We start from the raw sequence: 50,666 nt of genomic DNA, 5'->3' as shown, positions 1-50,666 counted from the left end.
TTCACACAGTGTACCAGATTCAGCTGAGTCCTTGGTTACATGGTTTCAAATCAGGCAAGAAGACAACTCAGCTGCAGACAGTGGAAAAAGTTCAGTTATCTCTTTGGCTGATCTTTTCAAGGACCACCAAGAAGACTGCTCCATAAAAAACCAGGAAGACATTGGCATTGCTACGAGAGGCAGTTCAGAAGAAATTCCATTCATCCGCTGGCATGAAATGTTTAGAGACTACCAAGGAATGGATTTTGAGCTGCTTCTAAGAGAGGGTAACAACGAGCCAGGTGTTGTAAATGCACCAAAGGACTATAGCCCACTAAGCAGTGCCATAGCTACCCCAGAAGTTAATACCCAGCAAGACTGGACAATCTCTACAGCCAGGCCCACCTCACAACAAAATTCAGTTACCGGTACCTCCTTGGCTGATCTTTTCAAGGACATCAATGAAGATAACTCTATAATGAAACCGGAGGTGAAAAACCATGAGGACATCGGCATTGCTACAACGAGAGGCAGTTCAGAACAAATTCCATTCATCTGCTGGGATGAGATGTTTAGAGACTACCAAGGAATGGATTTTGAGCTGCTTCTAAGAGAGGGTAACAACGAGCCAGGTGTTGTCAATGCACCGGAGGACTATAGCCCGCTAAGCAGAGGCAGTTCAGAAGAAATTCCATTCATCCGCTGGCATGAAATGTTTAGAGACTACCAAGGAATGGATTTTGAGCTGCTTCTAAGAGAGGGTAACAACGAGCCAGGTGTTGTCAATGCACCGGAGGACTATAGCCCGCTAAGCAGAGGCAGTTCAGAAGAAATTCCATTCATCCACTGGCATGAAATGTTTAGAGACTACCAAGGAATGGATTTTGAGCTGCTTCTAAGAGAGGGTAACAACGAGCCAGGTGTTGTAGTAAATGTACCAGAAGGCATCATGGGTGTACAGATGTAGCTCCAGCTATACCCCAAAGCAGCAAAGATCAGTCTGTCTGCACAGACATACCACAAGGCCGCCGACAACAAGAAAACTCTGGATGGTTTAGGCGTGTCATAACTACAGTCATGAACATCTTCTGTAATACCTCCAACAACAACAAAAAAAAAAACAAATAAAATATTTTTAAATATAATTTTAAAGAGATTTGAAGGTTATTTACTAGGACTATATAAAGTGTATAAAGTGTCTTTAAATAACAGTATTGAACTGTTCATGAAATCAACAGTTGAAACAGTTGATGAAATCATTATATACTGCAAAAAACAAAACAACAACAACAAAAATAACAAATATAGCAATGCTCATTACCCTCTTAGCAGCATTTCTGTTGGTCATTTAGGTCTGATGTGTTGAAGAAGGATAATACACGCGTAAACTAACATTCTTTTCATGCATGGTTATTTGTTACTCTTCGATAAACAATATTTGTAGATTTAAAGTCTTGAAAATTTTAATCAAATGTGCTCTTTTTATGTATTTTTTTGTATTTACTTGACTTAAATAAACGTATTATTATTATTATATTATATAATTATATAAAACTTATAATTATATAATTAATTATATTTTAATTATATATTCAAAATATAATTAAAATGTTCTCAGTAATTTTACATGCCACTTTTAAGTAACATTGGCTCACACTCTTGTGTGTGTAGTGTATGAAGCCTTTACATCAACTCAGTGCAGAGGATTTTATCCACTCACATAATGCAATAGGTAAGAAAAAGGCCTATTTATTTAACTATTACATAATAGTTTCCATTTCCCCCATATTGAGATTGAGAATTTGTCTTTCTCTGCAGACAATCTCTGCACATGCTCAGTTGCTATGGCGATGATGTCTTTGAAGATTAAAGGCATAAAATGTTTACTTTGATGACATCATAAAATGACAGTTATCATGTGACTTAAAGGTATAAGTGCAAGTCCCTAACTCTATCCTATAGACAATTGCACTAGGAGTCAACACGGCATTTAGCTGCATTACTTGGAATACGTACACATACTGCTGGAAGATTGTTTTGGAAAAGAAAACAGGATGTCGATGACTGATCTTTTTCAAGTTGGAAGCACTCTCCAGGAATCGCACAGGATTGAAAAAGTCCTGGGTGAAGGTGGTTTTGGTGTTGTGGCCCAATGCCGCAATACAAAAACGAACATGCAAGAAGCCGTCAAGATAAACAGAGGAGACGAAAACGCAAAGCTGGCACAATATGAGATGGAAATGTTACGACATCTCTCCTCCCTGGATCCAGATACCTGCAACATTGTTAGGTTTCATGGGTTTTTCGTCCACGAGGACAATGTTTGTCTTCGTTTTGAGCTCCTCGATCAAAACCTGGATGACTATATATGTGAGCAGGACCCTATTCCGCTAGCTGAGATTAAGTCAATTTTGTATCAGCTGGCCACAGCTCTGGTTCACTTGCAGTCAGTTGGGATTATTCATGCAGATCTGAAATCCCTAAATGTCATGGTTGTGGACCGCTTTGATAAACCAATCAAAGTCAAAGTCATTGACTTCGGTCTGGCACAGCTTTCGTCATCGACCACATACGATTACCCTGTACAAACATTCTGGTACCAGGCACCAGAGGTGATCGTGGAAGCTCCGTTTAATGAAGCAATTGACATGTGGACACTTGGTGTGATAGCTGTGGACCTGGCACTTGGAGCATCACCATATCCCGGGGATGACCCCTATGATGTTATGAGATTCATAATAGAAACTCAGGGCCAGCCAGCAGACCACATCCTGGATCGTGGGGCAGCAACCAATCGCTACTTCCAACACCAAACAGACAGCGAACAGCGGTGGAGATTCAAGACATGTGACGAGTTCAGCAATGAGTATGAGTATTGTTCTAAAGAGACAAGGTATTACAAACTCAGCTGCCTTGATGACATTGGAGATATGATGGCAAAGAGGGATGGATACCACCCTGACCAGTCTCTGCTGGTCCAGCTTATCAAGGAGATGCTGCAGCTAGATCCTGATAAGCGTATTAAGCCTTCAGAGGTGTTAAAGCACCCATTTTTTTCAACAAGCCACCCTCCTTCCGCCATAGCAGACACCAGCGATGAGCAGCCTCTCTGGTACCACATTGAAAAATCAAAGATGGCTTCACACAGTGTACCAGATTCAGCTGAGTCCTTGGTTACATGGTTTCAAATCAGGCAAGAAGACAACTCAGCTGCAGACAGTGGAAAAAGTTCAGTTATCTCTTTGGCTGATCTTTTCAAGGACCACCAAGAAGACTGCTCCATAAAAAACCAGGAAGACATTGGCATTGCTACGAGAGGCAGTTCAGAAGAAATTCCATTCATCCGCTGGCATGAAATGTTTAGAGACTACCAAGGAATGGATTTTGAGCTGCTTCTAAGAGAGGGTAACAACGAGCCAGGTGTTGTAAATGCACCAAAGGACTATAGCCCACTAAGCAGTGCCATAGCTACCCCAGAAGTTAATACCCAGCAAGACTGGACAATCTCTACAGCCAGGCCCACCTCACAACAAAATTCAGTTACCGGTACCTCCTTGGCTGATCTTTTAAAGGACATCAATGAAGATAACTCTATAATGAAACCGGAGGTGAAAAACCATGAGGACATCGGCATTGCTACAACGAGAGGCAGTTCAGAACAAATTCCATTCATCTGCTGGGATGAGATGTTTAGAGACTACCAAGGAATGGATTTTGAGCTGCTTCTAAGAGAGGGTAACAACGAGCCAGGTGTTGTCAATGCACCGGAGGACTATAGCCCGCTAAGCAGAGGCAGTTCAGAAGAAATTCCATTCATCCGCTGGCATGAAATGTTTAGAGACTACCAAGGAATGGATTTTGAGCTGCTTCTAAGAGAGGGTAACAACGAGCCAGGTGTTGTCAATGCACCGGAGGACTATAGCCCGCTAAGCAGAGGCAGTTCAGAAGAAATTCCATTCATCCACTGGCATGAAATGTTTAGAGACTACCAAGGAATGGATTTTGAGCTGCTTCTAAGAGAGGGTAACAACGAGCCAGGTGTTGTAGTAAATGTACCAGAAGGCATCATGGGTGTACAGATGTAGCTCCAGCTATACCCCAAAGCAGCAAAGATCAGTCTGTCTGCACAGACATACCACAAGGCCGCCGACAACAAGAAAACTCTGGATGGTTTAGGCGTGTCATAACTACAGTCATGAACATCTTCTGTAATACCTCCAACAACAACAAAAAAAAAAACAAATAAAATATTTTTAAATATAATTTTAAAGAGATTTGAAGGTTATTTACTAGGACTATATAAAGTGTATAAAGTGTCTTTAAATAACAGTATTGAACTGTTCATGAAATCAACAGTTGAAACAGTTGATGAAATCATTATATACTGCAAAAAACAAAACAACAACAACAAAAATAACAAATATAGCAATGCTCATTACCCTCTTAGCAGCATTTCTGTTGGTCATTTAGGTCTGATGTGTTGAAGAAGGATAATACACGCGTAAACTAACATTCTTTTCATGCATGGTTATTTGTTACTCTTCGATAAACAATATTTGTAGATTTAAAGTCTTGAAAATTTTAATCAAATGTGCTCTTTTTATGTATTTTTTTGTATTTACTTGACTTAAATAAACGTATTATTATTATTATATTATATAATTATATAAAACTTATAATTATATAATTAATTATATTTTAATTATATATTCAAAATATAATTAAAATGTTCTCAGTAATTTTACATGCCACTTTTAAGTAACATTGGCTCACACTCTTGTGTGTGTAGTGTATGAAGCCTTTACATCAACTCAGTGCAGAGGATTTTATCCACTCACATAATGCAATAGGTAAGAAAAAGGCCTATTTATTTAACTATTACATAATAGTTTCCATTTCCCCCATATTGAGATTGAGAATTTGTCTTTCTCTGCAGACAATCTCTGCACATGCTCAGTTGCTATGGCGATGATGTCTTTGAAGATTAAAGGCATAAAATGTTTACTTTGATGACATCATAAAATGACAGTTATCATGTGACTTAAAGGTATAAGTGCAAGTCCCTAACTCTATCCTATAGACAATTGCACTAGGAGTCAACACGGCATTTAGCTGCATTACTTGGAATACGTACACATACTGCTGGAAGATTGTTTTGGAAAAGAAAACAGGATGTCGATGACTGATCTTTTTCAAGTTGGAAGCACTCTCCAGGAATCGCACAGGATTGAAAAAGTCCTGGGTGAAGGTGGTTTTGGTGTTGTGGCCCAATGCCGCAATACAAAAACGAACATGCAAGAAGCCGTCAAGATAAACAGAGGAGACGAAAACGCAAAGCTGGCACAATATGAGATGGAAATGTTACGACATCTCTCCTCCCTGGATCCAGATACCTGCAACATTGTTAGGTTTCATGGGTTTTTCGTCCACGAGGACAATGTTTGTCTTCGTTTTGAGCTCCTCGATCAAAACCTGGATGACTATATATGTGAGCAGGACCCTATTCCGCTAGCTGAGATTAAGTCAATTTTGTATCAGCTGGCCACAGCTCTGGTTCACTTGCAGTCAGTTGGGATTATTCATGCAGATCTGAAATCCCTAAATGTCATGGTTGTGGACCGCTTTGATAAACCAATCAAAGTCAAAGTCATTGACTTCGGTCTGGCACAGCTTTCGTCATCGACCACATACGATTACCCTGTACAAACATTCTGGTACCAGGCACCAGAGGTGATCGTGGAAGCTCCGTTTAATGAAGCAATTGACATGTGGACACTTGGTGTGATAGCTGTGGACCTGGCACTTGGAGCATCACCATATCCCGGGGATGACCCCTATGATGTTATGAGATTCATAATAGAAACTCAGGGCCAGCCAGCAGACCACATCCTGGATCGTGGGGCAGCAACCAATCGCTACTTCCAACACCAAACAGACAGCGAACAGCGGTGGAGATTCAAGACATGTGACGAGTTCAGCAATGAGTATGAGTATTGTTCTAAAGAGACAAGGTATTACAAACTCAGCTGCCTTGATGACATTGGAGATATGATGGCAAAGAGGGATGGATACCACCCTGACCAGTCTCTGCTGGTCCAGCTTATCAAGGAGATGCTGCAGCTAGATCCTGATAAGCGTATTAAGCCTTCAGAGGTGTTAAAGCACCCATTTTTTTCAACAAGCCACCCTCCTTCCGCCATAGCAGACACCAGCGATGAGCAGCCTCTCTGGTACCACATTGAAAAATCAGAGATGGCTTCACACAGTGTACCAGATTCAGCTGAGTCCTTGGTTACATGGTTTCAAATCAGGCAAGAAGACAACTCAGCTGCAGACAGTGGAAAAAGTTCAGTTATCTCTTTGGCTGATCTTTTCAAGGACCACCAAGAAGACTGCTCCATAAAAAACCAGGAAGACATTGGCATTGCTACGAGAGGCAGTTCAGAAGAAATTCCATTCATCCGCTGGCATGAAATGTTTAGAGACTACCAAGGAATGGATTTTGAGCTGCTTCTAAGAGAGGGTAACAACGAGCCAGGTGTTGTAAATGCACCAAAGGACTATAGCCCACTAAGCAGTGCCATAGCTACCCCAGAAGTTAATACCCAGCAAGACTGGACAATCTCTACAGCCAGGCCCACCTCACAACAAAATTCAGTTACCGGTACCTCCTTGGCTGATCTTTTCAAGGACATCAATGAAGATAACTCTATAATGAAACCGGAGGTGAAAAACCATGAGGACATCGGCATTGCTACAACGAGAGGCAGTTCAGAACAAATTCCATTCATCTGCTGGGATGAGATGTTTAGAGACTACCAAGGAATGGATTTTGAGCTGCTTCTAAGAGAGGGTAACAACGAGCCAGGTGTTGTCAATGCACCGGAGGACTATAGCCCGCTAAGCAGAGGCAGTTCAGAAGAAATTCCATTCATCCGCTGGCATGAAATGTTTAGAGACTACCAAGGAATGGATTTTGAGCTGCTTCTAAGAGAGGGTAACAACGAGCCAGGTGTTGTCAATGCACCGGAGGACTATAGCCCGCTAAGCAGAGGCAGTTCAGAAGAAATTCCATTCATCCACTGGCATGAAATGTTTAGAGACTACCAAGGAATGGATTTTGAGCTGCTTCTAAGAGAGGGTAACAACGAGCCAGGTGTTGTAGTAAATGTACCAGAAGGCATCATGGGTGTACAGATGTAGCTCCAGCTATACCCCAAAGCAGCAAAGATCAGTCTGTCTGCACAGACATACCACAAGGCCGCCGACAACAAGAAAACTCTGGATGGTTTAGGCGTGTCATAACTACAGTCATGAACATCTTCTGTAATACCTCCAACAACAACAAAAAAAAAACAAATAAAATATTTTTAAATATAATTTTAAAGAGATTTGAAGGTTATTTACTAGGACTATATAAAGTGTATAAAGTGTCTTTAAATAACAGTATTGAACTGTTCATGAAATCAACAGTTGAAACAGTTGATGAAATCATTATATACTGCAAAAAACAAAACAACAACAACAAAAATAACAAATATAGCAATGCTCATTACCCTCTTACTCCTTTTTCTTAGTGATGTGATTCAGCATTGTCTTTACAGATTCTTGCTCATGAGCTTGGTTTAAAACTCATAATTAGGTTTATTTCTAGACGGGCTTCATATTGAAGCATATTTAGAGGCTCTTGCTTGAACAAGAGTAAGGTAAGGTCAACAAATTACAATTTTGCAGTGCTTCTGTGCTTGGTGCATCTCTGTGTTGGTGTTAGCTCACTGGGACGTTGTCGCTAGCTGCAGGGTTTCCTCTCTGTTTGCCTCCAACAACAAAGAGAATCCACAGATCAACTACTCAAAGAGCACGATGTAAGTTGAAGCCTTGTTTCTCTGCCCTCGCTCTTTGTCCCACCTGGCATGTCATAACACATAATACAGTTAGAACAATATTTCTCCCACTAATTCACTGAAAGGAACTATTGTTTATGTTTTTGTAGGGTGCCCATCACTGTGACATAATACCATGAAAGAAATTCCGGGTAGACAGTGCCATTTAGTATGCTGCATGGCCTGCGGTTTGGCCCTATAGCTCACATAATTTCCAGGTCTTCATCTTCAAGCCAAAGAAGAAAGCTTTTTATTCTCCATTCCATTTACCAGTCGGATGTAGAACGGCAGGCAGATAAATTAACGCACACTTCTCATCCCCCAGCTGCAGTCAGAAGGCTCATCTGAGCACAGAGATTAGAAGAAGAAACAAATCCACCATCATATGGAAAATGTTTCATACCGTGGCTTTTCGCTGCAGGCACAGTCAGCAGACTGGAGGGAGGTATCAATCAAACAGGAGAATGAAGCCTGTGATTCAGGCAGAGTGTCAAGTTAAAATAAAATGAATCCATAATAATGATCAATCTCAAACAAATGCTGCAACATCTGAGATGGAAACCATATGGAAAGTTCTGGAGAATCTGGTACACAACATGAGACTCATAATGAGATGCGTTATCTCTGAGGCTGCTGGTGACGGACTGCGAACAAAGGCTTCATGTTTCCAAAAAACTGTTCAAACTCTCTCACTACACCCCCCTCACTTGGTTAGCTCTAAACCAGAAACAAGCCACACAGCATCATCATCAATAGTTCCTTGAAGGCTTTTAGCAATATCCTTGTGAAGCTGCATGGGATTAAAGCTGAAAAACATGATGAATGATTTTTCTAATCAGTTCTGGCTGCTGTTTTTCAAAGTCTCACTTTGGATACTTTTACAGTTCTCCTAAGGGTTACTTATTCACTTTATCACACATTATTTTTTTTGTCTCTGTGTTTGTTTGAGCTGTTATTGACTGGATTTGGAGGATGCTCCTCTGGTGGGAATTTTTAAAATAGCCAAAGGGCTTAAAGGATTAAACATGGCAGACCCTGGAAGAAAACCTGTTTCATAAAGCTCAGATACTATACCCCTTTTTAGCACCTCAAAGATTTTTGTTCCATACCCTGACTGGATGATTACATAAACCAGGACAGCAGTAATTTCTCACAACAACAACAACAGGGAACTTTGTATTCTTACTAGAGAAAATGGTCCTTTAATGCAGGCCAGGGAATAAAGAGCATCTGTGTGGGAAGCTGTTGAGGGATCCAGCTTATCCCGACCAGGAGAAAGTAAGGTTGATACTTGGAAGCTAGTGAAATGACAGCTGGGTATGCATCTGGCACCCCCCTGTGGTCATATGTATATATAACATGACTATGTGTTGTTCTCTTTTATGTATTTAATGTTGTGAAATTGTCTGCATTAACCTCAACTAGCCACTGTGCTCGAATCTAATGTTATTGAAAATTAAAGTGATAAAAGTGATGTGAAAGCGTGTGTGTGAGCCAGAAGTGTCATGCTGTTGTTTTTAGAGAAAATGAAGTGCTTTTTGTGTGTGGATGTTTTGGGAGGATGCTGCTGCACAGCTGACCTCTATTGGACAACTGTGCACCTATGCAGATGTTGGTGAGCATTATAAATCTGCTAATAATAAAGATTGATTTGATGGTACCAGTGAGTTCTTTAATATTTAGAAATGCAGGTTATCTTGACATCTACAGGTATTAAAAGGAGCCTTTTCTTTAAGAAGTAACACCCTTGATCACAGTATACAATTTTACTATATACTAGGCTGTATTGTACAGGGGAACTCATCTCCATGGTAACTTACGGCAGTTAATTTACATGTTCTGCTCAGGAAATCAATCATGAAACAATTTCATGGTGATCATCCAGGACTCTACTTCACCCTAACAGTCCTAAAGGTTTGTTGGATAAAATAATAATATTGGGTACATTCATTTGTTCTTACCAGCTGTTCAAGTGAGTGGGGACATCGTGTGACAACACCACTGTATTTATAGAAGTTCAGATAACTTAGAGAATTAAAACTCAAACACACAATGATAACTGCACCGTCGTCTGCCAAAAATATGCAACTTACTGCCAGCAGTTGAATTTCCTGTCAGATTAGTTGCTGTGTAATATGGGTCCAATACAGAGACAAAGCTTCTTTCTGCAGACAGAATTAATGAGTGTGACTTCATCACATTGCATGTTAACAATTCAAATGGAAATGCTGGAGCAGAGTCACATGTAATAGGAAGAAGCTGCAGATATCATCACAGTAATCCATAAAAAAAGCAAATTGCATTTATGGTAGAACCATGTTTTTAGGTCTTTCACTTTTGCTCTGCTCTTGATGCAAACATAAGGATGTGGTTGAGGTTGTGAATTAAAAAACCCTTTCAAAATATTTTTAGTCACGTCTCCCAGAGTGCCAAAGCATGTCCACTGCTGTCGTCCCTCTGTGGAAGCAGGAGGGGATTACTTTGAGTCATCTCAGGTTCATCCAAAGGGAAAACAAAAAGCTGAGCTGGATGACAGAGCAGAAAGAAGCAGGCTTGTGGTACACTCAGACATCAGGGGGCCTTGTATTTTAGTTAAAGAAAGGAAAACATGCATGATAGTAAACCACATTTTATATGATAAAGAATCAACTATTGATCATTTAAAAATGTAATGTGAGGTTTGATGGCATCCTTCTTTATTGGGATCCTCCAAACAATGAAAAAAATTAGAGCAAGCTGGTAAACAAGTGTCGATTGAGCTCAAAATGTTAACAATGTTAACAAACAGCTCAAGTCTCTTAGAGCAGGAACTGAGGTACACAACATAGATACAATTATACCTTACCCTAACCCTAACCCTTTCTGCATGAATATAACTCAAAACATAAGCAGATTTCATGGCAGTGAAAAAAGAGAACTCAATCAAAGAAATGAAACAGAAATATTCAATTCAATTCAATTCAATTCAATTCAATTCAGTTTTATTTATATAGCACATTTTACAAGTCATCTGTTCAGAGCTGTTTTCAATCACTGTCAGTGACCTGACACCTAAAAACAAGACCTTCAGAAGATAACATAAAAACAGTTGTTGCTGACTGTCAGGCTGGGAACGGTTACATAACTATCTCTTAAAGTAGATAGATTGTGTACAAATGGAGGACATTCAAGTCCATTGTTACTGAGTGGTCTAACAATAAGGATCACTCCAAAAATGAGTCATGTAAAAGGCTGAAGGTTACAAATCGACACAGGGTGATCTCTAAGCAGCTAAAGGCCACTCTCACATCTAAAGCTAAAGTCAATGTCGATGAATCCACCATCAGGAGAACACATGGTGTTAGTAGTAACTTTTTGGGCCTAATTTGCTGCATCTGAACCAGGATGACTTCCTAGCATTGATGGAGCTGTGAGTAATGTTGACATAGATATCTGTCTGCGAGCTCAAGACAAACTGGGCTATGCAGCAAGACAACGAACAACTGCAGAATTTGTAGGACACCTCATGAAATTGTCAGGACTTGCACCTGTTCATTACTGGAAAATGGACTAAAATTCCTCCAAGCCATTGTGCAGACACCTTTAGTTGTTGTTATTGCTACTCAGGAGCCACAGATGATGAAGCAAAGGTTCACACACTTTCAAGCAGCACTGTGCATGTGGATGTCAAAATATAAAATATTCTCCTATTCACATATAAGCCCTGTCAGCAAAGGTTCATGGCCTTTATAATAGCCTGTGACTATGCTGGCAAAAGCCATCACTGGGTTTGAATGGTCCAGCATTACCTGAGGATGTCTGGAATGAATGCTTTCATTGTACTGTGTGGTACCTGCTGCAGACCGCCTTCTCACCCTGTTCACCTTCAATTTACTACAGTCATCATGTGGCTGAAATGGTGCTGCACGTAAGAGTGGGGCAGCACGTGAGTGTTCCCTCCCTCTAACTGAGCCACTGTCCACCAGTGCCCTCTAGTGGTAAATGAAATGACATACAGGAGACATTGGCCGTGTGTGCAACGTCAACAACAGCAGTACAGTGTATCTCTTTCCTAAAGAACGAACCACAACACCCACAATGGGCTCTATGCATGCATCATTTCCGGGATTGACTTAAGGATGGAACAGTATTTACAAATCTGTTGCATTCTTTGTTGGCTGAAGTTATTTGTGTATGCAATTATGTGTGGGAGGAGGGCAGTGGGTGTTGAATGTAACATGCATCAATTAAAACTATTAATTCCTGCTATTCTTACCATTTTCCTTCTGAATATTCACCCTTTTGTGTGATTAATATGTTTGCACCCCAAACAGAATAAATGTGGTGACACAAAATACATTACAGATATTACCAGAACCCAGGGGTGAGACCAGAAGAACTTTCACTTTGACCTTTCATGTCTTTCTCCTCAGAGGAGCCCACCAATAACCGTGACAGTTGCATTAGTTTAGCTTTAAATTACATAGAAATGACCATATAATTTCTTTATATAAACAATATCTCAGCCCAAAATTATGTTTAGGGGATCAAAAATTAAAACATTTTCTGCCCATCATTCAGTAATTTGATACACTTACAAAATTAAAAAATGATTTTTTAATCATCTTTATAAGAAAACAACAGATCCAGCATGTAGTTCACCATGTTGACACTTCAAATTGTTTTTTTTTTCTTTTTACAAAAGTATTATTGAAACTACAGTGATAGAAAAAAAACACACAATCACGTGTTTCATTTGAACTGTGGCTTTCACATTTATTATACAGTAATACAGGTTCAGCAGCACTCTTTGAAAACATATGCAAACTGATGTAAACAATTTAACATCTACACAAAGTAGTTGCTAATCATCAGTCATATGTCTAATCTATATGCTCATCAAAGGTCCAATATTAGTCCAGCTCATGCCAGAGCACACTGAATGGCATTGTGCATGTGATCCTGCCCTGTTTGCGTCAGCTCTCCGGCTCGTGTTGCTTAATTCTTTGCTAAACCCCCAGCGTTCTGCTCTCCAGTGAAGCCACAACAGGGCTGGTGTTACACACCGCAGTAAGTAGCGTGTTGTTAGCTTTTAGGAGGTGATGGAGGCCATATTGTTGGGGCTCAGGATTTCAATCCAGTAACCATCAGGGTCCTGAATGAAAGCCAAGCCTTTCATTTTACCTGAGAAAAAATAACAGAAGGCAGAAGGAGGGAGATGAATGATGACGTAAATATTGTCTTGTATAAATGTCTTCTGACTGGCACTGCATAAGTACTCAAAAGGCTGTTCCCACAGTCACTTCATATCTTACCATCATCTGGCTTCTTGACAAATGTGACTCCTTGCTCTTCAAACAATTTGCAGGCTGCGTTAACATCAGGAACAGCAATTCCAATATGTCCTGTCAGACAGTACATTTTTACCACACATACTTCGAGTTTGCTGATGTGAGGCCTATACATGAGACATGCATGCAACAGTTAAACCTCTGACTTTCACAATCCTCTGTACAAAGACAAGGCAATCTTACCAAAGCCACGTGGATCAGAGTTTCCATTGTGATAAGACTGGCTCTCGTCAGTCTCAGAGCCCCAGTTACTGAAAGACAGGGGAGGTGGGAGGAAGAACACAGGAGGTAAGATGAAGAGCAAGACCGTGAGCATTGTGGAACAACACAAATGTTTATATTTAATATTTTGTCTTACTTTTCTCACAAGAATTGTGCAGATCAGGGTTAGGCAGGATGTTACATTTTCCAACAAGTTATAACTGGCTCAAAGCCTTACACACTACAACTGTCATAAGGGTCACTTTACCTACATCTTAAAATGCATGTGACTGTCAAACCCCTACATGTCCCTTCATGACTTTTCCTAAAATACTTTTATTAATATGCTAGTGAAATTTGGGCTGTAACTACAAAAACTAAATATGATCGTATATTCCCAGATCAACTGAAGAGTCACTTTTACCTTCATAGAACAACTTTGCTGTGCTCAATGGTTGCACTGCACTGGATTGCAGTGCCTGTTGTTTGGAACTTTTTGGATAAACAGGCAGTCATAACAGGCAGTTTGCAGTTTGGTAGATTATGTAACTTAACTAGCTTTCTGTACAGACACATAAATAATTCCCTATATATGTTAAAACATGAGTGATAGCAGAATTTGGCAGAATGTCTTGTCTGGGCATGAAGGAGGGAGAGATCATGCAGATCACAGTGTGAGTCAACTAGTCTGTATGTTCTGTATATTTGGCAGTGGTACTGAAGCTTGGTACTTAGTAATAGTACAATTACGCAGGGAAATAAAAGTACTCATCCAATGGGTTATCTCTCAATATCTAGGTGGTGTCATTTTGATAAAGAATGCAGATATAGCTCCTGGTAATATTTCTGCCTCCACAGATGTCAGTGCTAGTAACTCCCTGCCAGCAACTCTTTTCTTTCAGGCCGACACAGAAGGCTCTGCTATATCCACCAATCCTTTTTGGACCCCTCTAAATTCACACACATCTTTTAAACACACCCACTGGAGGCTCAGTTCAGTGGAGGCTGACTGGATCCATGTTCAATGGTAAGGTTAGCTGCAGAGGACAGGAGGACAGTGACAGTCTCTGTACTGCTGTGCTGCTGCCAAACATGAGCTCTGCTATCGTTGGAGCTGACGGAGCCACCTGATTGGTGTAAACTTCAGAGATAGCAACACAATCCATATTTTTGTGTGGATCGAGGCGACATTTTGGTGAAACTGTATTCATAAAATGTAACGAGTAACAACAAACATTGTAGAAATGCAGTAGAGTAGAACGTATAGATAATATAATGATGAATGAAATGTAGAAAGAAAAGTAAAGTAAAGTAAAAGTCTAAAGTGTGCACTATTATTTTTACCTAAGTAAAGTATAAAGACATAAAAATGTACTTAAGTACAGTAAAGTACAAATACTTTCACTGCTCAAAAAATCTAAAGGGAACACTAAAATAATGTCCTAGATCTCAATGAATGAAATATTCCAGTTGAAAATCTTCATTCATTACATAGTGACAATTAAGGATGGTCCTCTGACACCCGAGGCTCCGACACATGCGCGGTAGCTCATGAAGCAATTGTTTCGAACCACTGTGCCGAGGCTTGCTTCGGTCACGTGGCTAGTGACGTTTGAACCACTTCAGTGACGTTTGAAGCAGTTGAGTGCTTCGAACGGCATACGAGTCATGTGATTGGATCGGGTTGTGAATCGCTTGGTGGGATCGAGTGTATTCAGGGATATAACTATATATCAATATATAGTAATAGATCAATCAGTTAGATATTGAAATATATTAGCTACATTGATACTTTTATCGGTTTGATTGCTGCAAAGCAATCGAACTCTTGAGATTCTTTAAATATGAGTTAAATATATTACTTAGATGCAAACGATTCACATTTATTTTTTTATTATTTATATCTAAGAATTTCATAGCATTAAACTCAGTTAATCGCAAATATGTCATTGTGTACATTTTAGTAGAAGAAAAGTTATTGATCACGTTTCTCTTGCATGTGTGTGTGTGTGTGGAGGACCTCTTGCTGATTCGCGTATCATAAGTTTTGAACCCGGAACCTCTCGCACCCAAACCGAAGATGATTCCCCTACACCACCATCCAGCTTCATTCTCTGCCACAAATGCTTTAATTGTGTTAAACATTTTAATCGGATTCATCATGATGTTTGATTAGCCCTAATTATTATGTATTCACTTAAAATGTAACTTTGTAACAATTGTGTGCAGTGAAACTGAAAGTTTAATGTATTTTATTGTGTCAACCATTCAACCAGGTAGTGTAGTCGAACGAGGCTGCACGGAGATTCAAATCCCAAACAATCCATGAACCAATAACACACACCGCAATGCATTTTATTCACCACTAGATCTCCTACTCGAGCTACTGTGTCAATGAAGCCTCGAGTAATGAACCTTTTTCTTGAATCAGGTGTCGAAGCTTCAACAAAGCCTCGAAAACCCATCACTAGTGACAATACTGGCAGTCTGAGCAGAAACATGCATATCAGTGTCCTGCTGGAGGTCATGTTGCAGGGCTCTGGCAGTGCTCCTCCTGCTCCTCCTTGCACAAAGGTGCTGCTGCTGGGTTGTTGCCCTAGCTCTAGGGGTGAGAGCACTGACAAAATGCAAAGTGATCAAACATCAGGCAGAAAGGATGAGAGCAGAGAAATCGTCTGTGGTCAGCACCTGCAGAACCTCTCCTTTATAGGGCTTGTCTCTCATTTCCACCTGTTGTCTGTTCCATTTGCACAACAGCAGCTGAAACTGATTCACAATCAGTGTTGATCCTAACTGGACAGGCTGCTTCACAGAAGTGTGGCTGACTTGGAGTTACATTGTGAATAGTACTTCATTATATTTCATCCTTACTGTGTCAGCTCGATGGTGGCCCTTCTGGAAAAGGTCCAGGCTGTCTTTTCCTTCACATTTGTAGGGATCTCCTTCTTGTCCTCATAGCCCAGGAAGAAGAGAGAGAAACGCATGGCGGGGAAGTCAAACTTTTGCAGGAGCCTGCAACATATTACACACCAGAGAGGAAGTTTAGTCACCAATTCTGGTTTATGTAAAGAAAACTGTCATACAACGGAAAATCAAATGCAGCAAGTGGACCCATAAGGAATCTATGAACTGAAGGCAACACTGAGACTCACGTCATGCCCAGGATTCTGGTGTAGAAATCCAAGGATTTAATTGGATCTTTAACTCTCAGCATGGTCTGCTGCATCATGAAATCCTAAAACACAGAAACAATATTAGGACATCACAGTGTGAGTGTGGCTTCATCCCCCAAGCTATAGGACTGGTGAACTCTAATTAGGAAGTGCTGCTCTGACATAAATACATACATAACTGAGCTGGGCCTACCATTAACAGAACACTCTTTGTTTTTAATCTATTGATTTAATTCATGACTTGCTTTTATTTAATGTTTTAAACTAACCCTGACTTGAGTACTTTCATTACTAGCAATTTTACTAATACTATTATTAATAATATTCAATGAAATTACATTTCATTTAAAGTACACAGTTTTTCTTATTTGCACATAAATGCAAGGGAGTAGATTTACTTTTGGCATTGGTGGGGACTGTAGCCACACACATGACAGCAGGAAAAGGCACAGCCAGTCACAAGGTTACGGTAGGACCAGAGCCCTTGATATAACCCAATCAGAATCTGAATATTATGGGCTTTGGGTAGGACCAACAATATGAGGATATCTATTGTTAGGATGCCAGAAAAGAACAGAATTTAACCCTTCCTGCACCCAATGAGACTCTGTTTTTTTTTTGGAGGGGATCAAATTATTGGTGGGGACAATTTAGTAATTGTTGGACACTGGTGGGGATGTGTCACCTCCGTCCATGCAAAAATGACAATAAAGTATTGCGTATCTATTTATCTTGGACATCACAGTGTGAATGTGTTACACCGCCACTGGTTGTGAAAGACCTCTGAGCTGAGTATATTGTTCAGTGATGTGTTCAATAAAAGCTTATCTTATTGTATTTTTTATTTCAGAGCAGAGCTTGAATATGAACAGAGAACAAATTGCCTCCCTGCACTTGGTTGTAAAAAAGGATTTGAGCCAGCTGCACCTCTGTGCAACCAAAGCCCACATGTATCACTACACTGACCAAGCTTGTTCGGATTTAGTTTCATTTACTTCTTTGCTTTCTATGGAAGCATTTTTGAAGTTTGCCAAGTCACAGCTTGGTGCCAATCACATGTCAGACATAGGGCCATGCACGGGTCAAAAGTATTCTCAACACTCTTCCACTCAGTGTTTCACGGTTGAGTGTTATCTCTCTTCCCAGTTCATGCACCCTTCTTCCTGCAGTGTCAAGTTTTCACAGTGGGGAAAAGAATGGATGTGATCCTCAAAGACTGACAAGCACGCCAGGTCTAACAACTACATGTGATCGCACTACGTACAAATATCATGCAGGTCACCCTCGCGCATACATTTACATGGCAAAATATAAGATCTTGAGCATGTGTGCTCCAGCTTAACAAGCTGACGCCTGCAGCACTGTCCACCACATTACTGTACCTACTTCCGGTGTCTGTGTAGAACATAAACAGGTCTGGCCGCGCCTAAACACCAACTTTTCAGTGCAGCTCTGCTACGCACTGACGTGTTCTGCGCTCTTTTATATGCGGTCTGTGGTTCTACGTACGTATGAAACACGTTCCACCAAGTTTGGACTGGATGTACGACAGCAGACGGCGAGAGAAAGTTAGGCTGCACAGCCAGCTAACAGCAGACTTCATGAAGCCATACAGCTTTTAATTAAAAAAGATTATTACGTATCCACAGCCCGGCCACGTGTAAGAAACCAAATACACCACATTTAACAGAAAGACGCGTCCGATAATGGACGCAACTGGAATAGCAGGTTGGCCGGTTTGACAGTCACTGGCCCCCAGGGTTTGAGGGTTTGACAGTGTCTGCTTCAGTTTAGAACAAACCTACCTTAGTTATCGGGGCTCCATCTTTACAAGCTGCTGCCGCTGCCTCGTCTGACAAACCTTTGTCACTCATGTTTGCTAACAGGCGTAAAGGTGGACCGCAGCTCGGTGAGACGTGGAGGGATTCAGCTGAGGGAACTCTAAGAGAGGCAACTTCCGGTATGAGCTTTCAAAATAAAAGCAACATTGACAGTTGAAGAATTTCACAACCAGTTGATAATATTTAGATCGGGAGATGTTTCCGGGAGATGTTTTCCAGCCTAGAGCAGTGTATCACACAGCGGGTTACTAATAGACCTTAAATGATCTCAGCTCATGCTATATCTCATTTAGTTGTTTGTAGAAGAGGATTTGTTTGCGAAGTCGCTTATCTGAAATCAAATATACATGATGAATCAATATGGAGGCACGGATCATACACAACAACCTACACATAAATGCAATAAGTTGTGGTACTACACCTTACTTACAGATGTATCTAAAATCAAGACTATCTGTGGCTTTCCAGTGAGTCATTTTATTTTGAAAATAAAGGAAGTTTTCATCTAATGACTGAACAAGTTGTGCTGTTATGTAACCAAGGAAGCGTCTTGGCCAATATTGCGGTACTGATATAGACCGGCAACCTTCTCTATGTACTGCAATAACCTAATAATATGCAACACCTCGGTTGGTGACAAAATGTTATGTTATTACCGATATAAATAATATTACACCATAAGTCTGGATGTTATATGACTGCTGATTTAATGCATTTCTGTTTTCCCTATTGAAAAATAACCTAACACAAAACACATGACAGTTTTCTGTGGAAATGACTTTATTCAAGTTACAGAGGTCTTTCCTGGACAGAAGTAACAGAGGGCTACAACACTGGCTATTTTACCATGTAACACATTTACATCTTTGCCTCTGGTGGATCAGAGAGGTCAGACAGAGCTGAGGGAACAGTAACCCGTACCTGCAGAAGTCCTGAGACAGTCTGACTGCAAAACCGGACTGTGGGCAGCCACACGGCTTTTCAACAGATAGTTGTTAATAGCTTTCAATATCTGCACAAGTGTTTATTTTTACAGTTAGCCTGATTTAATAAGGTTTACTAAATTGATAAATACAACATATTAAACGAATAATATACCTGAAAAGAGGGAGTTACAAAAACAAGGTTTCCAAATCCAAATGCAGCTGTTACTATTTAAATAACCATACTTTGGGAGATGATAGATGTTGACAAGCGTGCCTGACTGTTGTGTTCCATCCCTTCTGGTGAGTGTGGCCTTTAGAAAGTAGTCAGCCATTCAGCACTGGCTACACTGGGTCATAAGAGAACTGTAGTTCTTCTTGTGAAGAAATCAGATGCTTATAGTGAGTAAAAAAACAAAGCAAAGCAAAACTACGAAATATGAGTTTGGGTTAGGGTTAGACACCCACAATAGATGGGAAACGATAAACAGGTAAAAGAAAGAGGGAAAGCCCTTTACTACTGAGATGTTCATGCTCTAGCTCCACTTCTTTAGTAGCTGCGTCCAAACAGAGTGTAGTACTGGGCAGGCTCCTTGCCACTGACACACAGCTGACCAGGCTGCAGGCTCTTCAGAGGAGAGAACGGGATACAAAGGCTCTTGGCTCCCATGGATGGTGCTCCGGGCTCCAGGTCCTGGTCCCTACAAAAAACAGAGATTAAAATCGTTTCAAACTGAGGCTGAGTAACTCAAATCATGACAAATAACCAAAAATCATCAATACGTTTTTTACTAAAAATGAACAGTTCAAAGAGTCAGCTCTTTTGTGGATTTGTGAGTGACAAACCCAACATGTTGGACGTACTTGGCAGTGGTTTTCTTGATCCAGTCCTCACATTCAATTCCTCCACAGAATGGGATTTGGACAATCTGTCAAGCAAGACGAATAAATCAATGATTTCCACTGCTGAAGACAGACAATAAAGATGTCTGTGCTGGTAATGTGTTACTCACCTTGCCCTGGTCCAGCTCTTTCTGGAACTGTTCCATTGTGTCAGCAACCACCATGTGACTCTTCAAGTCATCTGAAGCTCTGGCACACATTTTACACTCGGGTTAGGTTTTCATATATTAACAGATATCATGTAATGTAACCTTTTCATTCAGTAAGTCCCTTCTATCACAGTGATGCACACAGCCCTTGCATTTCTGACATCTAGTGGTGAGCAGTAGTGCAGCTTTTCTACATTAGTGTCAGCAGAAGCACTTTTTTCCATCCAAACTTCCTGACAAAACACAGATGGAAGATGGACTGACAGAAATCACTGGAACTGCATCGGAAGACACTTCTTGCCTAAGCAAGGACGCCCCACATCACATAAAGAATGGAAGCTAAATCTATGTGCAGCAGTGAGGAAAACACGAGTGTCACTATCCCTTCTGAGCTCAGTGTTAACACCTAACTTGCTGTGATGTTATCCTGCTGATTTAAAACAAAATGGCCGACAAGTCTAAGTCTGATCATGACATGTAGAAGTGCTTCTTACTTCTTGAACAGGCTGTTCTGGATGTCCTCCAACATGGCAGTCAGCTTCTTCTCCACTTCAGCTGCTGGAATTGTCACCTTTGCACCAGTGTCTCTCCTCACTGCGACACACTGATTTTGCTGCATGTCTTTAGGGCCCACTTCCAGGCGGATAGGAACACCCTGGTCAGGCGTACACAACAACAACGGTCAGCAACAATGATGAAACTACATACTACTGTATGAAACCCGTGCAATGACAATAAAGTCTATTCTAAGTTAGATCCTTTTTCCTTTCTTTGATTAGTGGATTATGTTAAAACTATAAATCCAATAATACATAATTATTAACCTTGAGCTCCCAGTGGTTGAACTTCCAGCCAGGGGAGTAGTTGTCTCTGAGGTCAGTCTTCACTCTGACGCCAGCATCCTGCAGCCTTGTCAGGTATTTGGAGCAGAGGGCCATCAAGGCCTCCTTCTCCTGCTCTGGTAGGGATGCAGTGATTCCACATGGGATGATGACAACCTGGGAAAAAATGTAACACAAAAAAGCAGATCGTTCAACCTTTGTCACTTTAAAAATAAAATAACCATGCATGGGTGAGAATGTGTCTGATTCTTTACCTGCAGGCAGGCCACTCTGGGTGGCAGTACAAGTCCCATGTTGTCTCCATGGACCATGGTGAGGACACCGATGGTCCTGGTGGTGATTCCCCAAGAGTTTTGGAAAGCCAGCTGCTTCTCTCCAGGCTTCTTGGGATCCTCAAATACAATCTCAAACATCTTAGAGAAGTTCTGACCCAGATGATGGGATGTAGCACCCTGAGGAGACAGAAGAAAGTGACCAATATGTTTCTTTGCTTAATTAACCATCAGAAAATGAAGTCAGTTTACTACCTGAATGGCTCGGCCACTGGCAGAGATGAACGCCTCCACGGTAGTTGTGTAATCTCCTCCTGCAAACTTTTCCTTCTCCGTCTTCCTCCCTTTCACCACAGGGATCGCCATCAGCTCTTCATACACCCTGGCATACAGGTCAAGGATCTGCAGCACCTACATTCACAAAACCCTTTATCACTTTCAAAAGCAGACTATTGCGTTTGAGTCTATATAACAGCAGAGCAGTCAGGTCTGTTACCTCCTCAGCTGCCTCCTCTTTAGTGGCAAATGCTGTGTGTCCCTCCTGCCACAGGAACTCTCTGGTCCTCAGGAAAGGCTGAGGGTGTTTGAACTCCCACCTCTAAACAAGAGGAAAGGAACAAGAAAACGTAAGCAGAGAGAAAAAGTTGAGTGTCTAAAAGTGGAACTGTAAGCCTGTATCAGTGAAGAAGGATGATTTTTTTTAGCACTGACCACAACATTACACCACTGGTTGAGTTTGATTGGCAGGTCTCTGTGGGACTGGACCCATTTAGCGTAGGCTGGATACATCACTGAAGTAAACAAACAAAAAGAAACCATCAACGACACGTCTCTTTTAAACACTACATGTTGCATGTGTGCCTGCACTGAAGAGCTGCGGTTCAGACCTGTCTCACTGGTTGGTCTGACAGCAATGGGCTCAGCCAGTTCAGTTTTTCCTGACCGGGTCACCCAGGCAACCTGGAAAAGGAAATCGCACCATAGTTAAAAGGGATATTATGCACATTTTAACATCCATATTCTTATTCTTTTTTCACCTCAGTGCTACTTTGACCATGCATAACGGAGTGCTGGTGTTTTAGCATGGGCTACAGAAATAAGCATTGATTTTAAACAACAGGATGTCATAAAGGGGGTTTCCATTTACCTCAGGAGCAAAGTCTTCAATATGGGACTTTTCCTTCTCCAAGGCGGCCTGAGAGACGAACATGGGGAAGTAGCAGTTTTCCACTCCTAGTTTCTTAATTTCCCTGTCAAAGAATTCTTTGATGGCCTCCCAAATGGAGTAGGACCACGGACGCAAGACATAACATCCACTGACATCATAGTACTCGATCATCTCTGCTTTAGTGATGACCTAGAGGAAAAAAATTATATAAAAAGAGACATTTTTAGAAATGTGTTGCATGTGTTTTAGTGGTTGTAGATGGTGGTGTGATTCAAATGAAGAGGACTCACCTGAGAGTACCAGTCAGCCAGGTTCTCCTCCTTCTTAGCCTCCAACCCCAACCTGACATGATACAGATATTAGTCAGTGCAAACCAAACCTCCAGATAGTTACATATAAATAACACACATAACTACAGGCACAAATGCATTTTAACCACATATTTAATTAGATGGCAAACTGTAGTGGTGAAGCACAGGACACAATACAATGACAGGTCAGGTTGGTTAGTCCACTCTAAAAGAATATCAAGGAACAAGTTCAAAGACCATTACTCTAGCAAGAAAACACTGACACAGGAATAATCTCAATCCAATCAATCATGCAACTGGAAGCAAACCAGTTTGCCGTGACTGACAGACATAGCTCTGCACCACAAGGACAAAATGATAATCCTTTTTTGGCACATACCAATTATAGTTACAAAAAATCTGAGGAACAAAAGTTATTTTTTTTTTCTAAAATCCCTTTCCTACTTTAGCAGATTTTAAAGTTTTAACAGTGCACATGTGCCAAAAAACTAATCACAATGCTAACATGCTAATGCTAAGCGGATAAAACATTTTTTTTGTAATTGACATCTTAGCAAATGTGTTAGCATGCTGAGATTGACTAATTAGCAACAACAAAGAACTGAGGCTGATCAGAACGGCAGTTTTGCAGGTATTTAGAGCATTTTAGAATAAACTTTGATCTGCTGTTGGTGTTACAGGAGAAGTCAGCTGATTTCTAAACGTCAAGCTTATGGTGGCAATTACCAGAGAGTATAGGATTCATCATCTGGGAATTAATGTTAGAACATAACCCTTGAGCCACACAAATAGTATGACTAAGATGTACATACAAAATTAGTACTGTAGCGCTACCATAAAGCCAGCCATTTCAACACTGATAGCACAAAACAAGCCAAAAAGTCATTAATCATTCAGACTCACCAATTCTGATTATAAAAACCCTCTTCGGCCATTAAAACACGGCAGTGCACAGTTGATCTGAGACGTAATCCGTCTTCAAAGTCCAAAACCCGTGTGTTTTAGCACTGGTCTAAAGCAAAGCACTAAAACTGACAGGCAGCTGAAGGTAAGTGTGTCACTGTATTATGTTAACTAAACACTACACCATACTCATTGTTGTTGACTGTTATGTGCTCAAAACAGAAGTCTGAAAAAGCATCTCTGTGTAAAGATTTTTTATTGGCTCACCAATCGGCCATTTTCAGAATCAGTTTCAGGAACATCTCATTATAGCCGGTAACTACAAAGGCAATGTTATTTATCCACATGTTCTTAAAAGTAAAATAACATTTTGTTCCTCAACATCTTTGTGATATTTAGATCGTTTATTGGCAGGATTATCATTTTAAGTTATGTTAGCAGGAAAAATTAAACCTATTTTTTCTTCTCTTGCTTTCAGTCTCTCACCGTGTTTGCTTCTTGGGCCCTTGACCCTCTCCAGCACCTCCTGCTCCTCCCTCCTTGCCCTGGCCGGCCTTGTCTCCTTTACCCTTCTTTCCTCCACCTCCTCCTCCACCTCCTTGTTTCTCAGACTTGTTCTCCCTCTCCTTACGGTTTTTGTCCTCTCCTCCAGTCGCTCCAGCTGCACTCACTGGTTTGTAGTCCTGACCCGTTAGAGTCTTATACTTGTTCTTCAGGTCAAGTAAAGTCTTCACAGCTGCATCCACTTGGTCCTGAAACACATCATGTTATTGTTTTTTTTTGCCACTGCAATACTAGCTGTATTTAATTACAGTCTGTGAAGGCTTCACTACCTTGGGGGCCTTCTCGGATTTCAGCTTCCTCACCACCTCTCCCTGCTGGGCCACCTGTGAGAACACTTCCTGGGCCTGTGGGGAAGAGCTTGATGTGGAAGTGGCAGTGGTGGACTGGGTCTGGGCAGGGCTAGCTGGGGCTTGTAGTCCTGGCTTGTAATCCTGTCCAGTCTGCTGTTTGTATTCTGTCTTCAGAGCCAACAGCTGCTTCACTGCAGCATCTACCTGATCCTGATGAAATCACAAGTATGGAAACAGTCACATCAGTTGGATGACTGCTGAATGCTACAAACAGAGCAGGAGAATGGGAGATTGGGAAATCTTACTTTAGGAGCCTTTTCAGACTTTAGTTTCCTGACCACTTCTCCCTGTTCAGCCACCTTCTCATAGAGGCCAGTGGGAGCAGGAGCTGAGGTAGAGGTTTTCTGGACTGGCACCTCAGCTTTCTGTGCTGGGGCTGCTCCAGGTTTGTACTCCTGGCCTGTGGCCTCTTTGTATTCGGCCTTCAGTGCAAGCAGCTGTTTCACTGCTGCATCAACCTGGTCCTGGAAACACAGAGAGGGAAACTTTGTTATTTTTAAGCCTACAAAACCGGTTAAGTATTTTGTCATTGCATGCATGTATAATTTACATCCAGATTTAAAAAAAAAAAAAAAAAAAAAAAAAAAAAAAAAAACCATTTGGTCCTTGTTTTATTTAAGCAATGTATCTGAAGCTTGATTTTTCTGTTACCTAAGTTTTTAACAGGAAAATTATACTGCCTAAAATCTGGCATATCAATACCTTTGGGGCTTTTTCAGACTTCAGTTTTCTCACAACTTCCCCCTGCTGTGCAACGCGCTCATGCAGGCTTGAAGAAGAGGGGGAGGCAGAGGAGGAGGGGGCGGTTGCAGAAGGAGCTGAGGTGGCAGGTGGGACCATTCCTGGTTTGTAATCTTGACCAGTCAGCTTTTTAAACTCTGCCTTGAGAGCGAGGAGCTGCTTCACGGCAACGTCAACCTGGTCCTGGTGCCATCAACAAACCATCTTAGTTGATTGCATTTGACATGAACAATTAATGGACAAATATATAACAGTAAAATATTTGGGATATGAGCAGGGAAAGATTACACAGGAGACTTTCGACGTCTGGAATGGACATTGATATTACAGTTGGGAAAATTACAGTTCGGAATGTGTCCCATACCTTTGGAGCCTGCTCTGCTTTTAGTTTCCTGACGAGCTCACCCTGCTGAGCAACACGGGTAAAAGGGCAGGAGGCGGAGTCTAATGAAGAGGTAGGCTGGGGTGAAGCAGCTGGAGGAGCCATGCCTGGCTTGTAGTCCAAACCTGTTTCCTGCTTAAACTGCGCCTGCACAAAAAAAAGATTAATATTGCAAAATACTTCAGATATTTAACTAACTCTTTAACTCTAAACAGTTCTCAGAGTTTCAAGTTAACCCTGACATACCTTCAATGAAAGCAGCTGCTGAACTGCCTTGTCCACCTCATCCTTAGGAGCTTTGGAAGCCTTTAGCTGACGGACAGCTTCTCCTTGTGCAACAATGCGTGTGAACAGGTCAGTTGCTGAGGCAGGGGAGGGAGCTGGGGACGAGGTGGGCGGAGCAGCCTTGGTACGCGTGGCCGGCTAAGATCACAGAGAAGAGCAAGCAAACCGTTCATCCCTAAAGTCTAAGGCTTTGCTCTGTGGTTTCTTAAAATCTGGACCTGAAGTCTATCTTCCCTCAGGCTATCTATCTAATACTTGTACAATGCTTGCACTACTGGTTACACCCGTTCACATTCACCATGTTAAGCTCCAGCTGTTTTTAGAGCACTCACTGTGTTGTTGGAGGCCTGGCTCTTGGTCTTGTCCTTGGATCCTGCAGTTGGCATTTCCTTTGTGTGACCATCAGGGATGTAGAGCAGGATACAAGGGCTCTCCTTACAGCTGTTAGGACTGCAGACAGAGTCTTAGTTATACACAAACAGTACGCCAGTTCAATAGGGCTGAGTGGATTAAGGTGTTATTTGGTTCACCTGACAGGCTCGTAGGGCTGGTCACAGATGTAGAAGCCTCGCCTCTGGAGCTGGATGATGTCACCTTTTTTCAAGTTCTTGAGACAGGGATCACCAAGCATCTTCTCCTCCACCTGAGAGCAGGAGTAGAACAGAAGAGTATAAGGGAACATCCCACACACATACATATACACATGGAGCAAAGCACAGACCTTGCTGTTTTTATTAATGTAATCTTTGAAATCATCATCTTTGGTGATGACAGCTTTGGAGATGAGTTGCTGATAGCTGACACAGATTGTGGGCAGGAGCGGGGAACTGTTTGTGTCGGCCAGCCATGTGATCTTTGTCGTTTTCTTGTAGTCCTTGTTGTCCAGGTTCAGACGAGCCTCCATGGATGTAACCTTCCCATCAGCCCCTCTGAGTGGCATGAAAAGTAAGAGTGATTTCAGGCAAGACCTACAGATTTTTAACAATCAGGATTAGCCAAGAAATGGTTATACATACTTGTTTATCTTGGTGATGATGAGGTTGCCCCAGTTAATGAAAGTGACCATCTCTCCCTCTGTGAAGGTCTCAGCATCGGCTCCTTCAACCAGCACTTTAGGTCCGTACCAAACTTCCTTCATCCCAACCTCAGCGTTCTGGATGAGCACAGGAATAACTTAATGTCTCCTACATATCACTGAATTGTATAACTCCTCTCATGCTGGTGAGGTCATTCAAGCCTTCAAGCAAGAGTGTTTAGATTAAAAATAAACAATTCTAATAAAGCCTCAATGAGGCTGCACATAACAAGAAGACACTGCTAACCTTAGGATGTTTGTCCACTTTCTTCATCTCCTCTTTAGCCTCTGGAACCAAAACTGGAACCACATAGGAGCCGGACAGAGCTGTGTACCTGGGAGCTACTGGGTCAATAACCTACAACACAAATACAGAGAAGGACACACAAGTGTCAGGACACGGGTCAAAAAGACAGAAAAGGGTGGAACGATCTTTACATACAAAATGCTGAGTAATGAAAAGAAAGTAGAAAATAATGCCATTTCATGAAACCAAAAACAAAATGGCGACAGTAACACCTCAGCTCTGTAAGTGACAAATAAAAAAGGAAGGCACAAAGAAAACGAAGAAAGCTAATTGCATGGGTGAAGCATGACTGTATGCAAGTCAGGGATACAAGCTGAGCTGCTTATTCCGTCACCTTCCACTTCTACTATTTTACCAGCCACTTTAACACCAGGTAAACATCAAGCCAGGAGGTCTTAGTTACTGTAGATTATACAAGAAAATACAGAAGAACTGGCGGATGCATCTCTATAAACTACTTACGGTACTCAAAATTTAAACCATGAAAGCTTAAAAGAGCAGCAACCACTGAACATGAAACCCAAGGTTTAGCTCAAGCCTTGAAATACCAACAGAGAAGCTTACAGGTGGACAAAGATGATTTTCTGTTGTACATTTTTTGAGGAACAATTTAGCTCAGTCAATTAGATCTTCTTTAGTGGATCCTTCTAATAATGGAGATGAATGGGATGCACTTCCTAAAATGTCAGATGAATGATGAAGACGAAGTGGAGCTGCAGGTTAATAAAGATGGAGAAGATGACAACAAGGTTTGTGGTTAATGTGGTAGAAAATAAGGGTTTGATTTTATCAAAGCGACTTAATGTCCTGAAATTTGTTTCAGAAATATTTGAATGCACACAGAATTCCTTAAAACGTCATTCTCTTCTCTGCACATCTGGCTGATAAAATAGCGCAGGCAGTCGGTGGATTTACAGGTAAGCCTGAACATGACAAAAGCAGGGAGGGTGAACATAATGAAGCGGAGGAGGAGGAGGAGGAGGGTATGGAGGAATACCTTCAGACAGCTAACTGGCAGCTTGGAAACAGAAGAGTGAGATGCTGTTTAATGTCAGATACAAGGAGGGAGGAAGAGAGAGAGGAAAGAGGTAGACACACATTTACCCAGAATGGACCGTTCACATAACCGTTCTTCTTGCTGCTTTGTTCTCAGTAAGGTGGCTTACACCTTCCTGTTTTGGTTTGTGTCTCATCTGAACCTGTATCAAAGCTCCAATTTATGCTTATCCAAATATTACTTTCTGAACATTAGTCTTGACTTTATATGCCGACACTGCCTGTTAATCTCTTTATTCGAAATAGCACATGGGAATCAAAAGAGGGGCGAGAGTAAGCAGAATTAATGTTAATAATGCAAGAAAAAATGCATAAAATCGATATTATACCACTTAATAAACAATGAAAGTCATTCCATTCAATTAATATGACTTTTGTTTTCAGATCAAATGAAAAAATTAAAGCACAAATTAACTAGTCCATTTAGTCTCCATCCATGTGAGACAACAGTGCTAAACCCAACATGTCTCAGAACGCTGGCCGTATTACATTAATGATAAGGGAATTGTCCTGCTCTACAAAACAGATCACAGTGCTGAACTGAAAGTTACTGTGCAACAAACGTGTTGTGCTGTAACAATGCCAGAGATAAAAGCACACAGCAGAAGAGAAAAAGTTGTGTCACATGCTTGATCTGAGCCGAATTCCAAAAATAAACAGTGTTACGCACAGTCTCTCTAAAGCTATAATATTTCAGGGAATCATCATAATAGTGAGATTTAATGGGCTTCCCTACTTTAAACCAAATTTTGCACATATGCTACGGCATTAAACTGCAACTCTACAACAAAGAATCAATCAGATGAGGCTTCTGAATAAATGCCTGTAACATACAGCAACATGAAGGAAGCTTTCAGGCATGTAACTAAGGGAATGGAGGACTGGGTTAGTTGAACATGCATATGAAGTCCTTCCAAAAAACACACGTGTAGCTGTTTGAACATAAATATCAACTTCAGTGTCACTGCACTACACTTGATTTCTAATATTCTCTGTCCACAAACCTATTATTATACGTTAGCACTATAAATAGAACCGACTGTTATGTCGGTTTATATCCCAATAGCCTCACACCTACTACCACACTCTGGGATGAAGCAGCGAGTGCCAGCAGGAAACCCACACAATGGAAGCAACACAGATGTCCAGACAAATGAAAATGTGGACAAAAATAAACAAATGTCGAGCATAAAATGAAGGAGCTCTTTGGGCTTGTTTTGTTACTAGGGTTAATAAAAAGGGTCAAAGGTGAGGGGTGATGAGGAAGAGGAGGGAAAAAGGAAACGCATGCAGGAGCTGGGGCTAATGAAAACATTTAAAGTAAAAACAGTGAAGCAGGTAGAAGCCATGCCAGCAGTGAAGTCTCTGAACTTGTGTTGATTACAGGCTTTAGCTGAAGTCATGCTCAGTCACTTAGAAACTGTTGTTGTATTTAGACAGAGACTAAAATACTGTGCAGGTTTTTCCATGGGCCCTTAAGATGATACATACAAGTCATTTTAAATGTACTGCTGCAGCAAAGCCAAACTTCACATGTATCTTCATTCAAATTATGAGGTTCACATAATCAGTTAGGGATGAAACATTTTAAACTGTACCTTCTTATTGAAAGCCCAGATCTTGTCCCACTCCATGTTGACCACAGATCTCGATCCACCCTTGAAAGAAGACAAAAGCAAACCAGTACATTTATGTAACTTCTTATTTTTGAACACCATTTCATGGGATAACACTGAATAAACAGTCTTTGGGTAATTTGACTAGTGTTGGGTGGGCTTTTTTTATTTTTTCCTACTGTATGACTGAATGAAAGCTGTACCTGGGCGGCTATAAACTGTTTCAGGCCCTCCACAGTCATCCCTCTCCTCAGGACTCCTCTGACAGTGGGGAAGCGAGGGTCATCCCTGCAAGACGATAAGAGAGTCCATAGATCTTAGGGCTACAGGGGCAAAAAGGTTACCTTACTAAACATTAAACCAACTGAATTAAACTAACCATCCGTCGACATATCCCTGGTCGACAAACCAGGTGAGCTTCCTCTTGGACAGCACTGTGTTGTTGAGGTTGAGTCTAGCGTACTCCCAGATGTAGGGTTTCCTGAGCCGCAGAGCATTGATGATCCAGTAGAACTGGTCATCTCTGTCGTGGTACTCAGTGGTCCTGAGAGCATGGGTAACACCCTCCAGACTGTCCACAATGGGGCAGGCAAAGTCGTATGTTGGGTAGACCCTGAAAGAGGCAATATTTGACAATTCATGTGGTTATGGGAAAGTTGTTGGAATAATGTTTGGTCACAGTCAAGTAACAATGTAAGAAACAGCCTTCTGTAATTGACTATTAATCTATTTTGCCCCTGCCTAGGTTTATTAAAGGTAAGTACTTGTAAGTGCTTCCGGTCCTGGGGTGGGGAGTGGCCTTGCAGCGGTAGAGGGTGGGGTCTCTCAAGCAGCCGTTGTTGGAGTTCATGTCAATCTTGGCCCTCATGCAGCACGTCTGACCATACTCTGTTCCCTTTTTCATCTCAGACCACATCTTCATGTTCTGCTCCACAGCTACAGATAAGATGGAGAGAGGGATGACTATAGAATCTAGCATGTTGCAGAGATCCAGCTTTCACTCTGAATGGCAATCATGGCAGGTTTCTGCAGGCGTACTGTTGCTTCTGCATTTAGACTCTGCACGCTGCTCCCTCTCCTGCTTCATCTGCTCAGGAGGGGTGTCATCAATGTAGGCCTTTCCCTCTGCAAGCAGCTGCTCAGCAAATTTCATTATGGTGGGAAAATGGTCACTGGTATAGGTGAACTGGTCTGGCTTAATCTGCAGCATGGCAACATCTTCCAGGATCACCTGTGACAAAGCAAAAATTTTAATGTTTTATATCTGACAAAGGACAAAAACAGCTTTACTTCTGAAAGGAGGTCTGCTATTATTATGACTGATTAACAGTATGAGCCGACACAAGGGATGTCTCACTTTCTCAAAGTCTTCCTTCTCCTTTTCAGGGTTGGTGTCATCAAAGCGCATGATGAGTTTGCCCTTAAATGTGACCTGGTAGTGCTGATTTAGCAGCGCAGCCTTGGCGTGGCCAATGTGCAGGTATCTAGGCACAGAGAGGCACAGAAACACTCCCAGTTAAAAAAAAAAACCATACATTTTTATCCTATGAACTCCAGATCAAACCTTACCCACTGGCCTCAGGAGGGAATCGGACCACCACCTTTCCCATCTCAGCTCCTGGTAAATCCACAAACTTCCCGACATCCTTCTTCTTTTCGTCAGACTATCAAACAGACAGTCAGAAACTTTTATGACACATAAATCAATAAATACCATGATGACAAGATTTGGAATATAGCTTCCATACAGTGATAAAACACCTTTACAGTCATTATTCAACACCGCCTTCTCTATTTCTTCTTAAAAAAACCACACACACAAAAAAACAATTAACTTAGAAATAATAAAAATAACTTGATCTGTTAAATATGACACTCACATTGGATTTCGTCAGTGGAGCCGTTTTACTGGCGTATTTTTGGCACACTGCCGTGAAGGGAACCTGTGAGCTCAGGAAAAAGAACCAGCGGCTGACATGGGAGAAGGATTTGCTCTTGCTCGTCCACTCAGCATGACCTGGAGAGAAATAACAAGAGTATAAGTAGAGCGGTATTTTACCTGCTTACAAACTGAAATTTGAAGACAGTAACAAAAATGGCACGTTAAATATTTCTGACCTTTGAGGGCAGCCCAGACGGACAGGTCAGCCAAGGTGAGGGTGCCTCCAACCAGAAAGGTCCTCAGGGACAGGGTCTTGTCCAATTCACCCAGTGCTGTGGTGAAACCAGGCTGATCACACAGGCGGCGAGCACTAAACTCCAGCCAGTGGTCAACCTGAGGACAACAAAAATAAAGTAAAGTCAAATCAGATTCACAAATCCTAAGTCGTTACAAAGTTTCTGAAGCACAGACAACAATACTCACTTCAGTCTGCTCCATCAGGTTGGCTCCATAGAGACCGAGAGCGGGAGCAACCCGGGCCAAGTAGCGACTGATAGAGTTGGCATCACTGAACTGGATCGTACTGAGGAAGATTTGAATACACGTGAAATAAGTACAACACTAAAACAATAAGTCCATGTTCTCTGTAACATTGTACTGAAAGGTGTTAAAACTACTGTGCCACATACTCTGAGATGTGAAGCCGGGTGTCTTTAGCTTCCTGTACTGACACCTGGACACTGCTCTTCACATGCTCAGCTGTCAGAAGTGCCCCTGCGTGACAGATAAAGGAACACACCGTTAGTTTATATTATTCTTTATTGAATATAAATCTAGCCCACCTGGCCCTTTCAATGCGGCCAAGGGACGGAAAACAGAACGACCATCCAAAAAAACAATACAAGTCAGCAGAGTTGATCACAGTGGCACCTTTGTCTGACACTTCCCTGTCAGCTGTTGTGTCTTTTGGTCAAGCTCCCTTAAAACACACATCTTACTTTGTACTACTAGTATCCAAATTATCATATTACATAATTATTTTATTATATATTCATTTTAAAAACAATGGCAAAGGAAAAACTCGCAGCTCTTTGATTTGAATCCCACAAAAAAAATAATTACCCACCCCTGGTCCTGGTACACCAACATAAGCTTTTTCTGTGCTGGTATATAATGTGGGCTTCTCTAGTTCATCTCTCCCTCACAGTCATGTAATGTTAACCTAGCCAGTTTGCGAAGAGTTTAAATTAAATAAGATTAAGCATGTTTACTGACAGTTGTTGAAATGTCTCTGATGACAGAATTTATTTATCTCCTGCCCTCAGCATCCATGACTTCACTGTCTCAGCTGTGGCTTTCTGCAAAACAATCTACCAGGATGATCAAAGACCTACAGGGCTGCTTTCACTTTAGTGAAGGAAGATATTCTACTATTTATTGTAAGAGAGCGCTGCTGCCTGGGGAAAGAAACAGACTTGGAGGGGGAAACACACTCACAGGCTCCCAGCTGGTGTTTCAGGATGCTTGCATCAGCCAACCTACTCTTATTTCATACCACGCAGGCGAGGCTGTTTAGCCACAATGCTAGTCATCGAATGAACCTGTCTTTGTAAAAGATTTTTATTACAATATAAGGATTTGTACGCGTTAGCATAACACTAAACTTGAAGGCGACGGTGTGCTGTCACGATGTGTCGTCACGATGTGTCGGGCTGTAGATAAGTTTCCATACAGTGATCACCCAACTGAGCTAAAGCTAATGTCAGCGTGTCAACAGTGCCACAGCACAGTGATTTGACAATGTGTCATTCTAGCTCCACAGACTTCTTCATTGCAATGAAGCGAGTTGTATCTCACAGTGAACGTAATGTAATGTGCAGAGCAGCCGGCGTTACTAAAAGAAAATGTTCACGAATTGTGCAAATATAGTTTTTTACGTGTTTTTAAGTGCCACGAATACACGCTAACTAGTTAGCATTGGCTTCTTAGTGTTTTATGAGGCAGCCGACTTAGGTAACAACTAATAAGGACATATCAGGGCGACACACAATTACAGAACATATTTAGGTCATATTAGACTCTCTCTGTGACAAAGCCATTACAAAGCTACGGCTTAAATCATGCTAATTACGGAGTTTATCACACACGATATTTAATGTGGCTCTCTCCGGAGGAAAACATTCGATATTCTATCATTTGTTATATACTGACTATCTTTGTGTTTCATATCAAATCATACTCTAATCCTAATGGTTAGGTGAAGGACCTCGGGGAGACAGATGACTACACACAGACAGCATTTCCATTAACACGTAGTGCACTAGCTAACAGCTAACTAGCCAGCCAGCTGTCACAGTGCGGATGCATGCACACGGTTCACATGTTGTTAAGTCAGGGATAGCGGGCTGCAACTCACCCAGAGGCGGATTGCTTGTGTTGATGGAAAGACTTAACGCCATCCTGAAATACCCTTTTTCCACACCGGTAGTAGAGCCTCGCTACTGTTCACTGTTCAAGAGACACAACTCTCACATGCACCCTTCACAGCACACCGCACTCCAAAGCCAGACCGGGAAGAAAGTCTTCTTTAGTTCTGAAGGCAGACTGCACATCCTGAGAGGTGCAATACTGACACCATGCGTGCGGGAAGGGAAACACACATGACTATTTTTAACAGATGACTACAAAAATGTGAGGATGATTAGTTTGCCGTTGCTAGGCAATCAAGAAGAAAGAGGGTGAAGAACAATAGTTTAACTACTGTTCTTCACCCTCTTTCTTCTTCTTCTTGTGCTCGATGATCATGTTTTTTGTGGTGGAACACGAAGAGCGGGAGAAAGTTTCCACCCGGACTCATATCCTTGGTGCACCTGGTGCACTCTGTATTGTTTCGTTTGTGTGATAGCGGTGGAAGACTCACAGCAGAACAAAACTCTCGCTGCTCACTTATCTGACTGGGTAAAAACAAACAGCGCTCAGTCAGCACATTATTTACGCTCTGCATTATTATACGATGATTATTTTTTCTTGTTCGGAAACCAGTATGTAGCTATTCAACGTGTCTTCTCGTTTTCGCCGTTGTGCATATGTGTGCATTTTGTGTTTTGCGACTTTGGCACCAACTTAAATATCTTAGTTTCAAGTAGACAGCGTGTGTTGCTTGTTTGTTTATTATATTTAAAGACAAATAAAGAATTTTTGTTACATTATTACAGTTTTTAGCTGCAAACCACTCTCATTACATTCAAATAAAACCTTTCCTCATCGGGCTCATAACATGATTTATTTCCATAACATTTCCAAAATATAAGCCGTGATTTACTGCAAAATTAGTTTATTTATTAATGTATCAAAATGCAATAAATCAGATTAAATAAGGGTAAAGTTTTAACTGTACCAGTCAATAATCAACCTTTCAAATACTTTCTGACTAACTTTAATCTTGCATCCTGCTCCTCTCAGGCATGTCACAGGACGGTCAACATGGCAAATGGTCCATCTCCAGCAGTGATGACGATGATGAAGACCTTCCTCCTTCGGGGACTACAACCCGGCAACCTGTTGTATCCAATCACAGTTCTGCGTCTCCAGCCCCTGTCAAGGTGAAACCAGAACCATCCAGACCCCCTGTATCCATTGGTACAGTTTCCATTGGCTCTGAAGCCAGACAGTCTGCTGCACTGAACCAGTCAAACCCTGTAAAGTATGAAACTAGTCCATCATTGGCTGGAAAGCGGAAGAAGGACGTGCCAGATGGCACAGGGTGGACTCTGTCAGACAGTGATGAAGATGATCAAAATGAGAAGAAGAGTGTCAGTGATGTTCCAAAGAAGGCACCAACCAATCCCAAAACAAAGAAACCAAAGGTGGAGAATGAGCGTCCTCCGAGTCCCCACGGACGCCTTTACTACATCGACGAACCAGAGGACTTTTTTGAATCCTGTATTCCTTGCCTAAACGACACCTACCGGTTTTACCTCAACAAAGTCACAGGCCTGGACAAGAAGTATAACAGTGGTGCTCTGCACATCAGAGGTGAGTGTGGGATACACTCAGAATCAGTGGGATAAATATAGAGTTTGTATTTTTATATGTATTTAATAAGTTTATTTTCCCCTTTATCCAGACATTCTTTCTCCGTTGTTTGGAACCCTGAAAGAATCTGTTCAGGTGAGTAACCTGTTTGTATGCATCATATTTTGGGCTGTCAGCGGGTTGGTCAGCCCAGTACTGTGGAGGGATTTTGCTTAGAGGAAATTTCCATCATTAATATTGATGTACTCCCTTTGTAGTTTAACTACTGCTTTGATATTTCCTGGATGGTTCAGCAGTACCCACCAGAGTTTAGGTAAGTTCTCCTTCATCTTCCATTGGACACTCACTAACATGTCCCCATTTTTGTGATAACAGCTCCTCTGACAGTGACCATATTAAGCATCACTTAAATGAAACATGATTTCAGAGACCGTCCAGTTCTGATTGTCCATGGAGACAAGAGGGAGGCCAAGGCCCGGCTCCTGCAGCAGGCTCAGCCCTTTCCACATGTCCGCTTCTGCCAGGTACAGACTCCTCACCACAGAAAATACTTGTTTAGTAATAATAACCTCTTCATATTATTTGAACTCTGATCACTGAAAAAAAATTATCCTACAGGAGAAATGCCTTTCACAGAGACTGATACTAAAAAAACTTTAAAATGTCTACTTTTATTTTGGCAGGCCAAACTGGACATTGCTTTTGGAACTCACCACACGTGAGTCTCTTTCTCTGTGATATCACTTGATAGTAGTCCAGGCTTAAAGTTTAAATCACTTTATTTTGTTTATGTTATATAAAGCATTTAATTCTGTGTTTTTGTGCAGGAAGATGATGTTATTGTGGTATGAGGAAGGCTTCAGAGTCATCATTACGACCTCCAACCTCATCAGGGCTGACTGGTACCAGAAAACTCAAGGGTGGGTCTTCAATGTAGGATGACTGTACATTCAAACTGAATTAAAACACCAGCTTGCTGTATGATGTAAGATTTGATTGTGGACATGTCGCTAAATCTGTTTTTTTTTCCTAACTAGAATGTGGATGAGCCCACTGTTTCCACGGTTACCCAAGGGAAGTAGTGCGAGTGCAGGTGAATCTCCCACCTTCTTTAAGAGGGACCTGCTGGAGTACCTGGCTTCATACCGTGCACCAGAACTCGAAGAGTGGATCCAACGAATCAAAGAGCATGACCTGTCAGAGACAAGGTAAACAAACATGAGGCCCGTACAGACACAGTGATGTGAGGAGGAGTTCACTTTCTAGATCTCATTCTCATGTTGTTCTTTGTTCTCAGAGTATATTTAGTCGGCTCAACCCCGGGGAGATATGTAGGTTCAGACATGGAGCGCTGGGGCCACCTCAGGCTGAGGAAGGTAGAGATGCCCTTTTTTACTTTCATTTCAACACTTACACCAAACTAATGCTACTAAATGTTCAAATGTGTACTTGCCTTCAGCAATGTAGGTGTTTAACACTCTCAAGACTAAAATAGCAATTCTCTTTTAGCTGTTGTATGAACACACAGATCCTATTCCCGGCGAGGAAAAGTGGCCTGCTATTGGCCAGTTCTCCAGCATCGGCTCCATGGGGCTGGACAAAACCAAATGGTTGGCGGGGGAATTTCAGCGCACCCTGACCACACTAGGGAAATCCTCTCTTCGATCAGACCCAGCCATACACTTGGTATGTCCAACAATAATAGTGAACTTTTTGAAAAATATTTCATAGGCACTACAGACTTATCTGTACTGTGTGTAATAAAAGTGAGACTATGCTGAAAGATGAAATAATACACTGTACTTGTACTGTCCAAACACACCTTTTCTCAGTTCAGAGAAGTAGCTAATGTGAAGTTCCTTTGTAGTTGTATCCAGCAGTAGAAGATGTGCGGACCAGTTTAGAAGGCTACCCAGGTGGGTATTCTTTGACCTCTTTGAAAATGTGCACACCAGCTGAGTGTTGTTCAGTCATTATTACTTGGTGACTGCTGTTTTCCCCTGCAGCTGGAGGCTCTCTTCCTTACAGCATCCAGACAGCTCAGAAACAGCTGTGGCTCCATTCCTACTTCCAGTAAGTTCAGCTTGGCCATTGTGAACATGTCTGTCAGACCCTATTCAGATGACTAAAACCCCCACGCATTTTAAAGTCTAAATATCACCTGAAATTTGTGGCTGACTTCGAAGGACGGGCTTGTGGTTTATTTAAATAACTGGTGGCTGACATCTCCTTAGCTGTGGCCAGTCTGTGGCTGACAGGCAGGTTGACTACCCATTATGTCACGCATCATATGGACTATACTAAAAAGTTTAACTGAACAAAGATATGTGTGTGTGTGTTTAGCCGCTGGAAGGCAAACACAACAGGAAGGAGTCATGCGATGCCGCATATCAAGACATACATGAGGGCATCGCCAGATTACACTCAGCTTGCTTGGTTCCTTGTCACGAGGTAGGTGTGTGTGTGTATTATGTGTGCACACTAGCTTTATTAGCTTTATACTTACATTTCTAATGTTTTCTTATTTGCTTCAGTGCCAATCTGTCCAAGGCAGCATGGGGCGCACTGGAGAAGAACAACACTCAGATGATGATACGTTCATATGAGCTGGGAGTGCTCTATGTGCCATCTGCCTTTGTAAGAGCAACACAAACAGACATATGGACAGGACATGACTCCTGCTGGAGAGATGTTACAAAGTTACTGATCAGGTGCAAAGCCATGTGTCATGATACAGAGCTGGTGTGTAGTAGTTTAACAGTGTGATGGATGTCTCCTTACAGAACATGAAGACCTTCATGGTTGACAGAAATCCATTTCCTGTCTCCTCATCCACCTCTGGGTTCACAGTGCCCTTTGACCTCCCTCCTACATGCTACTCACCTAAAGGTATGTGTGTGTATTAAATCTATATTTTAGCACAGTTTTTGGAACAGTGTCTCTCTCCATCATTGAGAGGAAGAGGAACCTTTAAGTTCATGTATTCTAGATGTGGTTTCAAATCAACCACTTTTAGTAATCCACATTTTACCTTGTAAAAACAACAAACTTACAGTGCCCTCTAGTGGCAGTTGCAGACTTGACACTAAAAACAACACTTCAGCATGCAGTAAATTTGAGAGAACAACAAGCAACTTGATTTAAACTGGCTTAAAATGGTGTGGGTCTAATAATTCTACCTGTGTATAAGTTTATAATTGACTGTGACCACACATTTCTACAACAAAGTAAAACTAAAAAGGTTTTTAGATCTCACGGTCACTCTCTTTGTTTGCAGAGCTATTTTTTAATGCAATGTAGTGTAGGTAATGTTCTGACTGCTCAGTGAAGAAGAAGGGGTTTGAATGTGATTTATTTTGGAAATATAAGTGATTTTACTAGTAAGTAATTTAATCTGAGGTGTCACAAATTAAAGTCATGTTCTTCCACACAGAATGAAGACACTTTAGTAGACACAGGAACTGCCATTGTGCCTACATAATGTTCCTTTCAACTGTAAATTTAATTTTACTGACCTCTTTCTCTGTTTTCAGATCAGCCTTGGATCTGGAACATTCCGTACAGCCAGGCTCCAGACACTCACGGCAACATCTGGGTTCCCTCCTGAACTTGTACACGTTTCTCACTTAAAAGCCTGCTCTCTGTACCTGTCAGCACTGTCTACTGCAGGTGTTAGTCGTCACTAATATTACTTTTATACTGTATTGTTGATTTACATGTTTTCTTAATAAAACAAAGTGTAAGAATTACCCAGATTTTATATGATCTTTTTCTATAAAACTGCGCCCAGCAGTTCACCTGTGTTACACATATAGCGTTAATCATTCTATTCATGATAGCTACAAATTAAGATTAGGAGTAAAGAGCACTACTTTTAAATAGAAACTGCAGGACAAGCATGTGTAAAATACCTGGATTAATGACAGAACTATATGTTTAAGGGTGGATTATTGTACCCCCACATTCTGCCACATGTAAATTAGTGACTGATTGGGCAGACTGGAGGCAAAGTACCAAAGTACCAGTACCACTGATAAGAGAAGGGACATCTCAGCCTCCTCTTGCTGCCGTAGGAAGGATAATTTTAGGTGTGTGATTCTACAGGGTCAAAAAAAAAAAACAATGTCAATGAATCAGGTGTTTGTATCTCTATGCTCTACTGTTTGGCAGAAAGCAGAAGAATCTAAGAGTGGGATCAGGTCATTGGATTCAAATGACATGTTTACACACTGAATTGCATTTAAATGATAAAACTATGAATCATTATACGTCATTAAAACTTGCTGGAAAGTTGACTGACTATAGAAGAGAAAAGAGAAAAAATGATCAACGTTGGATCAATACCTTAAACCTCATGGAAGATGCTGAATTCCATCACTTGTTCCTCACAAACTAGCGCCTCTGTTTACAGTAAACTCTGTAAACTGCGAATCCCGGCGTCCCTTGCGTCATTGTGTCAACATGGCGCCTGTCTGCCGGACAAAAGGCGAATCTGTCTGACGGCGGATTGAAGCCCAATTAGAAGCAGAGGAGACATTTTGGGAAAACTGTCAGTGTCCGTGTGTCCCTGCGCCCCGAGGCTATAAATATATGGTCAAACAAACATCCGTGGAGGCTCTTAGACTGGAATTATAAGGTAAGTTACGTCCCGCAGCTACAACTGTCTTCAGACGGTCCTGCTGCTAGCCCGATGCGTTTCCTTTTTCCCTCTGTATGATGATAACAGCAAACTCCTTAAAATCCCCAGTGTCGCGGTGTTGTGCTTAGTATTTAAGTTACACGCTATCTTAACTGTTGTTAATGATCTTATCCGAATAACTGAGAGTCTGACTCTCGTTCTGCGTGGATTTAGTTCACCAAGAAACACTTAATCACACATAATGTCAACTTTCCTGCTGCTCGCTAATGCGATGTACAGTGTCTTATAGAAGCGATGATGACGGGAAGCATATCCACTAAGACAAAGTACTACTGTGCTTGCACTGTGTTAGTTTGTGTGTATCACGCCGAATTGTTGTGTTGTTTTCTATTATCAACCCTCTTTAGACACCCTCTATCGGGCAGACTTAGTTTCCTTGAAGCAGGGCGAAATTAAAAGCTCATTTCTTCTAACGCGATTCTGCGTGAAAGTCAATAATCTCCAGACGGCACCCTGCATCGGGACTATACCTCCACCCTGGGGACCACAGCACAGTGTGGTCTCCAGCCAGCTGCTGTGTTTCTCTCTCTCTCCTTTGCATGTCGGGCAAAGAGTCCAGTTAAAAAGTTGCACGCTGTAATTAAATGACTTTGTGTATGTGCTCAGCTGGAACATGTCTGCAACAGCTTATGCCACGTCTGGTTAGCAGCTCGGGCAGGTCACTGGGTTCAGGAGTTATGATACAGTTTATCTTTAACTTCAGGAAGCCTGTGACAAGCTTGCAGTTATTTTGTACACACACACACTGAGAGCTCAGTTTTGTATTGTGTGTAGTCCAGGAAGTCTGAAGGGGGAATCAGATGTTACAAAGCCTCAGGTTGGAGACACGTGGAGTGTTCTTGGGTAATTACGGTGTAATCCACAGTTGTAATGTTTTGTGCTGCTTTCGAAAGCCAGGGGTCAAGTTCAGCAACTGGCAACACGGCTGGTTCCAGCCCAGAGCAAGTGCTGAAGTGTTCCTCAAGGACACTGCAGCCTAGTTAGATGTCAGAATATCTTTTGGCCATAAGGCGGTCCACTGCATAGGTTAGTGATGTTTACCTGTTGTGATCTCTGTCCATGCTTGTCCACAGACACCCGCTCTGTTTGGGTTTTCTGCTGGTTTGTCAAAGAGCTGCATGACTCCCAGCGTGTGAGCTGGTATCACAAATACCTTGCCTGTAGTATCCAAGTGTTATCTCCTACCAAAGTTTGTGACTACTGAAAAGATTTCTTGACTCATTGTAACCATAATGACAATCTGTTTTTGTTTTTTGGCAAGGCCCTCATTTAACTAAAAGACGGAAAGAGAAATGATAACCTTTGCAGCACATGAACGTTGAATGCGGGTGAGGAAAGTTGCATTTTTGGTGGTCATGATAAGTGATTTGTCAGGAAGGGAAAGGTTCACCTCCTGATCACTGTCTTCTTATAGTTGTAGTACATTTAAAAGAAGGTGGGAGAAGCAAGGTCTTAGTGAGACAGTGGGTAAGCGTCAGATGTTTTCTTTCATTCATGACCCACAAATGATACAAACAGTTTATATCTGACTGACAAACACTTCTCTTTCAAGTGGTTTGCCACACTGGATGTTGTTGAACGATAAGAGAGTTCTTGCATGCAGGTTTTCTTTCATCTCCACTTTCCCTCATGAACTTATCTATTGTATTCATCACAACTGTCTGTGCATGCAGAGCAAAAACCAAACCCTGTTCACCGTGGTTATAAAAATGGAAGTGGTTCACAATGACCTGAACAACAAGAGAGGGTCAGTGATAGTCCAGGGTGTGTGAGACAAAAGAAGTCAGGGCAGGCAGACATAATAATTCAAGTAATGTCCACCTCCTGTTGAGGTTTTAAAACGCCACATCCTGGGTTTGCATCATTCCATGCCACCCCTTCTCTTTCTGTCTTGATTTCCTGTCATGTATCTACTGTTAACTGTCTGTGGAGGCATGCACATCGTGTGTAAAACATGGAAGAAATCTGCAGACCACACATTACAACTGTTGATAAGTTTTTTATTTTCTTGCACATGCACTGCATGGTTTATTAGTACATTACAAATGGTTGTTTTTTTGCTGTTGTAGTGCAGCAGTGCTAAACGTTACTATTGACTATTCACTTATGATATGTGACAACACGGTGATATGCTGTATTTTATTGTTAATGCACAACAACATACTGCAAACCCTAAGACGGATGCTTCCTATTAGTCATGATGAAATGTAATACAGTAAACAGTTGAGACAGTCATTTTGCAGTAATTTTGTAATCCTGCATCGATCCTGTGTATCAGTCTAACTTCACATAGCATGAGTCATCCTCTGCAGCAGGGAGAGAAAGTATGAAGCTTGGCTGCCTGAGATGTAAATTTTTCTTGGCATTCTTCCCAAGACGCGCACACGTACGCACGCACACATACACACACTCCTTGTCAGCCAGTCCTCTTTTATATCTATAAGTGGTGATATGTCTGCTGACTTTGATTTTCTGCTGCAGCCTGTTTTTCTTCTCTGCGTCACAAAGAGAAGCATTAGGACAGATGTGTTATCTCACGTTTCGCTTTATCCTTCTCTTTTGTTCTCTCTCTCTTTCTTTCTCAGTTCAGCTTAGTGACTCTCATTAAAAATACAATGCATATAAAAACACATGCATACATAAGAAATAACATTAAATGTGCCAGATCCGCGCTTAGTTTGCATCTGGTTTAAAACCATACTGTAAACAATGAACCGAGTGTTTGCATAGTATTAAATAGTGACTGGAGCTGAGCATTTCCGCTATAATAAAAGCCTGTTTAATGTGGAGGAATGTACTTCATATCTGGATAGCAGCTGCTGAGCGGCGATATCTTAAGTGTGTGCGCATGTTGTAAATCTGCAGGCAGGGAGCTAACAGATGTGACTGCACCGCCGCTATTGTCCTGTTATTGTAGGTTGTGCTTTTAGAGATGTGAGTGTCAGTTTGTGCAGAGGAAGGTCACATTGATCTGAAAAAAAAAAAATATATATATATATATATTTTAATTCTGCATTGTACTGTAGGCACAGTCTCTGACTTGTATTTGCACCCTTTAATTATCTCTCTGCAGTGCATGTTTTGTCTTTGTCAGTCCGTACACATATTAGTTGTGATGTGGAAAATAAAAGCATGTCCGTGCCTGCAGTACACATGGTACATTCATGCATTCAGTACTCGAAAGCACTGTTTACATAAAATATGCAGAGAAAAGTGTTTTTGTTGTTTTTTTATGAATAATGTTGCACAGTCCTGTTCTCCTTACAGCTTGACTGGTAACCAATGACACCCATTACAGCACTTTGATCATCTATAAGACGTATATTAATTGGCTGGCTGATAATTGACTAATCCTTTTAATTAACCACAGCTGACACTCTCCTGCAGGATGTTCCAGCAGTGTGAGGAGCCTCGCTTCACCATCGAGCAGATTGACCTCCTCCAGAGGCTGCGGAGGACAGGGATCTCCCAAGCAGAGGTCCTCCATGCCCTGGACACCCTGGACCACCTAGACCGGCAACACGGACGCAAGCGTAAACCTTCTTATGTGCCGCCCTCGTCTTCCTTGTCTTCTTCCAACACTGTCGCCGCCTCCTCCTCCATGACTTCCACCGCCACTCAGACAAGTTTCCCCAACAACCGACTCTCGCTGTCCCCTAACAACAACTTTGACACCACCTCCCCACCTCTGCCGGTTCCTCTCGCTTCACCCGTTGCCATGGCAGCGGTCGCACAGAATGGCCTAGTTGCCGTCACCAATGGGAAGCTGTCGCCGCCTAGGTTTCCTCTTGGTGTGGTTAGCGGTAGTGTGACGGCGCCAGGCTACGGGTTTGAGGCCAGTGAAGAGGACATGGATGTTGATGATAAGGTGGAGGACTTGATAAGGTACGACTTCAGAACAAAAGATGATTCAGCATGTATGCACTATTTACAGTATTTCTTATCTGCCCAGAAACCCTGTCATCCTGACAGTAGTAAAGATTAGCAGCCACCAGTGGTGTAACTACAAACCGTGTTTCTAATCGTCAGCAACTTAATGATGTGCTGTTTGCTGCAGTCATGACAATAATTAACTCAAAATGAGGTTTGCCACTGGCAACGTAAATTGTAGCTCTGCAGCAGAGTGCAGGTGTTAATACACAGTATCAGCTCTCTCTGAATCTGATATGAGGATTACTGCCTAATGCACACTCACATATTACATTGCCCCATGTACTCTAGAGCCTCTCATCTGTAGTCTAAAGCAGACGGCAGCAGTCAGAGAAGTATTGATTTGAAGTGTGCAGATGAAATTAAGTCAAACTAGAAGGAGAGCAGAGAATATTACAGCAGGAAGAGGCCTCTGACTCTGGTGTATGTTCTGTTGTAATGCTCTGTGTGCTTTAATATTGGAGAATGTACTTTGTGGTATCTTCTTCTAGGAGGGACAGTGGTGTGATCAAAGAGGAGATCAAGTCCTTCCTGGCCAACAGACGGATCTCCCAAGCAGTGGTCGCTCAGGTAACAGGTGAGGATCATCTTCATCTGCTCTGCTCAAAGATGCTGGCAGAAAGAGGCCACCATGAGGTCTGATTCAGGTCCTTTTCCTCCAGGGATCAGTCAGAGTCGGATCTCCCACTGGCTCCTCCAGCATGGATCGGACCTCAGCGAGCAGAAGAAGCGAGCCTTCTTTCGCTGGTACCTGCTGGAGAAGACAAGCCCCGGTAACACCGCCCTCCTAGCAATTAGAAAGGAGGGGAAAGGCACGTCAATAATCAGTCAGCTGCTCTGAATACATGACTTGAATTGCTGACAGATTTATTTACTAAATGGAGGTGAATTGTTTTTTAGCCCTGGGCTATTCTGACTTGGAAAGTCAAAGAGTCTTTTGAAAGAAAAAGTCATGGTACGTGTTTTTACGGGCGTCTTGAGATGGCCATAATTACAGAAATTAAGACTTTAAACACTGCCTGAACAATGACTATGTTGTGTTAAGATCAACACAATGGAATGCACTGTATGAAAAGACCAGTATAGACTAATTCAAGTTATCCTGTGTTCGTACATTGGGGGAAAAATGTAGCGTGATGTTTTTTTTTTTTTTATCAGATTACCCTGTGTGGTTAGAACAACGTGATAATGCTGGGAACAGTTTTAGGTCATCAGACACTGAATAGAATATCATTACTAACACTGAATGATGTTTGTCACTCCAGGTGCCACTCTGGCCATGCGTTCTGCCCCGTTACTGGACGATGTGATAGACTGGCACCAAGCCCCGCCCACTTTTGGCTCAGCCCCCGGGGGTTTCCGTCTTCGACGAGGGAGCAGATTCACCTGGAGGAAGGAGTGTCTGGCTGTCATGGAGGGGTGAGGAAGACGAGCAGTGTAGAGCTGTCGCAACAAGAAACTAAAAAAAAATAAAATAAAAACTAACAAAGTCTGTTTGTATACAGCTACTTCAGTGATAACCAGTATCCTGATGAAGCCAAGAGAGAGGAGATTGCCTCTGCCTGCAATGCAGTCATTCAGAAACCAGGTACGGTGTTTAACTGGCGGTCAATGTTATTGTAATTAATAAGTGAAATTGGAAATAAATTACGTAAATGTCATAAACCTTATCAGGAAAGAAGCTGTCTGATTTGGAAAGGGTGACATCTCTGAAGGTCTACAACTGGTTTGCCAACCGCCGCAAGGACATCAAGAGGCGCGCCAACATTGGTAATGTCTACCTCTGTGTATGTGTGTGCATGGACAGTGTTAGACGTTTTATCTAGATCTGTTTGTCTGTTGTGCACATATGGGTGTTTTGAATTGATATGCTATGATGACGTCTGTGTTTTTGAAGAAGCAGCCATCTTGGAGAGCCATGGCATCGAGGTTCAGAGTCCAGGTGGTCAGTCCAACAGTGATGAGGTGGATGGCAACGACTTCCCTGATCAGGTAAACGAGATTTACTGCAGCACGTGTCTGTATGTGTCAGCAGCAGGGTGTGCATATAGGTGGAGGTCAACAGTACCATTTGGTTGTTGTTTAACACCTGTGCTGGTCTGTCACAGGCTTGTGAGGTGTCCTTATTTGACAAGCGAGTTTCAGCCAGGCAGTTTGGTTTAAGTCGAGCTGACCTGTCCTCTCCAACCCAGGTAAAACCAGATGACCTCTGTATCACAAGTGCATTGATCGTAAAACCCAGGAAGAGCTATAAACCCACTAACCCCTTCTTCTGTCCTCACTCAGGTTCCCATGCTGCACCCCAGCTGGTTTTCCACCCTGGCTAGAGGAGGGCAGAGGGGCACTTCTCTCCTTGGCCGCTCCCTAATATCAGGGACAGGTCCTCAGGCAGAGGGTTCCAGACTAACAGGTGTGTCCTGGTCACCCCCTTCTCCCTCCCTTCAGGACGAACCCACCATTCACAGCGCGCTGTCTGAGCCCCAGGACCCGATCGCCATGGAGAAGGCCGCAGTGAGCGACAGCAACCCAGCTCTTCCCAGTCAGGTGGACAGGGCAGGGTGCATCTTGGGAAATGACATCAAGACAGAAACGTTGGAAGAGGACTGAAGAGGACTGAAGAGGACGAGCGGAGCTACGGGAACGATGAGCAGGTGTCATTATATGCAAGTGGATTTTATAGGAATGTAACAAGTGTAAAAAAAAAAAAAAAAAAAAAGACCAAAAGTCGTGTAAACTCCAACCCTGAGATACCTCCCAACCCTACCTCCAACCACCAACCTGCTCTGCTACACTCTTATAGGCATTAATAGTTGTATTATAATAATGATAAACATTTATTTGTCAAAGTGCTCCCCAGCCCCCCTATGGAAGATTTAAAATCATCATATACTGATGAAATCTGTGTGTGCATTTTAAAACTTCCACAGCAGGCTGACGGACAGGTTGTGATGCATTGTGCAGGTTTTCTTCAGAAAAACCTGCATTGAATCTTTCACAGCAGGACAACACTGTATTTGACACAGAGTTCAAATAGTTTCAGGGTCTTGCACTGTGATAACAAACACAACTGAACAGCCTCAAAAGAGAAAACACATCAATTGGTAAAGCTAAGTTCTCTTTAACACGATGTAGCGCATTTCATTATAGGTTTTTATATATTCATCATTTCAGCAGTTCATATATTTTAAATGGCGAAATAAGCTTGAAGAAATATTTCTGTGAGCCTAGATATATATAAATATAAATATATATAAATTACCAGAATAATCCTCCCCTGCCTGATGAAGCTCAGTACATGGAAGCAGAGAAATGCCATATTCATTTAAAATTCATATTTACTGAATACCTAGTCATTACGTAATGTCAGGGTAGAAATATATGATTTGTTGCACTGTTTCATTTTTGTGGTTAAATTTTTTTGTAAATTTTAGAGATCAAAAACTTATAATATGAATTTTTTATTGTGTGTTTTTTTTTTTTTTTAGAAATATGAGGAGATCTGGCCTTTAACATAATGCACTACGTGTAATTACCCACTTAAAATTTAAAGTCTGTTTAAATGCCTTTTAAAAAAAGGTGTTTTCTAGTTTACTCATTTCTAAGATAACCATGACTACGGTGGTATTCAAACAATTAGTAATTGATGTGTATCTCTCCGGCCTTGCTTTGCTTCCATATCACTAAGAAATATTTCCTTCTAAGTTACTAAATGTTAAAGGTAGCTGAAACTGTTGACATTTCTATAAACTAGAAACCAGGTGTTGCTTTTTTCACTTGTGCACAGTGACCAGGCGGAACGATTATTCACTGTGATTATCAATACACATCGGTCAGTTGGGAGGATTTCAACAGTGTCGATGAACTGTTTAGATACGAAGCGTAAAGTGAATACCTACATATACTACATGTGTATGTGTGCACACACATGCCTTTATACAGTATATGTACTCTAATCCATTTCTATATACAGTATATAGACCTATTAGCTTCAAATGAGAGATACTATCAGTATGAGTCTTTTTTCTGTTGCTGAAAGCTTCGTGAAGCTTTAGCCAAAGTATTATGTTTTTAAATGTGTGTATTTTCAGAGTGTATGATGGATGGTATTATGTATTAGAGATATTCTAATCGAAGACGCATCTGATGTGTCAAATAATTGCAAGCAAAATGTATCCCCCCCACGCCCCCTTTTTGTTGTTTTTGTTCCGGTATATCTGTGTTTGTGCCTGATATGCCGTGTGTTATAAACACACGTTTAGGTTTTTTTTGTTTTTAAATGACACTTTATTGGCTCGTTACCATGGTGCTTAGAGTCCCAGTTTAAACTATGAATCAGTTGATCACTATGAGTGACTGATCGGTCAGAGTGCCAGTAAGAAACGAAGAAAATGAAACGTTTGTTCCTCAATCGTACACGTTCGATGAGTTCTCCCGAAACAACCACAGCAACACGTCTTGTTGAGTCTGAGAAGACAAATATCAGTTTTTATGTGTGTACAGACACTGTAGAAGTCCAACTCAAAAAAATGTCTTCAGATGAAGACAGATGAGATTCTGTGGACCAGAGGTTGATTGTAACTCCTGTATCATCCCGCCCCCACATACATATTCATGTCCCATTTTGCTCCAGCACTTGTCCGTGCAAGTGGTAGTTTTTGTGAGTCTGGATGACTTGAGGAGCTTCACGCAGATTGTATGTCTTTATGTTAAAGTGCCTTATTTTTTGCAGTGTACTAACAGGACCAGTGCATTGGGACTTCTACAGTGACTGTACATTGAATCACTGTACCACTACTCTTAAGGCAGGAAAAGCTGTTCACACATTGTTACAGCCAACACTAATTCAGTTCAGACCGGTTCATCATTGTTGTTTCATCACCAGGTGCTTTACAGGCTAAGTTACTAGTTCAGAGTTAAAAACTCAACACAAATACCTCACTCCCTCCGCATCAGCTATAAGCTACACCCCGCAGGTTCCTCCACCGCTGCTTCAATGTGAACCAGAGTTTAGACTGTAGAGATGATTGATTCAGAGGAGACTGACGACAAACTGTGATAAGGCTCCAAAGACAGAAATGTCTCTTTGAAAAGGGAAATTCCTCTTCCAACTAGAGCCACTAATGTTAATGTAAAGGGAAATTCCAGATTAAAAAAAAAAAGAATGTCTTCATTCACAAGCTCCTGCCTCCACCAGAGTCTACTAAAAAGGAGTCCCCCATCACTCTGGTTTAATATTAATCTTTCGGACTGAAAGTCAGAAAAGCTTAGAGCTGGAATGGTCTTTAATTGTTCGGCAGCAGAGCTGTCCTGGGTGTCTTTGCTTCAAGTATTCAGGCATCACTAGTCAGTTATGTAGCTTTCTGTTCAGGTTTAAATTTTTGTTGTACACCAAAATATATTTTCCCCACAAAGGGTTAAAGTTTCTTTCAATCTGCTAAGCAGAAGCCTTTTTCTAAAAGAATCTGTGGATTCATGTAAGATGACGTGCTGCCATGAGATTATTTTCTGTTTTTTTATATTTGTAGCCATTTTAAAAACTAAAAAAAGGAAATTTAAACCAAAAAATGAAATGAAATTAGAAACTGGGCAGAGATAAGCAAAACACAAAGGTTCTTAATTAGAATCTGAAAACTAATAAAAACTATAAAAGCTTGCTGTACTTTGATTCTGAGATACTGTCGTACTTTCTTGTCCAGCAGTGGAGCTTAATCATGTTGTTGTATGAACTGTCACTACAAAAAGTATACACTTAACTTTAGATTTGAAATAAGCCAAAATGTCTACTTCACATAATAAAACCAAAATAATAGGTTCAGGACAGCAGCGGAAAGCTTTTCCTTTTACTCCTGTTGTTTTGTTTGTACCT

At 41.6% G+C, this 50,666-nt stretch overlaps 4 protein-coding genes across 6 annotated transcripts; 2 read left to right on the top strand and 2 right to left on the bottom strand.

Annotated features, from left to right (window-relative positions):
- Positions 1-12,591: 12,591 nt before the first annotated feature.
- Positions 12,592-18,528, bottom strand: LOC114432984 (lactoylglutathione lyase-like). Its single transcript, XM_028401161.1, has 6 exons — positions 18,372-18,528; positions 16,546-16,628; positions 16,265-16,405; positions 13,376-13,443; positions 13,157-13,246; positions 12,592-13,025 (listed from the first exon to the last, which is right to left on the bottom strand). The coding sequence occupies exons 1-6, from the start codon at positions 18,438-18,440 to the stop codon at positions 12,934-12,936; spliced, it is 543 nt and encodes a 180-aa protein (XP_028256962.1). The 5' UTR covers positions 18,441-18,528; the 3' UTR covers positions 12,592-12,933.
- A 906-nt stretch (positions 18,529-19,434) lies between these two features.
- eprs1 (glutamyl-prolyl-tRNA synthetase 1) lies at positions 19,435-34,732 on the bottom strand. The gene is made up of 35 exons (XM_028401160.1): positions 34,553-34,732; positions 32,826-32,910; positions 32,620-32,719; positions 32,373-32,529; positions 32,135-32,271; positions 31,824-31,918; positions 31,612-31,738; positions 31,293-31,485; positions 31,019-31,190; positions 30,634-30,867; positions 30,458-30,542; positions 30,237-30,296; positions 27,523-27,633; positions 27,217-27,353; positions 26,922-27,129; positions 26,731-26,843; positions 26,533-26,650; positions 26,162-26,338; positions 25,898-26,062; positions 25,495-25,716; positions 25,038-25,256; positions 24,712-24,942; positions 24,365-24,630; positions 22,955-23,006; positions 22,644-22,853; positions 22,384-22,456; positions 22,208-22,287; positions 21,993-22,094; positions 21,752-21,907; positions 21,479-21,676; positions 21,207-21,380; positions 20,877-21,037; positions 20,344-20,422; positions 20,195-20,259; positions 19,435-20,031 (listed from the first exon to the last, which is right to left on the bottom strand). The coding sequence occupies exons 1-35, from the start codon at positions 34,593-34,595 to the stop codon at positions 19,881-19,883; spliced, it is 4,956 nt and encodes a 1,651-aa protein (XP_028256961.1). The 5' UTR covers positions 34,596-34,732; the 3' UTR covers positions 19,435-19,880.
- Positions 34,733-34,995: 263 nt separating this feature from the next.
- Positions 34,996-39,926, top strand: tdp1 (tyrosyl-DNA phosphodiesterase 1). Its single transcript, XM_028401499.1, has 16 exons — positions 34,996-35,094; positions 35,599-36,171; positions 36,263-36,306; positions 36,429-36,484; positions 36,599-36,695; positions 36,855-36,889; positions 36,999-37,091; positions 37,209-37,379; positions 37,469-37,547; positions 37,681-37,857; positions 38,039-38,087; positions 38,178-38,244; positions 38,515-38,622; positions 38,706-38,808; positions 38,955-39,060; positions 39,705-39,926. The coding sequence occupies exons 2-16, from the start codon at positions 35,601-35,603 to the stop codon at positions 39,776-39,778; spliced, it is 1,830 nt and encodes a 609-aa protein (XP_028257300.1). The 5' UTR covers positions 34,996-35,094; positions 35,599-35,600; the 3' UTR covers positions 39,779-39,926.
- Positions 39,927-40,637: 711 nt separating this feature from the next.
- LOC114433140 (homeobox-containing protein 1-like) lies at positions 40,638-47,504 on the top strand. Of its 3 annotated transcripts, none has more exons than XM_028401502.1 (10): positions 40,638-40,807; positions 44,258-44,755; positions 45,292-45,377; positions 45,463-45,573; positions 46,066-46,219; positions 46,306-46,388; positions 46,475-46,570; positions 46,704-46,792; positions 46,909-46,992; positions 47,087-47,504. In XM_028401502.1, the coding sequence occupies exons 2-10, from the start codon at positions 44,259-44,261 to the stop codon at positions 47,405-47,407; spliced, it is 1,521 nt and encodes a 506-aa protein (XP_028257303.1). In that variant the 5' UTR covers positions 40,638-40,807; position 44,258; the 3' UTR covers positions 47,408-47,504. The 3 variants fall into 3 exon arrangements, with proteins under 3 accessions (XP_028257303.1, XP_028257302.1, XP_028257301.1); XM_028401501.1 differs by having other exon boundaries at positions 46,701-46,792; XM_028401500.1 differs by having other exon boundaries at positions 46,698-46,792.
- Positions 47,505-50,666: the final 3,162 nt, after the last annotated feature.

The sequence above is a fragment of the Parambassis ranga genome, chromosome 3, assembly GCF_900634625.1.
Source record: "Parambassis ranga chromosome 3, fParRan2.1, whole genome shotgun sequence".
In the NCBI taxonomy this organism is placed as follows: Eukaryota; Metazoa; Chordata; class Actinopteri; family Ambassidae; genus Parambassis; species Parambassis ranga.
The sequence above is the reverse complement of the archived record's forward strand: the minus strand, read 5'-3'. Positions and strand labels throughout refer to the sequence as shown.

Bases quoted from the DNA above. Each gene is read 5' to 3' on its own strand.
- LOC114433140 (XM_028401500.1), top strand. From the start codon at position 44,259: ATGTTCCAGCAGTGTGAGGAGCCTCGCTTCACCATCGAGCAGATTGAC. The intron at 45,378-45,462 runs GTGAGGATCATC...CTTTTCCTCCAG, and splicing joins AGTGGTCGCTCAGGTAACAG to GGATCAGTCAGAGTCGGATC. The intron at 46,793-46,908 runs GTAAACGAGATT...GGTCTGTCACAG, and splicing joins GCAACGACTTCCCTGATCAG to GCTTGTGAGGTGTCCTTATT.
- tdp1 (XM_028401499.1), top strand. From the start codon at position 35,601: ATGTCACAGGACGGTCAACATGGCAAATGGTCCATCTCCAGCAGTGAT. The intron at 38,245-38,514 runs GTAAGTTCAGCT...GTGTGTGTTTAG, and splicing joins TGGCTCCATTCCTACTTCCA to CCGCTGGAAGGCAAACACAA. The intron at 39,061-39,704 runs GTATGTGTGTGT...CTCTGTTTTCAG, and splicing joins TACATGCTACTCACCTAAAG to ATCAGCCTTGGATCTGGAAC.
- LOC114432984 (XM_028401161.1), bottom strand. From the start codon at position 18,440: ATGAGTGACAAAGGTTTGTCAGACGAGGCAGCGGCAGCAGCTTGTAAA. The intron at 16,629-18,371 runs GTAGGTTTGTTC...TCTGTGTTTTAG, and splicing joins ATGGAGCCCCGATAACTAAG to GATTTCATGATGCAGCAGAC. The intron at 16,406-16,545 runs GTGAGTCTCAGT...AATATGTTGCAG, and splicing joins ACCAGAATCCTGGGCATGAC to GCTCCTGCAAAAGTTTGACT.
- eprs1 (XM_028401160.1), bottom strand. From the start codon at position 34,595: ATGGCGTTAAGTCTTTCCATCAACACAAGCAATCCGCCTCTGG. The intron at 27,634-30,236 runs GTACAGTTTAAA...TTTGTGTTGTAG, and splicing joins TCTGGGCTTTCAATAAGAAG to GTTATTGACCCAGTAGCTCC. The intron at 22,854-22,954 runs GTGAGTCCTCTT...TTTTTCCTCTAG, and splicing joins TGGCTGACTGGTACTCTCAG to GTCATCACTAAAGCAGAGAT.